The sequence below is a fragment of the Petromyzon marinus genome, chromosome 38 (assembly GCF_048934315.1).
Source record: "Petromyzon marinus isolate PM22_M1 ecotype Great Lakes invasive population chromosome 38, UKy_Petmar_22M1.pri1.0, whole genome shotgun sequence".
NCBI lineage: Eukaryota > Metazoa > Chordata > Hyperoartia > Petromyzontiformes > Petromyzontidae > Petromyzon > Petromyzon marinus.
The window spans coordinates 13170975-13242683 of record NC_133704.1 but is presented as its reverse complement, the minus strand read 5'-3'; the positions used below and the strand labels follow the sequence as shown (position 1 = coordinate 13242683).

The 71709-nt window shown below is 51.7% G+C and overlaps 3 protein-coding genes across 13 annotated transcripts in view; all 3 read left to right on the top strand.

The window, feature by feature from the left end:
• The window catches only part of LOC142930395 (uncharacterized), a 16754-nt gene extending 4056 nt beyond the window's left edge, over positions 1-12698 (top strand). The window contains exons 4-12 of the mRNA XM_076072730.1: positions 172-308; positions 1982-2122; positions 2487-2622; positions 4027-4108; positions 5993-6165; positions 7219-7279; positions 7843-7960; positions 8645-9037; positions 10762-12698. Of these exons, the coding sequence (XP_075928845.1) occupies positions 172-308; positions 1982-2122; positions 2487-2622; positions 4027-4108; positions 5993-6165; positions 7219-7279; positions 7843-7960; positions 8645-9037; positions 10762-12202 (2682 nt within the window). The 3' untranslated portion in view covers positions 12203-12698. The remainder of the gene's footprint in view (positions 1-171; positions 309-1981; positions 2123-2486; positions 2623-4026; positions 4109-5992; positions 6166-7218; positions 7280-7842; positions 7961-8644; positions 9038-10761) is intronic.
• A 5730-nt stretch (positions 12699-18428) lies between these two features.
• Positions 18429-61577, top strand: LOC116957761 (serine/threonine-protein kinase Nek8-like). 11 transcript variants are annotated; one of them, XM_076072721.1, is made up of 21 exons: positions 18430-18655; positions 24532-24737; positions 27541-27773; positions 28845-28976; positions 30777-30911; positions 31746-31822; positions 32167-32366; positions 33167-33314; positions 34202-34274; positions 35890-36007; positions 37903-38101; positions 38787-38956; positions 39593-39751; positions 44970-45063; positions 45804-45884; positions 48821-48962; positions 50589-50728; positions 51933-52026; positions 52610-52675; positions 55274-55356; positions 56853-61577. In XM_076072721.1, exons 1-21 carry the CDS (start codon positions 18609-18611, stop codon positions 56920-56922), a joined length of 2667 nt encoding a protein of 888 aa, XP_075928836.1. In that variant the 5' UTR covers positions 18430-18608; the 3' UTR covers positions 56923-61577. The 11 variants fall into 11 exon arrangements, 10 of the variants coding, with proteins under 10 accessions (XP_075928840.1, XP_075928836.1, XP_075928834.1 ...); XM_076072719.1 differs by having other exon boundaries at positions 30777-30982; positions 31746-31796; XM_076072718.1 differs by having other exon boundaries at positions 18431-18655; positions 30777-30982; positions 34198-34274.
• A 7948-nt stretch (positions 61578-69525) lies between these two features.
• The window catches only part of LOC142930394 (uncharacterized), a 19728-nt gene continuing 17544 nt past the window's right edge, over positions 69526-71709 (top strand). The window contains exon 1 of the mRNA XM_076072728.1: positions 69526-69754. The gene's annotated coding sequence lies outside the window, so the exon portion shown is untranslated. The remainder of the gene's footprint in view (positions 69755-71709) is intronic.

The following is a 71709-nucleotide window of genomic DNA, read 5'->3' as shown; positions in this document are numbered from 1 at the left end:
ATTTCCACGTGATAAGTCACTTCGTTGAGCGATATCATTTGTGATAGCCAGGTCGTTTCTGAAAAAGAGCTATATAGCTCAGCGGGTCTTACCTGGCAAAATAATAAAAGTTTGGTTTGAAAATGTTGTTTTATCTGAGTGTAAATCGAATTATTTTGTAATGTTTTCCAGGTCCAGGATGAGCATCTGGCATATAGGTACCAGTTCCTGAGTGTGCTCGGAGTGGGAGGATATGGCCAGGTGATCCGATGCCTGGATCACAAACATAAGCGGGAAGTAGCTGTGAAAATGCTGCAGCACGAATCATAGTGAGTTTATATCTGGAATTGTGAAGAGAAGAGTTTGAAGAGATTGCGTGAATATAAATGTGCCGATTAGCGATTACTTCAGCACGCCGGTGCGATGAAGAGTAAACCCACAGCATTTACAGTTGAATATGACGTTTTCGCTGGTGATTACAACCAGCATCATCAGGCAATTTTCCAGAATTGTGAAGACGTCTTCCTCCTTCCAGTCTTTAATTGAGCAAGATGACATCACCACCGTAAGCCTATCAGGCGCAAAGATCAGAGGGGGGTTTATTCTACTGTAATATAAGTCACAATGGAATATGTTAATCTGAAAATATGCAGGACATATTACCAGATGGGTTAATCATAATGAATCAATATATGATGTCTTGAATAGCCAATTGTGAATGTTGTGGGTTTACTCGCCATCACACCGATGTGCTTAAATAATAGATCATTGGCACGTTTTGTTCACGCGACAAACCTTACTGATTGGCTGTGTCGGCTGGTGGTGGGTTAACGATACATTCACATTTATGCGATCCTACCCAAAATCCTTTTATTATTAATAATATTAGTCACGAAATCCTGCGTGTTAAATCAACTTGCATCGGTGTATATTTATAGGAGACAATCCTGAAAAATCTAGATAGTGATCAGCAGTCGATGTTTCCTCTCTGAATAGTATTATAGATAAAACATAATCAGGAAAGAAAATGTTCGAAGTGGAATTCCTTTTATATGAGTGGTCCCTGTAATATTTAGAAATTTCCATCGCTAGCTCAGGTGCAGTTATGGGGAGCAGTGCTTACCCAAATTGCTGGGTTGCGCTGTTAAGGCATTCCACCTTCCTGCGATGGGGATGTATAAATGTTTAACTTCTTTCGTGCCGTACGTAGCCAACCGTGTTAATCGGAGGTGAGTGGGGGAATCATCAAATAATACATGATTTAAATGCATGCCTATAAAGGGCACCATACTTCAATAGGGATTACCGTTGGTAAGGCTACTTTAATACACAATGGACAGGAAGGACAAGATCAAAGGGTTCACATAATGTACATGCATCATGTATGTTAACTCAGTAATCCCCCCCCCCACGTGGTGCAAGAGCGCAGAAGCGTGGTCACCACATCTACGCCTCTATATAAGGAACTAAACAGGTGGCCTTCTCCACAAACCTGGCTGTCGCCTGATGAAGCTAGTTGTAATTACTGGCGAAACGTCGTACTCAGATTGTAAATGTTGTGGCTTGGCTCTCCAACACACCGGTGTGCTGTACTAGTACACTACACTATACACTACACTACTATACTACTATACACTACACTATACTACTATACACTACACCACTATACACTACACTATACACTACTATACACGTCACTATACACTACAAACGAATAAACACTACTATACACTTCACTATACACTACACACTACTATACACTACATTATACACGAGTGCTGTACTAGTGACGAATTGGCCACGTTCTGTTTACGTGACAACCCTTACTAGTTGGCTGTGTCGGGTGGTGGCGGGTTTTAATGACACAACATTTATATATTTACGCGATCGAACCAGAAAAACACCTCTATTATTAAAGAAATGTGTTTATGCGGCCACCTTGTTTCTCAACGTGCAGTACTAAGAGCGGGGTGAGACTCGTTCACCACTTTTCTCTCCGCAGCGCCAAGCCATACTATTCCAAAAGGGAGGTGCAGATGCTTAAAGCGTTGCAGTCGAAAGAGAAAAACAACAACTACGTCATCAAACTCCTCAACACCTTCACCTTCCGGGGCCATTTCAGTCTGGTCCTTGAGCTTTTGACGTGAGTTGTTGTGGGTGTCGCTCCTCCGCCCTCCCTTGTTGCTGGAGGGCGACTGCCTCCAACTGCCCAGTAGCAGCGTCCATCACGAGCCTCCTCCCCGCAACATACATACACATAACACAATGCATCTGCTTCATGATTATAAACAGCGATGGGAAACGGGAGCACTTGTCAGCCGTGCACGAGGACACTGTCCCCCACGGGGCCCTACGTCACCGGCGTGGGGAATGTTTGTGAGCGACCGGCTACGGTAGAGTCGACATCCGGCTCTTGCGAGGAGCCTCGTCTCCAATACGCGCCGCATGCGCATTGGTCACGAAGAAGAAGAAGGGAGCGTAACCATGCGTGCCGCTCTCTCTCGCAGGGGAGACCTCAGACAGCAACTCAAGTTGGCTCCCACGGCCTTTACCCTGCCCGAGGCCAAGGTGTACGTGAGGTCCATTCTGAAGGCCCTGCAGAAACTCAAGAATAAAAAAATAATTCACGGAGACCTGAAGCCGGTGAGTGAATACAACGGCCTGCAGCGTCATTGACGTCCCACCCAGAGCGCCCCACCCACCCACAGCGCCCCACCCACCCACAGCGCCCCACCCACAGCGCTTCGTGCATCTCAGTGGCAATGCTCTAAGCCTGTGGTTATACTGGTAGTAGGAGACGTAGTGGACTGGAAGCCCAACCGGGATTAATTCACAGGAGGCAGGGGATTAATTGTGTATGTCTGTGGATGTCTGTTCACGTGTATCCGGACACCCGGATAAAATGGGAGGGGTGGGGCTGGGTGGAGAGGGGAGGGTGGGGAGGGGCTGGGTGGGGAGGGGAGGGTGGGGAGGGGCTGGGGAGGGGAGGGTGGGGAGGGGCTGGGTGGGGAGGGTGGGGCTGGGTGGGGGGTGGGAGGGGTGGGGCTGGGTGGGGCTGGTCACCCCGTGGTGCCCTTATAAAACTCAACGTTTAACCTACTCACGCCGGCTTGTGCCCGCCCTCACAGTCGGGCATATTTGCGGAATACACCACGTGGTGCCGCCGTTGACCCTGGCCATTGACCGAGCAACCCAACGTTCCCACCAGCTCCCTGAATTTTGTTTCAACCGAGTACCCCCCTTGCCTGACCCAACATGGTCCTGATAAATAAATGTATGAATAATGAACATCAATACTTTAACTAATTGTCCATTTTGCGAAGTATGCTAACTGGCCAGTAACTGCAAGCGAATACAAACAAAAATCAACGGGCGCGCTTTGCACGCGTGACGTCATTTGTTATATCCTTATAGGCTACCATATGGATTTAAATGTTATCGTTATTTTATATCGGTAGATTTATACAACACGGTTGTTCACCAATGACTCTCTCGTCTGATATAATTTCACCTCACGTTTATAAATCACCTCACGTTCATAAATCACTTTACTTTATAAATCACCTCACGGTACCCCCAGGAGGTCTGCGTAGCAATAACTTTGACTTGCAACGTTCACACTTTTTGAGGAAACAAATTCACGATTTAAAAAATAGTTGAACCCTATCGTAAAACAGATGACCCATTAGTATTAGAACTGAAGTAGAGAGTCGCAATCCAGGAGTGTTTTTGAAACTATAACCTAAACTACTTTTTATTTAAGGCCCCACTGAGCTGTGTAGCTTTTTTTAGAAGCAACCTGGCTATCAAAAATGATAGCTGAACGCAGTGGCTAATCATCATGTGGAAACATATATATCAGCCGAATACTCTCAGCGTCTGATGTTGATTCTAAATGTGGAGGGAGAAACCGGAAAAATCCATGCGACTACTGGGAAAACATGTAGACTCCAAATATACAGCAGCAGCAGCAGGCATCAGGGTTGGGATCAAATCCACGGCCTCCTGCGTACCAGGCGAGGTATCTAACATCTTTGTCTTCTCCAGGAAAACATCCTCATCAAGGACCAAGACACCAGCGATGTCAGACTCGCAGATTTTGGTCTCAGCTTTCAAGAGTGTCCCAATTGTAAGTGAGCTCACATGAGTGGGTGTGTGTTGGGGAGACTGCCCCCCATCTCCCCGTTCTCCTGTGACCCACCGTTCTCCGACTCTCCCCCCCTCGCGGCTGCCCCTCGTGGCATGATTTAAATGGCTGCACTAACCACTTTGCGAATGCGCCGCTGTGCCCCTCTCGTACACGCCAACCACGAGCTGCCCAGTGGCGAGAGTACCCGCGCGGGCAGAATACACGGGACACCACAACGCGCGGGCTCACAAGTTAACGTGCACAGCGAGCGTGATGAAGCTAGTTGTAATTACTGGCGAAACGTCGTACTCAGATTGTAAATTTTGTGGCTTGGCTTTCCAACACAACCGGTGTGCTGTACTAGTATACTACACTATACACTACACTATACACTACACTACTATACGCTACACTATACACTACACTACTATACACTACACTACTATACACTACACTATACACTAGTGCTGTACTAGTATACTGCACTATACACTACACTATACACTACACTACTATACACTACACTATACACTTCACTATACACTACACTATACACTACACTATATACTTCACTATACACTACACTACTATACACTACACTATACATTATACTACTATACACTACACTAAACACTACACTATACACTTCACTATACACTACACTATACACTACTATACACTACACTATACTACTATACACTACACCACTATACACTACACTATACACTACACTATACACTACTATACACTACTATACACTAGTGCTGTACTAGTGACGAATTGGCCACGTTCTGTTTACGTGACAACCCTTACTAGTTGGCTGTGTCGGGTGGTGGCGGGTTTAACGACACATTTATATATTCACGCAATCTAACCCCAAAAAAACTGTATTATGGATGATATTGGTCACGAAAGCCTACGTGGTAAACTGTGTGTACTGTGTGTGTGTACTGTGTGTGTACTGTGTGTACTCTGTGTGTGTACTGTGTGTGTACTCTGTGTGTGTACTGTGTGTACCGTGTGTGTGTACTGTGTGTATACTGTGTGTACTCTGTGTGTACCGTGTGTGTGTGTACTGTGTGTGTACTGTGTGTGTGTACTGTGTGTACTGTGTGTGTGTACTCTGTGTGTGTACCGTGTGTACTCTGTGTGTGTACCGTGTGTGTGTGTACTGCGTGTGTACTGTGTGTACTTTGTGTGTGTACCGTGTGTGTGTACGTACTGTGTGTGTACTATGTGTACTCTGTGTGTGTGCCGTGTGTGTGTACTGTGTGTGTACTGTGTGTACTCTGTGCGTGTACCGTGTGTGTGTGTACTGTGTGTGTACTGTGTGTGCTCTGTGTGTGTGTACTGTGTGTGTACTCTGTGTGTACTGTGTGTGTACTGTGTGTTCTCTGTGTGTGTGCCGTGTGTATGTACTGTGTGTGTACTGTGTGTACTCTGTGTGTGTACTGTGTGTGTGTACTCTGTGTGTGTACTGTGTGTGTGTAGCGGTTAGTGTAGCGGTTAGTGCCCTGCGCTATAAACCACGGCGACCCGAATTCGATTCCCACTCACGGCACACCAACACCGGTGACAATTATCTGAACCGGTCCTGGGCCTCACCTAGATCGACTCGGCCTCAACTGAGTACCTGGTGCGATGTGTAAACATTCCGACTGGGGAGACAAAGGCGGCCGGGCGTGGTGCTGTCCACCCACCCCGCCGTGTGCCGTGCCTGCCTTGAGAATAATCCACGCGACCACAGTGGGCATCAGGGTCGGTATCGAACCCACGACCTCCCTGTGTACCAGGCGACATAGTTAACATCTCTCGCCCCAATGGCAAGAGATGCTAATGCAAGATATATCGACATCTTTTGTTGTTGTCGTTCTTTTTTTGTAGTCTTCAAGAGGTTTGGCACGGTGCAGTACACAGCGCCAGAGATGTACCTCAAGCTGCCCATCACGTGCTCCGTGGACATGTGGTCTCTGGGCTGCGTGGCTGCTGAGCTCGTGACTGGCCATCACCTCTTCAAGAGAAAGTTGGAATGTCACCATCTGGAGAGGGTCATCGAGGTATGCTCGAGGTCTTTCTAGGTCAACAACAACAACGACTAGAATCTGAATGTGTGTTTAATACTGGAGGAATCCGATGAGCCATGAAGCTCTTTGTCACAGGGTTTTTTTTTTCTACAAGTTACGTGTGGCGAGATGTTAACTACCTCGCCTGCTACGCAGGAGGTCGTGGGTTTGATTCGACGCCTGCTGCTGCTGCTGTATATTTAGAGTCTGCGCGTTCTCTGTCTCTCTCCCCGTGGTCACTGCGTGGATTTTCCTCCGGGTCCTCGGGTTTTCCCCTCCACATTTAGAACAACAACAACATCACCACGCGTTTCAGAGTATTTGGCTGCGGCTATACATTTCCACATGACGACAAGCCACACCGTTGAGCTATCAAGTGTGATAGGCCAGGTTGCTTCTGCAAAAGATGCTGCACAACTCAGTGAGGCCGTCACCTGAATGAAATAACAAGTCAGCTGCAGTTAGTTCAATATAAACGCGGTTTCATAACAGACCCACGACATGTCACGAACCGCGAAGCGTGTCCCATGTGCGTCGCTCCGTGCGTCTCTCCGTGTGCGCAAACAGAGTATTTGGCTGCGAGAAGAAGTTATCACGTGATGGCAAGCCACTTCGTGAAGCTATCCATTGTGATGGCCAGGTTGCTTCTGAAAAAGAGCTACTGTATAGCTAAGTGGGGCATTACCTGGTAAAATAAAAAATAGTTGAGTAGTAATAGCGACTAGTAGTACTGTACTGCACAATGATGGTCGGTGTAGGTTGGTGAAGGGGAGCAGAGCATGGAAGCATATGAAGTACAACAATAGATTTTGTTGCACTGCCCTGTAATGCACACCACGTAATCCCGACAATCTGGTGTGGGCAATGGTCACTCATCCGAGCACTTTGCAGGCCAAAACCTGCTGAGCTTCTGAGATCCGACGAAAGTGGTCGAAGGTAAGTCGACCGGACGGACACACGTAATCGCGTGTGCATCAACGACTAATCTCTCGACTGATCTCGCCCACGTCAACTCATCGCCGCTGTGGTGTGCGTGCGTGCGTGCAGATCCTGGGGGTGCCGCCAATGACTGTCATCGTAACCTCGAAAGCGAAGCTCATTTCCTTTGGTGAGTGGAGGACGGGGCGGCGGTCGCTACTTGCGCTGGCACTTCTCCTAGAGCCGTGTGGCCATGCAGCCAGCGATATTGCCCTCTGTTTTAATCTGTTTTCCCTTTATCGGCCATGAGCCGACGGGGAATCTCCACGTGCAAGTGCATCTTTGAGTCTGAGATTTGACGTAGCCAACCGTGCTCATTGAAGGTGCAGGGGAAGGACAACAAATTAAACACAAAAAAGCTGTTTCAAGATAAATTAGTTTTTTAATCTCGACGATGATGATTTAAAAGTGCACAGCTCCCAGTGGCTTCCTAATATCGGAAGGAAGAGCGTTCCAGACGGCCGCAGAGGCGCATCTTAAAGCGCCGTGCGATGCGGTGACCTCCGTCTTTGTTCGATGGCGAGGTATAGTGGTTCATTTGCGGCAAGCGCTTTGTGTGCAACGAGCACGACCTCATCATGTATTCGTTCGGCAACACTGAAGCGACATTCAAGTCATGCATAAAGTGCGCACTGCGTTGCAGTCTTCATTCCAGCACTAATTATCCGTGTCCTTGTTTGTTTCGTAAAACAGGTCACATGGGCGAGATCTTCGTCAAGAACAAGAAAGTAACCCCGGAAAGCTTACCCCTCAACAAAGTGCTTGGGACGGAAAATATCCATTTCCTCAATTTCATCAAAGGATGCCTCACGTAAGTCGCACACCACCGCCCACTGCGCATTATCTTCGTCGATAATTCAATTCACATCTGCGATCGACACTCACCTGACAGATGCAATTTCGTTGAGATTGGGCAGTTCTTGTCCTGTCAGGGGCAAAATGTTTTTGATGACGTCATCTGACGGTCAACCACGTGACGTGATACGGTTGTCGGTAAAACTGCGTGCAACGTGACTTTACCGAAAAAACTAAGGATATGAATTACTGCAGTCACGAAAGCTTTAAATCAAAATTTGCGTGCAGCCTGTTTATCCTATCACGCGATAGTAGCTGTGTTCCTGAAGAACAAAATGTTTAGGAAAAATCGCATTATAATAAGCAATATATAACGTAGGGTAAAGCGCAGTCCGCGATAATGCGTGAGGTGCATACGCAGGCCGAACAAAGACCGAGGCGCGTGGTGGGCATGGTGGGCAGCATCCAGAAGCATCCACCAGCATCCCAATGTCCCTGTGTTACGTTGCGCCGAGGCGGCCGCACGACCGCTTGTCCCTACTCGCGCTGCGACGTAGTTCCGGTCGCTCGATGGTGTCGTGAAAGCACCATGCGGTGCTATTCGGAGAACAGACCGTACAGCTCGCGCCTACTCCATGTTTGAAGAGGAGTGGGCCTTCTTGACCGCTTTATTTAGCTATTTCCCTTCCCCTCTCTCCAGGTGGGATCCCATGTGGAGGTTCACGCCCGAGGACGCCCTCGAGCACGAGTGGATGGCGGACAGCTCCCTCGACCTGGGTGCGGAAGCGTGCCCGACGCCGTCTAGCCAGGCCGAGGGAACCTTTTTTACCCCCGGCAATAATTGTGGCACGCTCAGCGAGATTGACGACGACTCCTCTTTCGGTGGATGCGGGTCACCCGATCCGGCGGCTTTCGTCCCGTCGCCGCCGGTGTCCTCCGAGAGTGTGGAGTCGTACCTGACGCCTTGCGAGTGGCTTCGCGAACCGTCGGGCGGGGCGATCCCCTCCGCGTCCGGCGAGAGGGGCACTGAGAAGGGCCTCAGAGAAGACAGCAGCTGGGACGGCGACATTAGCCGGACCATGAGTCAGGGGAAGTGAGTCTTCGTGTGCGAGTGGTGCATTTGGTGAAGTTTTGGGGCTGGCTGGGTTGTTGAGTTAAAGTGCCTCCCCTTTTGGCAACGGGTGTAGAGAATCCATATTCTTTGGGTCTTTTGGTAAAGTCACGTAGATAGGTTCAAAGAAAATAACAAAAAAATAACAAAAAACTGCGACGTTTCGATCGCAACGCAAGCGGTCATCATCAGGAAAAGTGGGTTAGATTCTAAAGGCAAACTGTTTATAAAGGTTTGAAATGGGCGTGGCCCAAATGTCAGCAGCCAATGGTAATGTGAGTGGTGGGCAGCAACCATGACGGTGGTTGGTTTTCCACCAATCAAAGGACTGCCAGCTGAAAATTAGCATGTTGATAGAAGATCGCAGAGCCACCGCCACCTCCAGGTCGGCACGCGAATTGGCTGTGGTAGTGTGAACCTGTTAATGAACAACGAACATCGGAAGGTGGTAGGATGGGAACATCACAGCCAGTTATGACTTAAACTGGTTGATAACGTCCTTCCAATGATTGCTCAGTTTGTACCCATCTTCTCGGTGGAAATTGTGTCTGTGTCTGTATATATGGATGGCTTGAACAAATCTTTGTTGATAGCCAGTGGGTTTGCAGAGTACCTTCGTCTTAGAGAAATCAATTCCATATGAGTTCACCGCATTAAAACAATGATCAGCCACGGCCGAGGTATTGGTCCTACTCATGAACACGGTCCGAGGCATGTCACTTAGTTTCTCCAATGTAACTACTACCGCAGACACAAAATGTAATGACTGCCGCAGACACAAAACCATCACCTTGCCATACATAGCAGGGGTCACCAAAAAGATTCCAAAATCATGAGCAAACACAAGATCCAGGTTCGATTTAACACTGCATAAAATTCGTGATCTGATCCCATCTGTGAAAGATGTGATCCCTGACTTGCAATACCCCGGCGTCTACAAACTAAGCTGTGTCTGCGGCAGTAGTTAAATTGGGGAAACTAAGCAACATGTCTCGGAACGTGTTAGTGAACATAAGGCAGATCTGAAACACGGTAGTTACGTAGTTACTTTATTGTTATAGACAGGGCCAGGGTTGTGTAGCACTATAATGGGTAGGTGTGGGGAGCGGTGGCGCAGCGGTTAGCACGTGGCAGTACGAACCCGGAAACCCGAGTTCCATTCCCGCTCACGGCCACCAGCACCCAGTGACGATTATCTGAACCGGTCCTGGGCTTCCCCTAGGTCGACTCAGCCTCAAATTAGTACCTGGTGCGATGTGTAAACATTGCGACTGGGGAGACAAAGGCGGCCGGGCGTGGTGCTGGCCACCCACCCCTCGTGTGCCATGCCGGCCTTCATAGGTGCTCGCTAACAGCACTTGCCCTCACAGGTGATATATACGGGGGATCTATGCTATACGGGGGATCTTGCCCTGTGTTTCTTCATGTACGGTAGGCGTTACATTTTACATTTTATTCCTATATTTTAAAACTGTACGATAATTTGTACTTCTCATGTTAACGAAAAAAGTTGTTCGAGCGTGGGACATTTTGGGGCTGAAACGTCTCTCAGCTGTTAACACGGGACAGGAGACCATGGGCGGTGCTTGACGCATCCCGCTCGTCGCCTCGCGAGACGCGCCCCCTGCAGTAAGTGGGTGCTGCCGTGAATGCCTCAAGTACGGATGAGGAGCATATCGATGTTACGGGCATTTTGTCTCTACCAGCTGGGTTCCGGTCCCCTGCACCAGCAAGGAACATCGCCGTCCTGACGACGGGAGGGATGAAGACGCCGCCGCCACCATCGCCACCGCCACCACGGTCCCCACCATCTCCACCATCTCCACCATCTCCACCGTCACTGCCACCACCGTCCCCACCATCTCCACCATCTCCACCATCGCCACGGCCACCACCGTCCCCACCATCTCCACCATCTCCACCATCTCCACCGTCACTGCCACCACCGTCCCCACCATCTCCACCATCTCCACCATCGCCACCGCCACCACCGTCCCCACCATCTCCACCATCTCCGCCACCGCCACCACCGTCCCCACCATCTCCACCATCTCCACCATCTCCACCGTCACTGCCACCACCATCCCCACCATCTCCACCATCTCCACCATCGCCACCGCCACCACGGTCCCCACCATCTCCACCATCTCCACCATCTCCACCGTCACTGCCACCACCGTCCCCACCATCTCCACCATCTCCACCGTCACTGCCACCACCGTCCCCACCATCTCCACCATCTCCACCATCGCCACCGCCACCACCGTCCCCACCATCTCCACCATCTCCGCCACCGCCACCACCGTCCCCACCATCTCCACCATCTCCACCATCTCCACCGTCACTGCCACCACCATCCCCACCATCTCCACCATCTCCACCATCGCCACCGCCACCACGGTCCCCACCATCTCCACCATCTCCACCATCTCCACCGTCACTGCCACCACCGTCCCCACCATCTCCACCATCTCCACCATCGCCACCGCCACCACCGTCCCCACCATCTCCACCATCTCCACCATCTCCACCGTCACTGCCACCACCATCCCCACCATCTCCACCATCTCCACCATCGCCACCGCCACCACGGTCCCCACCATCTCCACCATCTCCACCATCTCCACCGTCACTGCCACCACCGTCCCCACCATCTCCACCATCTCCACCATCGCCACCGCCACCACCGTCCCCACCATCTCCACCATCTCCACCATCTCCACCGTCACTGCCACCACCGTCCCCACCATCTCCACCATCTCCACCATCGCCACCGCCACCACCGTCCCCACCATCTCCACCATCTCCACCATCGCCACCGCCATCACCGTCCCCACCATCTCCACCATCTCCACCATCGCCACCGCCACCACCGTCCCCACCATCTCCACCATCTCCACCATCTCCACTGTCACTGCCACCACCCCCACCGCCCCCTCCACCACCACCTCCGTCGCCGATGATGATGATGATGTCGGCAGTGGGCCGCCGGAAGCCCGGAGAACTCGGCGAAGATTCGCAGGCACTAGGAGGCGCTTCCGGAAATTTCTCTCTTTCGTTCGGAATCACTGTTGCTGTTGCACGAGCGGAGAGGACGATGATCCTGTCACAGGGCCGGCCATTCGCCGCCCTGGGGACAAAGTTTAGTTTTATTTCTGGGGGGGGGGGGGGGGGGGGGGACTTACATGGCTCGTGAGTGTGTCTCCCTATTAGGTGCTGTGTGTCTTACGGAATAAATGCTGGGGGGGATTCACCACGGCCTCGGGGAATCTTCCGGTGCCAGCATCTCGTGCGAAGACTGGGAGAGAACCAAGCGGAGGAGTGGCGGGAGGATGGCTGCCCATCATCACCACCACACCACACGCATGGGACTAGCCCAGATCAACGATAATTGACATTCGGAGCTGTCACCTTGCATGGTGTCCTCCCAGCCAGCCTAGCTTGTAATCTCAGCCGTTGTCAAGAGGGGAGAGAGATGGAAAGCGATTATGTACTGTGTTCAACTGTTGTAAAATATAATGGGGTTCAATGAAAAAAGGAATCATTGTTAAGTATAAGAGATATTGTAGATCTCCATGTATATATACTGTAAGGAAAAAATGTAGTTTTGTAAGAAAAGAAAAAAAATCTGTTATTTTTCATATTACTTGAGTCCGGATGCTGTTTGAAGAAGCGTAATGAGTCCCCGCAATTACACACAGACACACACACAGACACAACGACACATACACAGACACACACAGACACACACACAGACACACACACAGACACAACGACACACAGACACAACGACACAGACACAGACAAAACGACACGCACACAGACACAACGAGACACACACACAGACACACACACAGACACAACGACACACAGACACACACAGACACAACGACACAGACACACACAGACACACACACAGACACAACAACACACAGACACAACGACACACACACACAGACACACACACAGACAACAACAACCGCCATTCGCCACTAAGTGGCGGTGACGTCACCACGATGCTTGTGCCAGGCTATGTGCACCCTGATTCCACGTGAAATGTCGAACGCCCGCTGGCAGGAGGTCACGGGGCAGACCCAGGTGCCACGGGTCGACTGACTGAGATGACTGGCTGATGCACCACCTGTGTCCCCTACTGTGGCAACCTGCTGTTCTTTAGCCACCCGGCGCTCTGCTCGTTGTTGTGAGCGTCGCTCCTCCGCCCTCCGTTGTTGTTGGAGGGCGACTGCCTCCAACTGCCCAGTAGCGTCCTTCACGAGCCTCCTCCACATAGGCCGATCTTGACACCGCTGGTACCAGTCATCGGCAAGTCCACTCAGCTCCACGTCCTCCTGTACCACATCACTCCATCTCTTCTCTAGCCCGTGCCGCGCCCGCTTAGCCCCCTCAATCCGGCCGAACAAAAGCTGTTTCGGCATGCGGTGGCTGGGCATGCGGGCTACATGACCCAGCCATCGCAGCCTTCCCCGCTGGAGGAGCTCACCGATGGGACCTTGCCCAGATCTTTCAAGGATTTGTGAGCTCCTCACACAATCCAGTCTGGTTAAACCCAGGATGGATCGTAGGCAGGCCAGCCTAAATGTTTCTAACCGGCGAAGATGTTCTATTAGGGGGGTCCACGTTTCGCAAGCATAGAGAAGGGAGGGAATGACCGTGGCCGAGAAGACCTGAAGCTTACACACAGACACACACAGACACACACACAGACACACGCAGACACACACAGACACACACAGACACAACGACACACACAGACACAACGACACAGACAAAACGACACACACACAGACACATACAGACACAACGACACACACAGACACAGCGACACAGACGACACAGACACAGCCAAACACAGACATAACGACACACACAGACACAACGACACACACACAGACACACACAGACACAACGACACACACAGACACACAGACATACACACAGACACAACGACACAGACACACAGACACAACGACAGACACAAAGACACACGCATACATACAACGACACAAAGACACTTACAACAACGATCACACGTGTAGCGATAACAGACTGTTACAGAAAGTGTTGTTCGTGAGCACCTATGAAGGCAGTCACAACGCCCGGCCGCTTTTGTCTCCCCAGTGGCGATGTTTACACATCGCACCAGGTACTCATTTGAGGCTGAGTCGACCTAGGGGAGGCCGTGAACCCATTCCAATAATTGTGACTGGCGTTGGTCGTGAGTGGTAATTGAACTTGGATCTCCGGGTTGGTCTCGCCGTGCGTTAACCACTAATCACAAACAACAACAACCGCCAATCGCCACTAAGTGATGGTGACGTCACCACGGGCGCTTGTGCCAGGCCAGGTGCACTTTAAGGCCACGTAAAGTGTCGAGAGTCCGCTGGCAGGAGGTCACGGGACAGACCCAGCAGGTGCCACGGGTCGACTTAGATGACTACTGGTAGATACACCTGTGGGGCCCGACGTCCACCCCACCGCCCTCGCTAGGCAGGTGGGGCACGATGTCTGCCCGGTCCGCTCCACCGTGTCGGTTGGCTCCCGCCGAGCCCCCGCCGACCGAGTGATGGGGCCCTCCGCGCTAGCGCCCTCTCTGAGGGACATCCTCGTGCTGCTGGCTCGTAGCCGCAAGAGGTTAGACCACACACCCGTGCACTCCGCAGCTATCGCTAACACGGGGGAGCACGCACGCGCTCGCACCAGCGAGGGATTACCTCTTGACGCCCGCACCACGGCCCCGCGTTCACTCTCGCCGCGCGTTCCCCCACGCAGTCGCTCCACACAGAAATCACAGACACCGCACCAATGCTCTGTGCTAACTTTTATTCTCTGCGCAAACCCCCGCACTACCTGGGGGGGGAATATTTTGCGAGAAGAGCCTACTGCTGCCCAAGTCCCCAGATACTCAAACGCCCCACCACGTACCTCATAGTTGTACTCACGGCGTCGCACGGACACTGTGAGAGTCGGAGGCAAGAGGACAAAACGAACTTTGCCTATCGCTGCCTCGTGGCGGCACTCGCTGGCGTCACACGGATGTTGCGAGCGGCTCGAGGAGGCAGGCGGTGGGGTCTTGGCGACCAAAATGTTGAAGAAAAGATCTCCTTTCAACGGCCTCAGGCTCCCCTCTTTATCCCCCTGACTTCGTGCGCCTATCGGTGATTACTGCCCATTTTCCGCCTTTTTTTGTCCTTACATGGAGCGTTGCTGCTGGTGCTTCTGCGACCCATTGTCTGTACATTCGCACTCATTAATATTGTTAATCCAGAATGACACCCGACTGGCGAATACACACCCTGCGAGTGTGTATTCGGTATGGGGGTCGGGGGAGGTCGTGGCGCTGCGATCCCCCGATCTCATGGCCTGCCCTTCTCGCTTATTCCACCCCAGCCCCTCCCGATGTCGTCAATGACTCATCAATGACTCATCAATGACTCGTCAATGACTCATCAATAACTCATCAATGACTCATCAATGACTCATTGCGGCTGGCCCAGTAAACCATTTTCCGCCCATACACTATGAAGCCAACTCAGGGGCACCACAATGTACCCTGTCCTGCGAGGGTTGGCCAATCTCCTGGCACCGGGAAACCGTGGGACTTTCCTCATAGGGACCCTTCGGATCAAAACCCGTTGTGCCAGGCAATCCCCCGCCAGGACACTCCGTGTGTGTACTGCGTGTGAGTGCTCAGTGTGGTGGTCAGGGGGCGGGGGGGGGATCGTGGCACTTGCAGAGTGGCTTTGATGCCGTGGCACCACACACCACCTGTGCCGCCTACTGTGCCACCTTGCTGTGTTTTAGCCACCCGGCACTCCGCTCGTTGTTGTGAGGGTTGCTCCTCTGCCCTCCGCTGTTGCTGGAGAGCGACTGCCCCCAACTGATCAGTAGCAGCGTCCTTCACGATCCTCCTCCACAGAGACCGATCTTGGCACTGCTCGTACCACATCCTGTCGTGCGACATCAGCTCCATCTCTTCTCTATTCCGCTTCATGGCTCTCCAAACCTCTGAGCGAAGGCTGCGGTAAACCTCCTCATTCTCTCACGCGGGATGCTGTAGACGGTGAGAGTGGGCCTTTCACTTTTTCTCAGCCAGCCCGAACACCTCCTCTGTCAGCCAGTGTCTCTGGGGAGGTCTGGACCGTGTATCCAAAACAGCCATTGCAGCTGCATGAGCCACAGTTCTAAACCTCACCCATTTCTCTTCTACATCAGGAGAAGGGGGGGGGGAGACGATGCCAACCTCAGCTGCAAACGATGATGAAATTCTTGCAACTTCCATCAGCTAGCTGAGACCAGGCCACTGTGGGTTTGCATGGGGTCCTAGATGGACACCCACCACCGGAGTGGAAGAATGGCAGGCGCATCTTACAGATCACAAGCCGATGGTAAGTGGACCGAACGCCTCCACAGTAGGTCCTGGTGTCATGGACATGGGCCCACATCCGCTGTTTTGTCACTATATAGTCCAGCAGATGTCCTTGCTTGGACCCGGCATGCATCCATAACGCGTGGATGCACTGATGCCAGAACAGCGTTTTGGTCATTAATACAAGTGCATGGGCTGCACAGAAGTCTAGCAGCCTCCTATCGTTATTGTTGAGCTGATCTTGTCAATGTCTTCCAATCACTCCAGCCCAGTTGCCCGCATCATGACCCACTTGGGCATTAAGGTCACCCAACAGGATAACTATCCCGAGGGGCCCTTTTTGCGAGTATCTGTGACAGGAGGTCATAGAAGGCATCTATCTGACTCATCGGCCTTGCCTGCATCCCTCCATTGATGTTCATCTTCGGTGGGGGCGCAAGCAACCACCACCACCATTCCTACATTTGCATAATAATTTCCTTAAGGAGGTCATGGTTTTAAACTTAAGACTGCTTGTCAGGTTTGCTTTAATTTGCATCATGGTGTTCCTACTTAAAAGGCCGTTCAGCCTGAAGTTGTGTGCCACGTGGACCAGTCACCATCTGTCTCCATCTGTACGGAGATCGAGCGTTGCCCCCTCGCGCAAGGCGTCGATTTTCTCCAGATAATAATAAACGTGACTCGGCATTGCTCAGCTGAAAACATCTTAAAATAAGAGCCCAACGGAGGATGGCTTCTGATAAACATTCACATTGAGTGCGTCTTTGAAATGCAGGGTGTTTCAAAAAAATATTAACACTCGAGTGTGACCATCGCTTGTAATGGGAAAGGAACGGATATTGCACTGTAACATGATAACAATTGTATGTTAATAGATTAAAAAAAAGTCTCCACTTGTTCGTCACCGTTGTCAACGCATGACTGGAAACTTCTCCACCATGCCCATCAGGTCCCCACACGCCCTTGGGACACCGCCAAAAAGCCTCAAGAACAATTTACAGATCAGCTGACACGACTCGACAAATCCTTGCAAAGTTAATATTTAGAAGTGACTCCCACAGTGTCGCTGCGACTGCTGCCACCGCTCTCCGTTGCTTTCTCCTACGAGCGAGTCGGCCCCACTGCTCCGTCTGCACGGCGCATGGGGCCGTACATAAATGACGTCACGAGATTTTGGGCAATTTTTAACCCCCCCACCCCCCCTTGTCACACGGCGTCACGAAAAGTCAGACCCCCCCCCCTCAAGTATGACGTCACAAAGCTCTGCCCCCGCCCCCCCCCAAAAACCATATTTCCATTATAAAAAACCATGCTTCAAATCGCTTTAAACTATTGTCATTGTAGCGCGTATTTAATGTGGCGCTGCACTCTGATGTTGTAGGAGTGCTGTTATAACAATTCTATATGGATTTAAAGTTGCGCATTTCGATGTGACGTCACATTTCTCTCCCCCTCCTCGTCACACATCGTCACAAATGTCTGACCCCCCCCCCCCCTAGGTGCGTGACGTCATTTATGGACGGCCCCAACCTCGGCTGGTGCCGCGGGCGCCTTCCCCACCATCGCAGCTGAGTGGGTCTCGCGCGGCGTGGCCACGATGCTGGAAGCTGCTCGCGATGGGTGGAGGGGGGAGAATCTCTCACTCGGAGGACGCCTTCACGGCCGCATCGACACACCAATCAGACGGTGGTGTTGCCGCAGCGGTTTATAATAGGGGACAACTTTAAAATGATATCTTCGTTGGGCAATTCACGTTGAAAGAATAAAAGAAATGTTTTAACACGGCAAAACAATTTTAATAAAAGTGTTTTTTAATGAACAAAAATCATTGTTCCTCTCCAGCTGGCTGGTGGTGCTCACCTCCCCCTCCTCCCTCCCCCTCCCTCCTCACCTCTCCCCCCCCTCCTCACCTCCCTCCTCACCTCCCCCTCCTCCCTCCCCCCCCTCCTCACCTCCCTCCCCCTCCCTCCTCACCTTCCCTCCTCCCCCGTGGAGACGTCACGTGACCAGCTCACCTACCCGGAAGTGGCGTGCGAGCAGGCGGCCGTGGTCGCGAGAGAACCAAAATCCTCGCTCCCTCCTCCTGGCTCCCTCCTCCCTCCCTCCTCCCTCCTGGCTCCCTCTCGGCTCCCTCCTCTCTCCTCGCTGTCTCTGCTCGACTCCGCGATGGATAAATACGAGAAAATAAAAGTCGTAGGCAGAGGAGCCTTCGGGTGAGTTAGCGACTTGTGAGTGTGAGTATGTGAGTGTGTGAGTATGTGAATGAGTGTGTGAGTATGTGGGTGAGTGTGTGTGAGTATGTGAGTGTGTGTGTATGTGTGTGTGAGTGAGTATGTGTGTGTGTATGTGTGTGTGAGTGAGTATGTGTGTGAGTATGTGAGTGTGTGTATGTGTGTGAGTATGTGAGTGTGTGAGTGACTGAGTCAGCCGACCCGTGGCACCTGGGTCTGCCCCGTGACCTCCTGCCAGCGGGCGTTGGACACTTCACGTGGCCTCAAGGTGCACATAGCCTGGCACAAGCGTCGTGGTGACGTCACCGCCACTTAGTGGCGAATGGCGGTTGTTGTTGTTGAGTGTGTGTGTATATGTGTGTGAGTGAGTAGTCCGGCAAAACAACCCCCTACCTCCTCGCGGTGCCGGACGGGCAACTCTGTCGTGGACAGCGCTGTGGGGGGAGATCCAATTTTGATTGGCTCCTCCCCTCATGGCAAATGTGTCCACCACAGGGGCTAAACGGGGGCTCTGGACGGGTGCGAGGGGCTGGTAACCCCTCCACCTTCAATTAATTACCACGAAACTACGAATTCAACTGAAATATGTAACAACTAAGCTTGTGCCGGAGGCCCCGGGGGGCCAGGCGTCTATGACGTCTCCTGGCCAAACCCCAATTGGCGGAGCCAGGAGATTGAATACCTACCCTCGGGGCTACTCCAGAAACAACGAAAAGCCACTACGGTTGGCCACGTGGAATGTTCGAACGCTCACTGCAGAGGAGAGGCTGCCACTCCTCTGTCGGGAGCTGGACCGGTACCGCCTGGATCTATGTGGCATTCAGGAGGTCCGGTGGACCGGCTCTGGCTCCTGCCACCATGAGGGGTGGACAGTCCTCTACTCGGGGCAGCAGACTGCCAAACAACAGGGTGTGGGTCTTATTTTGAACAAAAGAATGAAGGGGGCGTGGGAGCGTGGCGGTGAGGTGTGGGAAGCTGTAAGCCCCAGGCTACTTTGGGCTCGCCTTCCCATCAACCGGAGGCGAGGAATGGTGGTCGTGGTTACTTATGCCCCCACCGAAGATGAACATCCGTGGAGGGATGCAGGCAAAGCCGATGAGTCAGATGCCTTCTATGACCTCCTGTCACAGGTGCTGGCTAAAGTGGCCCCTCGGGATAGAGTCATCATGTTGGGTGACTTCAATGCCCGAGTTGGTCATGATACTGGCACCTGGTCTGGAGTGATTGGAGGGCATGGGCCAGATCAGCTCAATAACAACGGTAGGAGGCTGCTAGATTTTTGTGCAGCCCATGGGCTTGTAATTACCAACACGCTGTTCCGGCATCGGCGCATCCACACAACATCATGGATGCATGCCGGGTCCAAGCAAGAACATCTGCTAGATTACATATTGACGGAACAGCGAATGCGAGCCCATGTCCTTGACACCAGGACCTACCGTGGAGCTGATCTGCCCTCTGACCATCGACTAGTCATCTGTAAGATGCGCCTGCCATTCTTCCACTCCGGTGGTGGGTGTACACCCAGGACCCCATTCCAACCTAAAGTGGCCTGGTCTCAGTTATCTGATGAAAGTTGCAAGCGAGAATTTCATCATCGCTTGCGGCTGGGATTGGCATCGTCCCCGACTCCTCCTGATGTCGAGGGTAAATGGGCGAGGTTTAGGACTGTGACTCATGCAGCTGCAATGGCTGCTTTGGGTACGCGGTCCAGACCTCCCCAGACACCCTGGATGACAGAGGAGTTGTTCACGATGGTTGAGAAAAAGCGACAGGCCCACTGTCATCGGCTACAGAATCCCTCGTCAGAGAATGAGGAGGCTTACCGCAGCCTTCGCTCGGAGGTTCGGAGAGCCGTGAGGCGCTGCAAGGATGGGTGGTGGTCGCGGGTTGCTGAGGAGATGGAGTCTGCCTCAGTGGCCCGTGATCACAAATCTCTATTTAACTCCATCAAAAAAGTAACCTGCAGCGCCACACCTATTACCATCATTAGGGGAAAAAACGGTGATCCAATTTCCGACCCCCAGGAACAGGTTCGCAGATTTGCTGAGCATTTCTGTGAGATCCTGGGGGAGGGAAAATCCCTCAGCCAGGAAAACATCGTGGCACAAAGTGAGGATGACCCTGCTGAGGCTGCGGTGCCTCAAATATTGGATGAAGTCACCCCCTGTGAGTGGCTGGCTGAGGTGCCATCTGCTGAGGAAGTATTGAAGGCGATCCGGAGTCTGAGACCAGGAAAGGCAGCGGGCAGAGATGATCTCCCAAGCGAAATGCTGAGGGAGGGTGGCGTTTGTGCACAGACTGCCCTATATGACATCATAACAACAGTCTGGACCACTGGACGGGTTCCGCAGGATTGGAAGGATGCCCTGGTGGTCCCCCTTTTTAAGAAGGGGGACCGCACAGACTGTAACAACTACAGGGGCATCTCACTCCTCAGTGTGCCGGGAAAGGTCCTGGCAAGGATTATTCAGCATCGCCTTGCCAGGCACGCTGAGGAGAGGCTTGCGGAGCCCCAATGCGGTTTCAGGAAAGGGCGGTCCTGCACAGATGCCATATTTTCTGTCCGTCTGCTACAGCAGAGGTGTAGGGAATTCCAACAAGACCTACATCTCTGCTTTATTGACCTGGTCAAGGCCTATGATACCATCAGTAGGCCTGGGCTCTGGGTCGTTCTTCGTGCTTTTGGAGTACCTGACCCTCTGCTCACGATCATTAAGGACCTTCATGATGGTGAGCGGGCCCGGGTAAAACTACGTGGCCGGGAGTCAGAGCCATTCCCTGTACACCTTGGGGTGCGACAGGGATGTCCTCTGGCTCCCACATTATTTAACATCTATTTTGACCACGTAGTTCGTGAAGCCTTCAATAGCTGTACCGGGGGAATCTCCATATGGTACAGATATAATGGGAGGCTAATCGATGCCCGGGTGCGGTCAAGGGATGGCTCCCTATTGCTCAACCACGTTATGTATGCTGATGACTTGGTAATAGCTGCTCAGTCAGAGGAGGAGTTGGAGACGCTGCTGCTGAGACTGGAGCGTGCCACTAAGAGGTGGGGCCTTACCATCAGCCCCACCAAAACTAAGCACCTGCCTGGGTATTTTGTACCATCGGACACTCCACCCCCACAACTCCCAATCGGTGATGGGGCAGTTGTGGAGAGAGTGGAGAGTTTCCCATACCTGGGCAGTGTGCTTATGACTGACTCGAGTTTAACAGCAGAGGTCTCACTCCGAATCAGTCGAGCGGCAATATCTTTTCATCGGTTGCGTAACGCTGTGTGGAAGCTACCTGGTCTGTCGCTCCGCACTAAGCTTCAGGTCTTCTCGGCCACGGTCATTCCCTCCCTTCTCTACGCTTGCGAAACGTGGACCCCCCTAATGGAACATCTTCGCCGGTTAGAAACATTTAGGCTGGCCTGCCTCCGATCCATCCTCGGTTTAACCAGACTGGATTGTGTGAGGAGCTCACAAATCCTTGAAAGATCTGGGCAGGGTCCCATCGGTGAGCTCCTCCGGCAGGCAAGGCTGCGATGGCTGGGTCATGTAGCCCGCATGCCCAGCCACCGCATGCCGAAACAGCTTTTGTTTGGCCGGATTGAGGGGGCTAAGCGGGCACGGCACGGGCTAGAGAAGAGATGGAGTGATGTGGTACAGGAGGACGTGGAGCTGAGTGGACTTGCCGATGACTGGTACCAGCGGTGTCAAGATCGGCCTCTGTGGAGGAGGCTCGTGAAGGATGCTACTGGGCAGTTGGAGGCAGTCGCCCTCCAACAACAACGGAGGGCGGAGGAGCGACGCTCACAACAGCGAGCGGAGCGCCGGGTGGCTAAAGCACAGCAGGTTGGCACAGTAGGGGGCACAGGTGGTGCATCAGCCAGTCATCTCAGTCAGTCGACCCGTGGCACCTGGGTCTGCCCCGTGACCTCCTGCCAGCGGGCGTTCGATACTTCACGTGGCCTCAGGGTGCACATAGCCTGGCACAAGCGTCGTGGTGACGTCACCGCCACTTAGTGGCGAATGGCGGTTGTTGTTGTTGTTGTTGAGTGAGTGTGTGAGTGTGTATGTGAGTATGTGTGTGAGTGTGTGTGTATGTGTGTGAGTGTGTGAGTGAGTGTGTATGTGAGTTTGTGTGTGTATGTGTGTGAGTGTGTGAGTGAGTGTGTGTGTATGTGTGTGAGTGAGTATGTGAGTGTGTAAGTATGTGAGTGAGTATGTGAGTGTGTGTATGTGAGTGTGTGTGTATGTATGTGTGTGTGTATGTGTGTGAGTGTGTGTGTGAGTGTTTGAGTGAGTGTGTGAGTGAGTGTGTGAGTGAGTGTGTGAGTGAGTGTGTGTGTATGTGTGTGAGTGTGTGTGTGAGTGTGTGAGTGAGTAATGTGCGTACGAGAGCGAGTCGACATTAGGGTTGGTTACAGGTATGTGGTGTGAGCTAGCGGTGCCTCTCTGGTTGCTATGGTCGCTCTGGTTGCTATGGTTGCTCTGGTTGCTATGGTCGCTCTGGTTGCTGTGTTCGCTCTGGTTGCTATGGTTGCTCTGGTTGCTGTGTTCGCTCTGGTTGCTATGGTTGCTCTGGTTGCTGTGTTCGCTCTGGTTGCTGTGTTCGCTCTGGTTGCTATGGTTGCTCTGGTTGCTATGGTTGCTCTGGTTGCTATGGTTGCTCTGGTTGATATGGTTGCTCTGGTTGCTATGTTCGCTCTGGTTGCTGTGTTCGCTCTGGTTGCTATGGTTGCTCTGGTTGCTGTGTTCGCTCTGGTTGCTATGGTTGCTCTGGTTGCTATGGTTGCTCTGGTTGCTATGGTTGCTCTGGTTGCTCTGGTTGCTATGGTTGCTCTGGTTGCTATGGTTGCTCTGGTTGCTATGGTCGCTCTGGTTGCTATGGTCGCTCTGGTTGCTGTGGTCGCTCTGGTTGCTGTGGTCGCTCTGGTTGCTGTGTTCGCTCTGGTTGCTGTGTTCGCCGCGTCGTGAGTAGCTGAGTAGTGATGGAGTGGTCGTGCAGCAGCATCATCGTCGTCGTCGCCGTGATGATCTCTCCTCGCTGGCTAGGGGCGTTGCGTCGTCACGCGCTGTACCACGGCCTCTGCTCCGGATGACCACAGGCGCCACCGCTACTGGAGGGAGTTTGTAATCGTATCCATTTGTGCATCATCAGGGGTAACCGCATCTACTGCTGCCATGGTTTGTGCAGTGGCTGCGGTTTATGGTGGACCACGAACGGCTTCGTGGAAGCTGCTCGTGGAAGCTGCTCTATAAAAATGCATCGCAGCGCCCAGTGGCTTCTTCCTCACGTCGAACGCGAGAGCGTTCCAGACGGCCGCAGAAGTCGCGCATCTGAAAGCGCCGCGGGACGTTGCTTAGCAGCCAGAAGCCGCTGCTGCGAGGGTGACGAGCGGAGCGCCATGTGACGCTGCCTGTTCGTGACGCTCCTTGACAACAACAGGCGGATGAAGTAGTAGTAATAATAAAAAGTAGCAACACAAGCGGTCTGCATCAGGCGGATGAAGTAGTAATAATAATAATAAGTAGCAACACAAGCGGTCTGCATCAGGCGGATGAAGACTGCTTGTGTTGCGACCTGAAACGTCGTGGGGTTTTTGCTTTTATCTTTTTGTTTTCTATCCCCGTGACTTTACCGAAGGAACCAAGAAAATGAATTCCAGCAGTCACGAAAGTTTTAAATCTCAGCTCGGTCCGGCCCTGCGTCACCCCCGGCACGCTCTTGTGTCCCCCTCCTCCTCCTCCCTCCTATCCCGTCCTTCCTCCTGCCTCTTCCTCCTGCCCCTCCTCCTCCTCCCTCCTACCTCCTCCCCCCGCCTCCTTCCCCCTCCTCTCCACTCCCCCGCCCCACCGTCCCAGGATCGTCCACCTGTGCTTGCGGAGGGACGAGTCCAAGCAGGTGATACTCAAGCAGATCCCCGTGGAGCAGATGAGCCGTGACGAGCGGCAGGCGGCGCAGAACGAGTGCCAGGTCCTCAAGCTGCTCAGCCACCCCAACGTCATCAAGTACTTTGAGAACTTCCTGGCGGACAAAGCCCTCATGATCGCCATGGAGTACGCGCCCGGTGAGGCCTTGTTGTCGTGGCGACGCCGTGGTACTGTTGGTAGTGTTGTTGTTGTTGTCGTCGTCGCTGTGATTGTTGTGGGTAGTCTGACACGCAAGTTAGATTTTATCGTAAAATAATTTGGATAGCGCCTTTACACGCCGGAGCTTTGCAAGGAAGTAACAGCGGCACAACGTTTGGTGTGACGGTGGCGCTGAGTGAAATAGATGAGTGGAAGCGATGGGGGCGAATCCGCGATTGCTGGAATCGGTGGAAACGGAATTGATGATGAATGGATCTAATGAATGGGGTTACTGAGTGGTAGCCGTGTAATGAGAATGTGAAGAGGGAACGGTAACGGTGGTGGTTATGAGGGGGAGATTAAGGGGGGGGGTCGTGGGGTGAGCTCGGGGTAACAGTGAGTGAGGAGCGGAAGCTTAGTGAGAGAAGGTGACCGCTTGATGTGGAGGGGAAAGTTTGTTCTAGGGAAGGGGAGGGCGAGAAGAGAGAGAGACGGCGTGGATTGAGCACCAGGAGGAGGAACAGAGAGAGACAACGTGGATTGAGCACCAGGAGGAGGAACAGAGAGAGAGACGGCGTGGATTGAGCACCAGGAGGAGGAGGAACAGAGAGAGAGACGGCGTGGATTGGGCACCAGGAGGAGGAACAGAGAGAGACAACGTGGATTGAGCACCAGGAGGAGGAACAGAGAGAGAGACGGCGTGGATTGAGCACCAGGAGAAGGAACAGAGAGAGACAATGTGGATTGAGCACCAGGAGGAGGAACAGAGAGAGAGACAACGTGGATTGAGCACCAGGAGGAGGAACAGAGAGAGACAACGTGGATTGAGCACCAGGAGGAGGAACAGAGAGACGGCGTGGATTGAGCACCAGGAGGAGGAACAGAGAGAGAGACGGCGTGGATTGAGCACCAGGAGGAGGAACAGAGAGAGACGGCGTGGATTGAGCACCAGGAGAAGGAACAGAGAGAGACAACGTGGATTGAGCACCAAGAGGAGGAACAGAGAGACGGCGTGGATTGAGCACCAGGAGGAGGAACAGAGAGAGAGACGGCGTGGATTGAGCACCAGGAGGAGGAACAGAGAGAGAGACGGCGTGGATTGAGCACCAGGAGGAGGAGGAACAGAGAGAGAGACAACGTGGATTGAGCACCAGGAGGAGGAACAGAGAGAGAGACGGCGTGGATTGAGCACGTGGGAGGGCGAGAAGGCGACAACATCGATGGACACAAGCATGGCACGATACGGTGGGGCAAGACCACGAAGTGATTTGTAGACCAGGGTGTGAGGAATTTGAATGTTCAACGTTGTTTTCTGAGCATATCCCGTCTGCAAAGAAAGTTGCACATCATCTACGCTAATTTATTTGCGTGGAGAGCGCCTTCGCTCACGGCGCTTGGCCCGAGCTTGTGGATGGACGGTGACAGAATGGAACGGCTTTAAAGATGGCCCGGGGGGGGTGAGTTGAGGATTGAGGAAAGGAGTGGCAGCCATTAGCGGGGTGCTTGGGGGTCGCGGAAGGGTGAAGGGGAGGGACGGGGAGGAGTGGAGGGGAGGGAGGAAGAGGTTTGGGCGGTAACGGAGAAGAGGAGGTGAGGTTTTGAGAGAGGAATGGAAGGGTATTCAGGAAGGGGGACTGCCTGCTCCCCGTGCAGGGCACGTAGATTCCAGCGGAGCAGTGCAGCCCTGCGGCGGGTTGCTCGCGCCGCCAAAACAACAACGACCACAACAACCACAACAACAACCACAACAACAACAACCACAACAACAACAACAACAAGAGGAGCCATTGTTTTCGAATTCGGTCAAACAAATGTCAATGTTTCAGGAGCCACACAACGCACTGTGGTGGTGGTGGTGGTGAATACGAGATGGCAGTGGTCATTCATAAATAAATAACGTCCTCACTAAGCGCATGTCCTTTAAGGAGCCCCAGGTTGCCCACCCCTGCCCATGGTAAACTGGACTTTCATGGTAAACTGGATTCCCATGGTAAACTGGATTCCCATGGTAAACTAGACTTCCATGGTAAACTGGACTCCCACTGTGAACTGTATTCCCATGGTAAACTGTATTCCCATGCTCTTTGGTTCTATTCGGTAAAGTCACGTAAAAAACAACCGAATAGAACCAAAGAGTATGGATCCTTGCAGTCACGAAACTTTAAATCTAGAATGGAATGTATTCCCATGGGAAACTGGACTTCCAGTGTAAACTGGACTTCCATGGTGTACACAATGCTATATATTACACTACACCACTATACTACATTGGTAACTCTTTTATCTTTAGAACTGCTTGTTGTGTTGAGGTTGTTGTCTTTCCCTCACACCTCCAATTCGCACGGTTGGCTACGTACGGTGCGAAAGAAGTTCAACATACAACAAACACACAGCAGACAACAAAGACAAATTTCCCCTGTATAGCCTGCACAGACTGTTAGGGCAAGTGCTGTTAGCGAGTAGCACCTATGAAGGTCGGCACGGCACACGAGGGGGTGGGTGGCCAGCACCACGCCCGACCGCCTTTGCCTCCCCAGTGGCGATGTTTACTACACACCGCACCAGGTACTCATTTGAGGCCGAGTCGACCTGGGGGAGGCCCAGGACCGGTTCAGATAATCGTCACTGCTGTTGGTGGCCGTGAGCGAGAATCGAACTTGGGTCACCCGGGTTCGTAGCTAACCGCTGCTCTACCGCTCCCCACACACGACATACGTACAACATACGTACAACATACGTACTACATTCGTACTACATTCGTACGCGGTGGGGAACCTTTGTCTCCGTGGTGGCGGGGCGCAGGGGGCACCCTCGCCGAGTACATCCAGAAGCGGGGCGGCTCGCTGCTGGACGAGGACACCATCCTGCACTTCTTCGTGCAGATCGCCCTGGCGCTGCACCACGTCCACTCGAACCACATCCTGCACCGCGACCTTAAGACGCACAACATCCTGCTGGACAAGCGGCAGACGGTCGTCAAGATCGGCGACTTCGGCATCTCCAAGATCCTGAGCAGCAAGAGCAAGGCGTACACGGTGAGCGGCCGCGGCGCGTCGGAATCGTTCCGGTTCGCTTCCCGGTGAGGAAGAGGTGGGTGGGTGGGTGGGGTGGGGGGGTGAAATCGTCATCATCGATCGTCCTCCATCGGCGATGTGAGGAAGGAATCGTCAACGGTCGCACCCCCACCGAGTCACGTGGCCGGAGGGTCGATCTGGCGACTGGTGGGTAAGGGACGAGGCGTTGGCCGTGTCCGTGCGGTACGTGGACAAAGGGGGCTCAATGCACGGAGCCCAATGGGCTGTACCCATCGCACGCCAGGCGGCCCGCGTCCACTTGGAGAAATTATAATAAAAGTAAAATCATGCAGCAATTCTCGCCCCCCCCCCGGTCTGATTCTGCGGCGTCGTTCCTCGTGGAGTCTCACGTGCGAGCCGTGTTATCCCATTTTGACCGTGACGTCACCGCACACACGTGTGGCGTTCTGTTTTTTTTTTTATTACCTCGCAGGATCTTTGACGTCCGCAGACGGGTGCGTATCCACGATCCGTACACACACTCGTACTCACCAGGGCAGCCGCCGGGCTCAAATGGAGAATTAATTCTTGCAACAAGTGGAATATGCGTGCTCGCTCCAATGTTGTTGCTCGTAATAATAACTTTAAAAAAAATTCAAATGACAGAGTTTGGAAAGGCGGAATTATAATTCTGATAACAGTTCAGAAATTGTAGCGAGCACGGTTTTTTATGCCCTCCATGGTCTTGGCCCATCTTATCTGGTTTCTCTCGGGGCGCCACGGTGGCTAGGAGATGTTAACTACCTCGCCTGGTATGCAGGAGGTCGTGGGTTCGTTCCCGACCCTGACTCCTGCTGCTGTATATTTGAAGTTTGCACGTTCTCCCCATGGCCGCGTGGATTATTCTCTGGGCCCTCTGGTTTTCCCTCCACATTTAGAAGCAACATCACCACACGTTTATAGAGTTTGGCTGCTGCTATGCATTTCCACGTGATAAGCCACTTTATTGACCTATCATTTGTGATAGCCAAGTAAGTAATTGGCTGTGTTAGCCAACTGCCTTTAACCCGTGGGTGATTCGTTGGCCTGCAGGTGGTGGGCACCCCGTGCTACATCTCCCCGGAGCTGTGCGAGGGTAAACCCTACAACCAGAAGAGTGACATATGGGCCCTGGGCTGCATCCTGTACGAGCTGGCGAGCCTCAAGAGGGCGTTCGAGGCCGAGGTGAGCCACCCGGCTCCCCTCCCCCCCCCCCCCCCGACGTGTCCCCTCCGCGCGTTCGTTTGGTAACGAGTTCGGAAGCGAGTCATCGTTCGCCTCCCTTGTACGTGCGCGCGTGTGTACGTACGTTGAACTTCTTTCGCGCCGTACGTAGCCAACCGTGCTCATCGGAGGTTGTATCGCCGCGTAGGTTCAAGCCAACATTTTGAGCTATGCCCTCCGCCACGCGACGGAGCCGATCGAGTTGAGTTGTCGCGGACGAATGCGCCACACCGATTTGGGTTTGTGTCCGCACACCGGAGTGTGGAAAGAGCAAGCAAGCTTTGTTGACGGGCGCGGGACGTCGTTGCATCGTGGCACGGCTCGGTTTCTGGTTATCAGCCGGTGGGAAAAGCCACGCGGTGCCGTGCCGACCTCCCACGCTGGGAGCGGCTCGGACGCACGAGCGGATACAAGGTGGGGGGTACAAGGTGGGGGGGTACAAGGTGGGGGGTACAAGGTGTGGGGGGGTACAAGGTGTGGGGGGGTACAAGGTGGGGGGGTACAAGGTGTGGGGGGGTACAAGGTGTGGAGGGGTACAAGGAGTGGGGGGTACAAGGCGTGGGGGGGTACAAGGTGGGGGGGTACAAAGTGTGGGGGGTACAAGGTGGGGGGGTACAAGGTGTGGGGGGGTACAAGGTGTGGGGGGTACAAGGTGTGGGGGGTACAAGGTGTGGGGGGGTACAAGGTGTGGGGGGTACAAGGTGTGGGGGGGTACAAGGTGTGGGGGGTACAAGGTGTGGGGGGTACAAGGTGTGGGGGGTACAAGGTGTGGGGGGGTACAAGGTGTGGGGGGTACAAGGTGTGGGGGGTACAAGGTGTGGGGGGTACAAGGCGTGGGGGGGTACAAGGTGTGGGGGGTACAAGTTGTGGGGGGTACAAGGTGGGGGGGTACAAGGTGTGGGGGGGTACAAGGTGTGGGGGGGTACAAGGTGTGGGGGGGTACAAGGAGTGGGGGGTACAAGGTGGGGGGGTACAAGGAGTGGGGGGGTACAAGGTGTGGGGGGTACAAGGAGTGGGGGGGTACAAGGTGGGGGGGTACAAGGAGTGGGGGGGTACAAGGTGGGGGGGGTACAAGGTGTGGGGGGGTACAAGGTGTGGGGGGTACAAGGTGTGGGGGGGTACAAGGTGTGGGGGGGTACAAGGTGGGGGGGTACAAGGTGGGGGGGTACAAGGAGTGGGGGGGTACAAGGAGTGGGGGGGTACAAGGTGGGGGGGTACAAGGTGGGGGGGTACAAGGTGTGGGGGTACAAGGTGGGGGGGTACAAGGTGTGGGGGGTACAAGGTGTGGGGGGTACAAGGTGTGGGGGGTACAAGGTGTGGGGGGGTACAAGGTGGGGGGGTACAAGGTGTGGGGGGTACAAGGTGGGGGGGTACAAGGAGTGGGGGGGTACAAGGTGGGGGGGGTACAAGGTGTGGGGGGGTACAAGGTGTGGGGGGTACAAGGTGTGGGGGGGTACAAGGTGTGGGGGGGTACAAGGTGGGGGGGTACAAGGTGGGGGGGTACAAGGAGTGGGGGGGTACAAGGTGGGGGGGTACAAGGAGTGGGGGGGTACAAGGTGGGGAGGTACAAGGTGTGGGGGGGTACAAGGTGTGGGGGGTACAAGGTGGGGGGGTACAAGGTGGGGGGGTACAAGGAGTGGGGGGGTACAAGGTGGGGGGGTACAAGGTGTGGGGGGTACAAGGTGTGGGGGGTACACGGAGTGGGGGGGTCAGAGTCGTCCGGCGCTTACGTGGCCGGCGGGGGCGCCGCTCTGCCGGCAGAATCTGCCGGCGCTGGTGCTGAAGATCATGAGTGGCAACTTCGCCCCCGTCTCGGACCGCTACAGCGGGGAGCTGCGCCAGCTGGTGGTCAGCCTGCTCAACCTGGACCCCAGCAAGAGGCCGCAGCTGAGCGAGGTGCTGTCTCACCCCGTGTGCATGAGCGCCATGATCCGCCTCTACATGGACATCGGCCGGGTGCCCGCCAGGTTTGTGTCCGGCGAGCCCGAGCTCGATCCACCGTGGCTAGGAGATGTTGACTACCTCGCCTGATTGACAGGAGGTCGTGGGTTCCATCCCTACCCTGACGCCTGCTGCTGTATATTTGGAGTTTGCGTCTCTCTCTCTTTCATTATCATCACGGTGCCTAGGAGATGTTGACTACCTCGCCTGATAGACAGGAGGTCGTGGGTTCGATCCCGACCCTGACGCCTGCTGCTGCTGCTGTATATTTGGAGTTTGCGTGACTCTCTCTCTCCCCGTGGTCGCGTGGATTTTTCTCCGGGTCCTCCGGCTTTTACCCTCCACATTTCGAATCAACATCACCGCGCGTTTGGAGTATTTGGCTGCTAGAAATGTCTACTTGACGATAAGCCACTTTGTTGAGCTATCATTTGTGATATCCAGGAGGCTTCTGAGAAAGAAGATCTGTACAGCAGGCGTGTTCGTTAACATCTCCCAGCCACCGTGGCGCCCTCCACCACGTTCAGTCATCTCCCCCTCCTCGCCTCCCCGTTCACTCCCATCCAGCTCCTATGTTAAGGAATAGGATTTGTCGTCGTCATCGTCACCATCATTAGCCATGATCAATCCACTGCTGGACGAAGGCTCCCCAAGCGGGTTTCCTGTGCACGGGAGCCGTCGTCACCACGGGATTGCTCCTCCCTCTCCGTTAGTTTTGGCCACGGGTTTTTTTGTATTTGTAAAAAAAAAAAGTTTTTATTTAAATCGTACTGGCGATGTCGATTGCAGGATGGAAAAGCCGATGATGCTGCTGTCGCTGGACGCACAGGGCAGGGCGAGGCAAGTGTGTCGCCCCCGCTTCCCGCGTGAGTATCTTCACGCTCGCCCATCGTTCAACCGCACTCCCTTCGCCCCCTCTGTGCGGGAGCCGATTGGCTCAAGATTATTGCAAGGCCCTGGGATGAATGTTGCGTTGTGGCTTGGCTCTCCAGCACACGACCGGCTAGTGCCGCACTCGTGACGAATTGGCACGTTCTGCGTACGTGACAACCCTTACCGGTTGGCCGTGTCGGGCGGTGGCGGGTTGAACGACACAACGTTTATATTTTTACGCGTCGTGAGTAACGTCGTGAGCAACCCGGACTGGTCTGGGTGCGAGCAACCAATCAAATCTCCCCCTCCGTCTCCGCGTCCCGGCCGACGGCGCCAGTGTCCGGGGACGGAGCGCCGGCCGGGAGCACCGGCAGGGCAGGGGCTGCCCCCCCGCCGCTCTCCTCCGTCTACATGTGGGGCAGCGGGACGCTGGCGCCCGTCAAGCTGGCCATGCCCAACACGGAGGTGCTGCAGGTGGCGGTGGGGCGCACGCAGAGGGCCGGCGTCACGCGCAGCGGCAGGCTCATCGTCTGGGAGGTGAGCACAACGTGGAACTCACCGAAGACTTAAGCTTGCTTGAATTGTCCAGAGGACCTCCGCGTGCCTCGCCATCGCATCGTCGTCGTCGTCGTCGTCATCGTCGTCATCAAGGCGCTCTGCTGCAGTTGCTCCCCGTGGGTGGGGGGCTGGGGGCCCCGGTGGCAGCTGTCTCTGTGCAGAACGAGGTGTCGCAATCACAATATTTATTCACGCCCGCGCGGGACGACCCGGAAACACGGGGTCACACAGTTTCACGCCAGGCTTCTTCATCTTTGTTATGATGACGGCGATGATGATGATGATGGCGATGATGATGGTGATAATGGTGATGATTGTGATGATGGTAATGATGATGGGTGATGATTGTGATGATGGTGATGATGATGATGAAGATTGTGATGATGGTGATGATGGTGATGATTGTGATGATGGTGATGATGGTGATGATGATGATGGTGATGATTGTGATGATGGTGATGATGACGATGGTGATGATTTTGGTGATTGTGACGATGCCAAAGATGGTGATGATTTTAATGATGGTGATGATTGTGATGATGGCGATGACCCCGATGACGATAACAGTGATAAGGCTGATGACGACGACGATGATCATGAGCCGAGTCTCTCCACCCTAAGAGTGGATCGCTGTGAGCACCGTGTCACTCAGCTCTTCCATCCTCCCCACTGTCTGCTACCTGCTGCACCCTGCCCGCTGCACCCTGCCCGCTGCACCCTGCCCACTCCCCATTCCCCGCTGCCCACTCCCCGCTGCCCCGCGGTCTGCGTGCGTGCAGGCCTCTCCGGGCACGGTGGGCGACGCTGCCCTCCCCGGCTCGGTTGGCAGCGTCCAGCCCCAGCTCGTGTCGCGCTTCCTGGAGGGCCAGTCCGGGGTCACCATTCAGCACGTCTCCTGCGGCGACCTCTTCACCGCATGCCTCACCGGTCCGCGTGTGTGTTCATGTGTGTGTTCATGTGTGTCTTCATGTGTGTCTTCATGTGTGTCTTCATGTGTGTCTCCGTGTGTTCCTGTGTGTTCGTGTGTGTTCGTGAGTGTTGGTGTGTGTTGGTGAGTTGGTGTGTGTTCGTGTGTGTGTTGTGTGTGTGCCTGTGTGTGTGTTCGTGTGTGTGCACTCGTGTGTGTTCGTGTGTGTGTTCGTGTGTGTGTTCGTGTGTGTGTCCGTGTGTGTGTCCGTGTGTGTTCCTGTGTGTTCCTGTGTGTTCCTGTGTGATCGTGTGTGTTCGTGTGTGTCCCTGTGTGTCCCTGTGTGTGCGCTCGTGTGTTCGTGTGTGTGCTCGTGTGTGCTCATGTGTGTGCGCTCGTGTGTGTTCGTGTGTGTTCGTGTGTGCGCTCGTGTGTGTTCATGTGTGTGCGCTCGTGTGTGTTCGTGTGTGTGCTCGTGTGTGTCGTGTGTGCTCGTGTGTGTGTTCGTGTGTCAGTGTGTGTGTTCGTGTGTGTCAATGTGTGCGTGGGGAGCGGTAGCGTAGCGGTTAGAGCTGCACTGCACTACGGACCCGGCGACCCGAGTTCGATTCCTGCTCACGGCGACCACCGGTGACGATTATCTGAACTGGTCCTAGGCCTCCCCTAGGTCGACTTAGCCTCAAATGAGTACCTGGTGCGGTGTGTAGTAAACATCGCCACTGGGGAGACAAAGGCGGCCGGGCGTGGTGCTGGCCACCCACCCCCTCGTGTGCCACAGTGCCGGCCTTCATAGGCAGTGATGCTGGTTGTTGTTGTTGTCGTCGTTGTTGTTGTCTCCTGCCCTTGCGAGCTTTTGCATCTTGTCACCGTGCGAACCCGGGCCTTTTGTGTCGTTCTTTCCAGACAGGGGGATCCTCATGACTTACGGCAGCGGCAGCAGCGGCTGCCTTGGCCACGGCAGCTACAGCGACGTCGCACAGGTACTGTGGGGCATCGTGGGATGATGATGATGATGACGATGGGATAATGGGTTGAGAGAAATGGGATGGGATGATGGGATTTGTTACGGTGATGGGATGAGATCGGAAGGATGACGTCAGTGGACGAGATGATGGGATGACAATGAGTGGCTAGTCCAGGACGCCCGGTGTGTTGGAGAGTAAACCCACTACAACATTTACAATTCGAGTACCGTGACGTTTCGCTGATAATTACCACCAGCATCATCGGGCTGTGTCACCATGCTTGGTTGACGTGACAAACCTTACTCATTGGCCGTGGCGGGTGATGGCGGGTGGTGGCGGGTGTAACGACACCACGTTCATATTTACGCGACCTAACCCAAAAAATAAACCTCTGTTACGGTGTTTTTGTGCACTCTTATGGGACCACTCCTATTGGGTCCGGCCCATGACAAGTGCGTGCCGACGGCACGGAGTTCGCCCACCTGGAATAACAGCGCCGTTTCACGTCTGTTGCAAGAACTGGCTCAGGCTCGGGGATGGATCCTGAACATTTGCCGGGAACCAGTTCCTGGTCTTCGGGCCGACGTTTGGCGGATCGCCCAAATGTTGTGAACTCCCTTCCCGTGGGTGTCGAGGTGTCGAGAACCGTGGCTCGTCAGAAGGCGGCTCAGCAAATGTGGGCTCCACCTCTTCCGTCTGTGCGGGTGTGCGTTGAACTTCTTTCGCACCGTACTTACCCCACCGTGGCTAATTGGAGGTGCGGGGGAAAGGCAACAAACTAAACACAAAAAAGCAGTTCTAAAGAAATTAGTTTGTTGATCTAGATGATGATGATTTAAAAGCGCGTAGTGCCCAGTGCGCTTACTAATGTCGGAAGGAAGAGCGTTCCAGACGTCCGCAGAAGAAGCGCGTCTGAAAGCGCCGCGCGCGATGCGACGACCACCGACGTCTTTGTTCCATGGCCAGCCAGAAGCCGCCGCCGCCTCTGCAAGGATGAGCGGAGTTGGCGTGCTGATGGTGGTTTATGCTCCTTGATTAGATCGGTGAGGTGTTGTGGTTAATTTGTGGCGAGCGCTTGGTGTGTAATGGGTGCCAACTTACAACGACGCTTTCGTTCGGCAACCGGAAGCCAATGGAGCTGAGCGAGCGCTGTGCGGACGCGTGTGATCGTGTTGCCCCCCTCGCTCCCATGTGTATAATGAACACTCGCTCATTGACCAGTGACACCTTCATATGTAGGGGATGGCAGAGCTCTGGTGTGAGGGGGGGGGGGACTTGACACCGGCTCCACACCGCATGGCTGTGGTTTCTCCTCCCGGCGCCTCTCAACGAGAGAGGGGGGGGGGAGGGGGTGGGGCAGCGGTAGTGAGGGCTCCGATGAGGAGGTAGAAGGATTATGAGGAGGCGTTGAGCACCCCCTCGTCCTCCAAGTCCGACGACGATGACTGACGAGGAGACTGGAGCCAACTTCATCATCGCCATCGCCGCTCCATCGCCGCGTCATCGCCGCCGTAGCGTACATCAGCGCTCGCATCACTACGTCACGGTGCGATAGAAGCTCTGCACACACACACACGTGATGTGGGGTGCGAGCGAATGCTCTTGTTATTACTCTTTGTGTCGTTGGCAGCCCAAGATTGTGGAAGCGCTGCTGGGCTACGAGATTACCCAGATGTCCTGCGGGATGTCGCACGTCCTGGCGGTGAGCAATGAGCAAGAGGTGTTTGCCTGGGGCAGAGGAGACAACGGTAAGACTTCCAACCTCCCACGAAAACTGAACTCGTAAACTGGTTTTCTTTCAGCTTTACCAGGTAAGGCCCCCCCACTGAGCTATGTAGCTGTTTTTTCAGAAGCTGACCTAGCTATCACAACTTCATCATCGCCACAAATGTGATAGCTCAACAAAGTGGATTATCATTATGACGCGGCAATGTATATCAGCCCAAATACTCAATAACCCCCACTATTACCACCACCCCTCTCGGCGTTGGCGAGGCGCTCATCCAGCAGTGGAACGACAAATGGGGGTCTCGTTTTTTTTCCCGGCTTTTATTATTCGCTCGTCTCACTTCCTGCGTCGTCCACCGATGGCATCATCGCTCTTCAACTTTGAACAATTTTGTTATTTAGCGAACGCTATTTCACGCGACTTCCCACAGCCAAAACACCGGATGCATTAACGACGTAGATATAGCCAAGTAAAGATGTTGTTCCTCGGGTGGATGTCAGCCCCCGCATTGCCACAGAGCCGCTTTGCATCCCCTCCTCCGGCACGTGCACGGCGACCAGTCCGCCCGGCACGCCGCGCCGCACAGCTCCCCACTCTTCAACGGAACCACGGGGGCCGAGGCCTATACGTTGAGTTTTCTCGTGCGCACGGTGGGCGCGTGCAATTCCTCGTCGGTGCCGCCCTCCGCACGCGTTGCCGTCGTCCGTTACGCGTGGCACCTTCCCACGGGGGCAGGGACGGCTCGTGCGCGCCCCCGTCGCCTGATTACCCCGTCCTCTACCCACAATACCTCTTGTGTTTGTTTTTGTCACTTCCTCTGCACCCCGATGGGTGCCACTGATGGGAAGGAATGGAGGCGATCGCTGCTCACTTTTGGCAGAAAAATTGCCACAATGTCATGAACTCCCTTTGCTTTGAAGCCAATCTGAGGCAGCTCTGTAGTGTCCGCTTCCGTGGGCCGTTCCCTCCGCGCACGACGGATTGCGTTGCCGCACGAGACATGCGAAGAAGCGATTCTTTGTTACGTTCCGCAATGCTGCCGGCGTCAAAGTAGGGTGCCACGGTGGCTAGGAGATGTTAACTCCCCCACCTGGTATGCAGGAGGTCATGGGTTCGATCCCGACCCTGACGCCTGCTGCTGCTGTATATTTGGATTTTGCGTCTCTCTCTCTCTGCCCGTGGTCGTGTTGATTTTTCTCCGGGTCCTCCGGATTTTCGCTCCCCATTTATAATCAACATCGCCACGCATTTCAAAGTATTTGGCTGCTGCTATAAATGTCCACATGACGACAAGCCACATCGTTGAGCTATCATTTGTGATAGGCCAGGTTACTTCTGCCAAAGACGCTATATAGTTCAGTGGGCCTGGTACAATAAAAAAGTCAGTTGTAGTTCAATATAAATGCTTATTTATAATAAACAAACCCACACATGTCACGAAACTTTCCGTAACGACACCGGCACGCGGACTCAGCCCCGTGTGCATCTCTCGGCGTCTTCGTGCGTCTCTCTGTCTCTCTGTGAGTCTCTCTGTCTCTCTGTGCATCTCTCTGTCTCTCTGTGTGTCTCTCTGTCTCTCTGTGCGGCTCTCTGTCTGTGTGTATCTGTGTGTCTCTCTGTCTCTCTGTGTGTCTCTCTGTCTCTCTGTGCATCTCTCTGTCTCTCTGTGTGTCTCTCTGTCTCTCTGTGCGGCTCTCTGTCTGTGTGTATCTGTGTGTCTCTCTGTCTCTCTGTGTGTCTCTCTGTCTCTCTGTGTGTCTCCCTGTGTCTCTCTGTCTCTCTGTGTCTCTTTGTCTCTCTGTGTGTCTCTCTGTCTCTCTGTGTCTCTCTGTGTCTGTCTGTCTCTCTGTGCGTCTCTCTGTCCCTCCGTGCGCATCTTTCCATGCGTCTGCGCGTGTCTCTCCAATCCCCCAGGGCGCCTCGGGTTGGGCAATCAGGAGCTCCACCTGTGCCCGCAGCCGGTGGCCGTCCCTCCGCCCTACGAGCCGTGCACCGCGCACTGCGGCATCGACTGCTCCATGATCCTCACCTTCAGTGGCAAGCTCCTGGCCTGCGGCAGCAACCGGTACGAGCTGGGTTCAAAGTCTCATTTCTCTACCACTGCTCCTCTGTGGTTTGTTTATCGTCCTTCCCCCGCACCTCCGATTAGCGCGATTGGCTACGTACGGTGCGAAAGAAGTTCAACGGGCGAAACTAAAACTATTAAACCAAACAATTTTTTTATTTTACCAGGTAAGGCCCACTGAGCGATGTAGCTCTTTGTCAGAAGTGACCTGGCCACAAATGATAGCGCAACAAAATGGCTTAATACGATGTGGAAATGTATGGAGCCAAATACTCTAAACGCGTTTTTCTAAATGTGGAGGGAAAAACCGCAGGAACCGGAGAAAAATCCACGCGACCGTGGGGAGAGAAAGACGCGCAAATATACAGCAGCAGCAGGCATCAGGAATCGAACCCACGGCTCCTGCATGCCAGGCGAGGTAGTTAACATCTCCTAGCCACCACCTACATACAAAGACAAATGATCTCCCCCCCTTCCCGTCACGTGTAGCCTTAACAGACTTGGGGCAAGAGCTGTTAGCGAGCACCTATGAAGGCCGGCACTGTGGCACACGAGGGGGTGGGTGGCCAGCACCACGCCCGGCCGCCTTTGTCTCCCCAGTGGCGATGGTTTACTACACACCGCGCCAGGTACTCATTTGAGGCCGATTTGACAACTGCACCGGGACGTATGCCCCCCCTGGCCCCCCTGGCCCCCCCACGCCCCCTCTACGTCTGCCCGACGCGAACCGCAGGTACAACAAACTGGGCCTGGATAAGATCTCGCACGACGGCGACGACGCCGCGTGCCCCGCGGAGCAGACGGAGGAGTCGCTGGTGCTCTCGCCGGTGCAGTCCAGCCCGCTGGACGGTGCCCGGGTGGTCCACGTGGCGCTGGGCACCGCTCACTCTGCCGCCGTCACAGGTGGGGCGCGAGTTGTGTTCAGATGCTTGAACAGTAAATATAAACCTTTTGCAAGGAATCAAGTTCCCGCATTAATCACACACGGTACTTGTTGTGAACGTGCAAACAAAAACATGCGCTGATAATTATACGTGGCGTTGTCTTTGAAACTGATTTGGCCGACACCAGAGACGGCCTTCGTTAGGGCATAGTCTCACCAGTGTCAGACCGGGGAACGACGCCAAAAGGCGAACATGATGTATGTCGACATTCTTTCGCACTGTACGTAGCCAACCGTGCTGATCAGATACTTAAATCTCCGTCTGCCTTGTCTTCGTCGCTCTCCTTCACCTCCGTCGTGTGCATCGTCCTCAAAATACCGAGCTGAGCAATTCTGCACGTAGCGCTCGTGCCATTGTGACGGACTCGGTCGTCAGTCGTGACGCGGTCAGTCGTGGCACGTTTGTAATCCACCAGGACGCACTCTCTCTGGTGTGTCCGTCTGTCCCGTCTCTCTTTGCCTCGTGTGTAGGGCGTCTCACTCCGCCTCCATCTCCCCCGTCTGTCTCGTCCTGTCCCTGCACCCCCCCGTCTTCCTCTCTTCGGTCACCGGCCCTGGCAAATTCTTTGCCGATCTCGCCGCGTCTCGTCGTGCAGACACGGGCACGTGCTACACGTTTGGAAGCAACCAGCACGGGCAGCTTGGCGGGGGAGCTCGCACGAGCAGCCGGGCGCCGCAGCCGGTGGACGGGCTCGGCGGGGTGAAGGTGGTGCAGGTCACGTGCGGCGACGCCTTCACCGTGGCCGTCGCCGAAGGTGACGACGACGGTGCCGCTGCTGCCGCCGCCATGTGCACGTGTGAACGTGCGCGTGTGAACGTGCGTGTGTGTGAACGCGCACGTGAACGTGCGCGTGTGAACGTGCGTGTGAACGTGCGTGTGTGGGGAGCAGTAGTGTAGCAGTAGTGTAGTGAGTGCGCTGCATTACGAACCCAGAGACACAAGTTCATTTTCCGCTCACGGCTACCAACACCGGTGACAATTATCTCAACCGGTCCTGGGCCTCTCCTAGGTTGCCATGAGGTGGTGCTGGCCACCCACCACCTCGTCTGTCGTGCCGGCCTAATATGGGGGATCTCTGTTATCTTTATGTGTGTCTGTGCACTCCCCGCCTTCACCAACACGCACTGACCAGTGCGAAATAACCCTCACGGTGTGGGGGAGGCTCTCATCCAGCAGTTAAATGGTGAAAGGTCTGTAACCATGACCACCTTATGCTAGGGAGATGGGGGCCTCTTTGCTCAGAGCACTTGGCTCAGACGCCCCATCATCAATATTGTCACTCCCGTGGTGATAAATTAAGTAACACTTTGTGTGGAGTCAGAGGTTGTTGTTTTTTGCACAGACTGGGCCCACCGCTGTAGGAATGGGGAATTTCCACCACCGGCAATGGAGATGAGCACTCAAGCAATGCTCCCTTGTCTCGCTGAAACATCCCCCGCTCGTGCGTGCGTGCGTCTCTCCGGTTTAGTTTCACGCAAGCCGCGCCAACGCGCGTTCACGCACGATGACTCGCGTTTGTGTCTTAAAAACCACGAGTTAACTTCGTTGCACAATGATAACCTGTGCAGATCCGTGCTCACGCGCGTGCGTGATTCTCTCGTGTGCTCGTGCCAGGAGGGCAAGTGTTCACGTGGGGGAAGGCCGCGCGGGGGAGGCTGGGCCGGACCGACGGCGAGGCCTGCGTTCCTGGGCCCGTGCAGCTCCAAGAGACGTTCCCCTACGCGGTCACCTCCGTGTCCAGCCGGCACGGCAACACGCTGCTCTCCGTGCACTGTGCCTCACAGTGCCGCTGACACCGCCGCCGCTCCCGGCACGGCGTCGGCGTGACCGACGGTCCTGCGTCAACGCCCAAATTCCTTGCGGCGGCGGCGGCGGCGGTGCCGGTGGCTTGCCCAAGCTCCACTCACAATGTTGAACATTGTGATGCCTCTGGATCGACCATCCACCCATTGTTGATGTTACTGGGTGATTTTAATAATTTTGACCTTTGTTCTTAACTGCCAAACTGCTTGCCTCAATGTCACTAACATTACCAAGTTTGGTTATACCTAGAACTCCTCCTGGAAGGCCTCTCCATTGATGTTTGAGGGTTGTTTGACCATACCTCCCCACACTGGTCAATGTGGGTTAGTGAAGCGTGGGGCAGGACCACGTGGTGAGATATCCCTCGCCACGGATATCAGCCTGTGGCCAGGAATCGAACTCCGCTCACCGAACTCAGCGTGCCGACCGCTGCACCGCCGCTCCTCCCCAGGTTGGGCTAGGATGATCAAATGTGTGCTGGGATATATGTCGCGGGATGTGATACAAAATCACGAACAGTTCACTGTGCCACTGAAGAAAACGTTCCGATTTTTTATTGTCAATACATTTGTATTTATATTTACGTGCGTGGAGCATTACTTACATACTACACGGGTGGCACATTGGTTTACCCCTCCCCCCCACACAACCCCCCCTCCTACTGCTTCCCCACACAGCCCCCCCCCTCCTGCTCCCCCACACAGCCCCCCCTCCTCCTACTCCCCATAGCCCCCCACATTTCTCCCCACGGGAACAGATGCCCCAAATTGAATCGTTTTTTCTCATGTCGCGCGAATCCCCCTTCTTGACGTCGTCACTGCGCCTTCTGGTGGCACTGGTGCCACTGTGCCCGCCACTCGTCGGCCTGCAGGAGGCTTGCCGAGATGGCCCAGCCGGCGCTCCGCAGCCCGGCGAGCACCTCCGGGAAGAGGCGCATCGCGAAATCTTGAGACGCCGACACGCAGGGGTCGCCGGCGGTTATTTCTGCGCAAACGAAACGAGAGCCAAAGTAAACATCGAGATTCTTAAGGTTGAAATTTAGCAGCCGCCCGATGGGTTAGGTAAAAAAAACTGGTTGCCAATTTTTTCACGCATCATCAACATCATCATCAAGAACCATGGGGCAGATAGCCCCGCGGGTGTCCACTGCACGTTTCGTCATTTGTTCCCATTTTCCTCTCTGTCATGTAGTGCTAGTATGGTCAAGCAGGGCCACACCTATCTGGCACCAATCTCTTATTTTGTGGTCATGAGATTCGCTTTGTTAGGTCTTCCTCTCTTTCCGGTTCCTTCCATTCTTCCCGAACAACACCATTTTTTATTACTTCTCTTTTTGCCATACCTCTCAGGTTCATTGCCATTTACCCAGAGAATCCCTCTCACCGAGCGAGTCTTCGGAATTTCGGGACTTACTGCCAAGTATGGAAATTTAAATGGAAATTTTTTTTATTGGCAACCTTCTGATTGCGAGCGGCACGCTGGAGCTCGGAGACAACGCCACTGACACGAGGCCCCAAGGAGCCTGCGTCTCTCCCCGCGGTCACTGCGTGGATTTATCTCCGGGTCCCTCCGGTTTTCCCCTCCACATTTAGAATCAACGTCACCACGCATTTAGAGTAGTTGGCTGCGAGAAATCTCCACATGATGATCATGATGATAAGCCCACATATCATTTGTGGCCAGGTCACTTGTGAAAAAACAGCTAGACAGCTCAGTGGGGCCTTGCCTGGAATAAAGTACCCCCACTGTCACGTGCTATGCATAAGGGCCGCTACGACTCGCCTCTCTGCAGCTGCAGGAAGCCGTCCCGGTGCTCCGCGGCCACCTCCACGGTGGCCCCGCGCGGCAGAGCGAGGCTCAACAGCTGTGCGTGGAAGCAGGCCCCGACGATGTCGCTCGCGCCGGACGAGTAGTGCAGGACGATCGAGACCGCTCCTGTACGACGCCCACCCGAGAATCAGAGGCAGCCTCCACCCGTCTTGGCGAAGGTCGGGGCAAGGTGGCGTCTGTCGAGCGGCACCCGCCAAGGTCATCGACGAGGACGCGTGCGGCGGGAGGCCGCCCTGCCACGGGCCCCTGTTCTGGGTTAAGGGCTCCACGTCGAAACTCGCGAGGACCGTTTCCACCACGCCGCTCAGCGCGGGCTCACGAAGGTGCGGTGGTGGGTGGGGGTTCAGGTGTTGTACCGCGCGTACGTTGGAACTTCTTTCACACCGCATGTAGCCGACCGTGCTAATCGGAGGTGCGGGGGCAAGGACGACAAACTGAACACTGCAACACTCTAACAAGGTCAACGCTAATTAAAATTGCGAAGCGGTGAGAACGTTGACACGTGCTCCGTTCCTGGACACCGCTGAATCGACGGTCGGCACGGAGAACCGAGGTCTCCCTGGGCCGCCCCGTCCCGTGGGCTCCGGTGCAGTTACACCGCCTGCACACTCGACAGCCAAGCCACTGAGTTGCCTGTGGCACGGTCTGGCACGCAGCCGAACAAAGTCCCGGTCCCATGCAACCTGCCGCACTCACCGCGCGCTTTGTTTAGTCGGAGGAGGTACTTCCTGTTGCTTGCATCCTTCGGTAGTTCACTTGCCCTGCAACGCAACAAACGTAGTTCATTAGCCCTGCAACACAACAAACGTAGTTCATTAGCCCTGCAACGCAACAAACGTAGTTCATTAGCCCTGCAACGCAACAAACGTAGTTCACTTGCCCTGCAATGCAACAAACGTAGTTCATTAGCCCTGCAACGCCACAAAGGCCACACTGGCAAAGCGGACCGAACATGGAAACGGTCTCCAGCCAAGCGGAAACTGGGCTTTGTAAATGTTGGAAAGGGCCACGGTCAAGTCAAGTGTGGGAGCACACGCCCGGACGGCAGCATCCACTCTGGGTCGCTCAACCCCCAGGGGTCCCTTCCGGCAAAGCCCCCATAGCAAGCCCCCTTCCCCAGGGGTCCCTTCTGGCAAAGCCCCTCAAGCAAGCCCCCTTCCCCAGGGGTCCCTTCTGGCAAAGCCCCTCAAGCAAGCCCCCTTCCCCAGGGGTCCCTTCCGGCAAAGCTCCTCAAGCAAGCCCCCTTCCTATCCCCGAGTCTCGATCTGATGCAGCCTCGCGAGACCATGAGGCCATCCTCCTCGGCCTCTCCTCCAGCCCACGAGTTTCTCGAGCGCAGAGAATCCGGTGGGCAAGGGGTCAACGCGAAGGGGCAACTTCAACGCGAAGGGGCAGCGTCAATACAGAGGGGCAGCTTCAACACGGGGGGCAGCTTCAACACGGAGGGGCAGCGTCAACACGGAGGGGCAGCGTCAACTGGGAGGGGCAAGCGAGGAGCCACGTGCTCAAGGTGTGGAGAAGCCTCACGTGGTGATGACGTCGGCGAAGGGAACGCCAACGTTGACCGTGAGGGATTTGCCGAAGGCTGTGGGAATCACAAAGCAGGCGGTTGCCGTCCGAGCGTCTCGCGTGTGGCATCCCTCAAACATTCCATTTCGTCTCTTTCACCGTTTTATTGCACTTACGCTGCCGGTGTCGTGTACGTTTGTATGTGTAGAGGAGTAAAATGGGGACGTGACGTCATGTGTGCCGTCCAGTGCGATGACGTCACGGAACGTGGCATCATGCACGCTGGGGGGCTCGATGACGTCATGTCTCGTCTAGTATTTAAGGGGGACCCCGTGACAAAAGCGGGGTCACTGTGGGAACGGGTAGAGTGAGAAGGGTGGAGAGGGAACCAGGGGTAGAGAGGGATCGACGAGAGTCAGGAGTGAAGCCGCTGGTAGCCGTAGGAGGTGCTGCTCTTCCCGGTCGGTGGGGTTGGCTAGTGCCCCCATCCGACTCGAGGGAGAGAGACCGGAGCTAGCCGGGCTGGACCAGGACTTAGTGTAGGACCCCTAACCCCTGGGAAGTTGTCCCACCCTTTGTGCTATTGTAATACACTTAATAAACCTTTGGCGAAAGCCCTTACCTTCAAGCCGTCTCCGAGTCGTCGCCGGGAACTCCTCAACACATGTATTACATTACGTGACTTCCGCACAGCTGTGATCGACGTAGCACTCAGAAATCTCTCCGGATTCGGTGTGCAGTGAAAGCGGTGGCCACCCTCTCCACACACCTGTTCACGCTCACACCTGTTCACACAGACAGCCGCTCACCTGTCCTCCTCTGCCTGCCAGGTATAAGGACCGGTCGCTGTGTTCCTTACAGCCCGGGCATACGCACCTGTGAGATCTCAGCCTGGTGCCCTGTGGAGAAGGCCACGGCCCCACGGTGAGGGGCACCTCACACACACACACCTGCGTGAACACCTGTATGAGCACCTGTATGGAGAGCTGCATGGACACCTTTACACACAGCAAGGATCCCCCGTTAGTAGCGAGTCGCAGCACCTGTGAAGGCCGCCGGCACGACACACGAGCGGGGTGGTGGGCAGTAACCACGCCCGGTTGGTCTCTCTCCCCGGGTTGGTGATGTTTACACTCCGCACCGGGTATACATTTAAGGCTGAGTAGACCTAGGGGAAGGCCCAGGATGGGTTGAGACGCCCGTCACCTGGCGTTGGCTGCGAGAGAGAACTGAACTCGGGGGGGGGTTTGGTGGTTCGGAGCGCGGCGAGAAAGCCGCCACACAAAATAACCACGCGGCTCGGCAGAGGGGTCAGGCAAGAAGCTTCGCTGCTGCCAGCGGGATTACAGAGAGGATCCCTCGTGGGTTTTCACTGCCGTTCGCTTCGGGGACACAGTGAGGCGTAAGCGTAGATTGAGGAAAGTATTTAACGGGGTCGGCTGGTTAAACTAAACTTTTTACGTGGTCTAACCCAAAGAAAACGCATTATGGATTAAACTAAATTATCAACAATTTTTTTCAGAAGCGACCTGGCCACCCACAAATGATAGCTCAACGAAGTGTCGTCTCGTGTGGAGGAGATGCGTAGCCCCAGCGAGGAGGTTCTGTGAACTCGTGTGTGGTTACGAGCAAGCGTCGTCCCCGCTCTCTCCGCGTCTGTCCAGGAGGCCGGTGCTCGCCGGGGCTGAGAATTTCACAGTCTTCATCAAGAACACAATCAGGTTCCCCAAGTTTGACTTCAGCAAGTGAGACATTCGACACACGCATATATACACGCACGTATATATGCACAAAGACAAAGCTGCCCCAAATAGCCTTAACAGACTGTAGGGGCAAGTGCTGTTAGCGAGTCGCACCTGTGAAGGCCGGAACGGCGCACGAGGGGGTGAGTGGCCAGCACCACGCCCGACCGCCTTTGTCTCCCCAGTGGCGATGTTTACACACCGCACCAGGTATTCACCTGGGGCTGAGTCGTCCTACGTGTGATTGTACGTGCGGTCACTGCATTGCACGCTTTCAGATACGCTTCTGCGGCTATCTGGAACGCTCTTCACTCCCCTACCAGGAAGGCACTGGAGCGGTGCACTTTTAAATCATCATCGAGATTGACAAACTCATTTATTTAGAACTGATTTGTGTTCAATTTTGATTTAAAGCTTTCGTGACTGCAGTAATTCATATTCTTAGTTCTTTCGGTAAAGTCACGTTGAAGGGAAACAACTAAATAATACTATATATAATTATTTTTATATTGCTTTATATATATTTTATTATTTTGTTGCTTCCCTTCAACGTGACTTTACCGAAAGAACTAAGAATATGATTTGTGTTCAGTTTGTTGTCCTTCCCCCGCAACTCCCGATTAGCACAGTTGGCTACGTACAGTGCGAAGAAAGTTTAACACACACATATACACATACATGCACATATACATATATACATGGTTTTTTTTGTTTTTTTCAGTTTATTTATTTTGGTATAGCCCTGTGAGCCATTCGGCTATTGAATCGGGTGCAACCACAACAAAAAAAACCTAAAACACGAACAAGAAAACATCTTAAAGTGACCATGTGACTGTGCAAACAGAAAATCCATGACAAAAACGGCAAAATATTCCTGAAAAAAAGCACCGTACACCAACGCTGTGCAAAAAAAATCCCAGTGGGATGCAAGTCAAACAACAGCCACAATAAAACTTAGATTAAGGCCATCAGTCTAACTCCGTACTACAACAAAACAAACATGTCCAACCCAAAAAAACGTTTTCGAAAATCACCAAAAAATAAAGCCATAATTGCAACGTAACAGTGATCATAGGGACTGTGACCGAATTTTTACAATAAACTACGTAAATAACATGTAACACCAAATCCTAGAGCCATAGCTGGCTGCATGAGTTACTCCACAACAACAGAAGCATCAGTCGGAGTATCAAATTTTGCAATGCACCTTTAAGATCAGCACGCTAAATCAAAATACAGATAATACTTTGCAGCGTCATCCGGAGCGAAACATTTTATTTTATTTTACGCCAATGAATAGCAGTGGCAGCAAGGGGTGTACAACTCCTCTAGAGCAGTTTTGAGAGAAGATCTCATTGGTAGCGATTCAAGTTGCAGTTTTTGTACGCCAATAGGGAATGTGAAGCTGGTAAATGAGCGAAGACCTGAGGTCAAATTTGTTCTTTGAAACAGAGAGGAGATCCAGTAGGTAGTCTGCGGATTTTTTTGTAAGTACATCGTGAATAAATAAGATCTGGTGCACAAGCCGTCGAACATTACGAGATGTTAAGTTTGACCCAATGTAGAAATCACAGTGGTGAGTCCTATATGGGCAGTTCAATGTAAATCTTAAGGCCGAGTGATAGATGGAATCAAGCTTCTTCAGTACAGTACTTGAGGCTGATTTATACACGATGTCACAGTAGTCAAGTAGAGGCAGTATGGTAGCTTTTATCAATTCCAAACGGAACATTGGGGGGAAGCAGTGCTTGTGTCGATACAGAAAACCAATTTTTATTTTTGTCTTTTTACCAATATAGTCAATGTGATCTTCAAAATTCAGTAGTAGAATGCAAGCGATGGTAAGCGAGCACCTATTAAGGCCTCCATCACACACACACAGACCTACATCGCACACACCTACATCACACACACACACCTCCATCACACACACCTACATCACACACACCTACATCACACACACCTGTACTGCACATACACACCCACCTGCATTTTGCACACACACACCTCCATCAGACACACACACACCTTTACTGCACACACACACACTGCACACACACCTGTACTGCACGCACACACACCTGTACTGCACGCACACACACCTGTACTCCATGCACGCACACACACCTGTACTCCACACGCACACACACACACACCTGTACTGCACGCACACACACACACCTGTACTGCACGCACACACACACCTGTACTGCACACACACACACACCTGTACTGCACACACACACACACCTGTACTCCACACGCACACACCTGTACTGCACACACACACCTGTACTGCACACACACACACCTGTACTGCACACACACACCTGTACTGCACACACACACACCTGTACTACACACACACACCTGTACTGCACACACACCTGTACTGCACACACACACACCTGTACTGCACACACACACCTGTACTGCACACACACACCTGTACTACACACACACCTGTACTGCACACACACACCTGTACTGCACACACACACACTGCACACACACACACACACCTGTACTGCACACACACACACACCTGTACTATACACACACACACACACCTGTACTACACACACACACACACCTGTACTGCACGGCACAGTGGTGCGGTACAGCAACTGCTCCGTCACTGTCACTGCCACCTCCACGTGACTCGAGGGAGTGCCAGAGGAGCCTCTTGTCTGGTGATATATAACAAAGGCAAAGATCCCCCGTGTAGCCTTCACGGACTGTTGGGGGCAAGTGCTGCTAGCGACGGCCGGCATGGCACCCTCGATGAGGCGTGGCCAGCACCACGCCCGGCCGCCTATGTCTCCCCCAGTGTTAATGGTTACACTCCGCACCAGGCACTCACGGTACACCCTCACCCTGCCCTCGTCTCCGTGTGCCCCCGTGTCCACCCGTGTCCACCCGTGTGTCCGGCGTGCCAGGCGTAACGTGCTGGAGCGCGCCGAGGCGGACTACCTGAAGCGCTGCCGCTACAGCGCCACGGCCGCCCCCTACTGCCCGATCTTCCGCCTGGGCCAGCTGGTGCGCGCAGCCGGGGAGGACTTCCACAGCCTCGCCGTGGAGGTGGCGCCCTGCCTGGCAACACGCCGCGGACATGACTCACTACGTGTACACGGCGTGTACACCACGTACACACAGGGTGCATACTCCACCCCCTCCACTCCCAATGAGTGATGGGGCAGTTGTGGAGAGAATGGAGAGGTTTCTGTACCTGGGCAGTGTGCTTATGACCAGCTCCAGTTTGGCAGTCGATGTCTCACTTCGAATCAGTCCAGCGGCGTTATCTTTTCACTCAGCAGCTACAACACATTCCTGCGGAGGGAGCTGGTAGGAACGTTGGGTTGCTCGGTCAATGGCCAGGGTCAACGGCGGCACCACGTGGTGTATTCCGCAAATATGCCCGACTGTGAGGGCGGGCACAAGCCGGCGTGAGTACGTTAAACGTTGAGTTTTATAAGGGCACCACGGGGTGACCAGCCCCTCCCCACCCAGCCCCACCCCTACCACCACCCACCCACCCAGCCCCACCCTCCCCACCCTCCCCACCCAGCCCCTCCCCACCCTCCACTCCCCACTCAGCCCCTCCCTCCCCACCCAGCCCCTCCCCACCCTCCCCTCTCTACCCAGCCCCACACCTCCCATTTTTGTATGCACGACGGACGGACGGACACAATAATCCCCTGTGGGCTGGTGTAACCAGGAGGTTCCTACCAGTATAATGCTGCTGTGTGGAAGCTGCCTGGCTTGTTGCTCCGCAAGAATCTTTGGATCTTCGTGCCCACAGTGATATCCTTCCTTCTCTATGCTTACAAAACATGGAGCCCTGTAAAGAAACATCTTGGCTGGTTTGAAACATTCAGGCAAGCCTGTCCACGATCAATCCTGGGTTTAACCAGGCTGGATTGTGTGATGAGCTCACAGATCCTTTACTGATCTGGACAAAGTCCCATTGGTGAGATCCTCCATTGGCTGGGTCATGTAGCCCACATGCCAAACCACAGCATGCCCAAACAGCTTTTGTTCGGCCGGATAGAGAGGGCTAAACGAGCGTGGCATGGGCTAGAGAAGAGATGGCATTATGTGGTAACAGAGGATATGGAGCTGAGTGGACTTGAAACTTGAATTTGGAGTGGAGTTGCCAATGACTGGTACGAGCAGTGTCAAGATCGGCCTTTATGGAGACTTGTGAAGGACGCTGCTACTGGGCAGTTGGAGGCAGTCGCCCTCCAACACCACCGGAGGGCGGAGGAGCGACGCTCACAAAAACAAGTGTAACGTCGGGTGGCTAAAACAGTGAGTTGGCACAGTGGGGGGCACAGCTGGTGCATCAACCAGTCGTCTCGGTCAGTCAAAACATGGCACCTGCTGGGTCTGTCCCGTGACCTCCCGTCAGCGAGCCTTCGACACTTCACGTGGCCGCAAAGTGCACCTGGCCTGGCACAGGCGCCGTGGTGACGTCACCTTCACTTAGTGGCGTATGGCGGGTATTGGTAATGCTGTGTTAATGCTGTGTGTGTGTAATGCTGTGTGTGTGTAATGCTGTGTGTGTGTAATGCTGTGTCTGTGTAATGCTGTGTAATGCTGTGTGTCTGTGTAATGCTGCGTGTGTGTAATGCTGTGTGTGTGTAATGCTGCGTGTGTGTAATGCTGTGTGTGTGTAATGCTGTGTGTGTAATGCTGCGTGTACAGGGTGGCGTTATCGGGGTTCAGATCGAGTGGAGCTGTAACCTGGACCGCCCAGCGAGTGAGTGCCACCCCGTCGACTCCTTCAACCGCCTCGACGCAGCGCGACCCCACCTCAATGCCTCCTCCTCGGGGTACAACTTCAGGTGGGCCCCTTCACTCTCACCATCTTCCTTAACCCCTCACCGTAACATTAACCCTCACCGTAACTCTCACCATAGCATTAACCCTCACAGTAACATTAACCCTCACAGTAACATTAACCCTCACCGTAACATTAACCCTCACCGTAACTCTCACCGTAGCATTAACCCTCACAGTAACATTAACCCTCACCCTAACATTAACCCTCACCGTAACATTAACCCTCACCCTAACATTAACCCTCACCGTAACATTAACCCTCACCCTAACATGAACCCTCACCCTAACATTAACCCTCACCGTAACATTAACCCTCACCCTAACATTAACCCTCATCCTAACATTAACCCTCACCGTAACATTAACCCTCACCGTAACATTAACCCTCACCGTAACATTAACCCTCACCGTAGCATTAACCCTCACCGTAGCATTAACCCTCACCGTAACATTAACCCTCACCATAACATTAACCCTCACCGTAACATTAACCCTCACCATAGCATTAACCCTCACCGTAACATTAACCCTCACCCTAACATTAACCCTCACCGTAGCATTAACCCTCACCGTAACATTAACTCTCACCGTAACATTAACCCTCACTGTAACATTAACCCTCACCGTAACATTAACCCTAACATTAACCCTCACCGTAACATTAACCCTCACCGTAACATTAACCCTCACCGTAGCATTAACTCTCACCGTTACATTAACCCTCACCGTAGCATTAACCCTCACCGTAGCATTAACCCTCACTGTAGCATTAACCCTCACCATAGCATTAACCCTCACCGTAACATTAACCCTAACATTAACCCTCACCGTAACATTAACCCTCACACTAACATTAACCCTCACCCTAACATTAACCCTCACCCTAACATTAACCCTCACCCTAACATTAACCCTCACCCTAACATTAACTCTCACCCTAACATTAACCCTCACCCTAACATTAACCCTCACCGTTACATTAACCCTCACCGTAACATTAACCCTCACCGTAGAATTAACCTCTACCGTAACATTAACCCTCACCTTAACATTAACCCTAACTGTAACATTAACCTTAACATCAATCCCGAACTGCAACATTCACCCTAACCCTACCGTTAAAAAAAAACAAGAACCCCAACCAACGAACGTTACGCGCTGACCAACAACGCAACCCTTCAACCCGCACCCTTTCGGCCCATGCAGATTCGCCAAATACTACCGGCAGGCGGACGGCGGTGAGCAGCGGAAGCTCTTCAAGGTCTACGGCATCCGCTTTGACGTCCTGGTGTTCGGCAAGGTGAGCGCCACACGGGACATGCGACCTATTTTATTCACGTTTCCCTTTTATCTTAACTTTGCGTGAAGTGGCCTTGAACGTTGTGGTACGAAATGCGCTCTGCTCTTTAAATAAAGATCGTTATTAGTTTCTTATTATTGTTTGGCCAGGTGACATCGTGGTAATTCAGGCACGAGTTCACGAGAATGAGACTTGGCCAGTTGCCAAATCTCAGCCTCACTCACAGACCCTTCTGGGACAGTCAAAAAAAGAAACAGTGACTCACTGTGAGACATCGTTAATAGTTATCCTAGTGATGAACTCGTGGTTTCTCTCATAGAAATGTGGAATTTACAGCTCTGATTGAGATGGGAGTGCAGCAAAAGCCAGTGTTGCACTGTACTTACTATGCTGCCCGTAAGTATGCTCTAAAACTTAATCAACTCTGCTCTGACCAGCATGGTGAAGTATGGTCAAATAACCCCCCCCCCCCTCCCAAGACCCACATGGTGTGTGGCGTGGGAATATCCTCATCCAGAAGTGGATTGACCCTGAGCTGCAAACGAACATATACATAATGAACTAACCATGACCCTTGACCCAGGCGGGCAGGTTCAGCATCGTTCCCACGGCCGTGAACGTGGGATCAGGCCTGGCCCTGCTCGGAGCGGTGAGACACATCTCCCCCTTGCTCTCCCTTTCTCTCTCCTCACTCTCACAGCCCCCACACTCTCCCACTTGCTCCCCGTCTCACTCATTCCCCCTCACTCACTCACTCATTCTCTCTCGCGTTTTGCAATGATTCAATCTGTGCATCATCCATTGTCCTAACCGCTCAGTCACAGGTAACAGCGTTCGCTAAATAGCACTCTTCCCCTCGCTTCCCCTCCCGCTCTTCCCATCTCATCTCCGCCCTCACATTTTCCTCTCCCTTCCCTCACTCTGCAGCTCCTTGCCAGCCTCACCCTCTCCTTGTCTCTCTCGCCCTCTCACCCCCATCTATTACGTCCTCCTTATCACACATCCTGACTGTACGTGTGAACAGTGGAACGTGTGTGCTACCCACGTGATCCGTATGTGTGTGACTGCATGGGCTACATGGTATATGTTAAGTTCAAGTTTATTTTGTTTCACCAGGTGTGAGCTCAAGAGGCAAGGACAAAGTCGCACTCGCAAGATTGTGTGAATGAGTGGGTGAGAGGAGATGGTGTGTGTGTGTGAACGAGTGGATGAGTGATCAGTTGAGTGAATGAATGAGTGGGTGACTGAGTGTTGATGAGTGGGTGAATGAGTGGGTAAATGAGTGGGTGAGATGGTGGGTGGGTGGGTGAATGAGTGGGTGATTGAGATGGTGGGTGGATGAATGAGTGGGTGCTTGAGATGGTACATGAGTGGGTTGGTGGGTGGGTGAGTGAGATGGTGGATGGGTGAATGAGTAATGGTGATTGAGATGGTACATGAGTGGGTGAGTGACTAGGTTGGCGAATGAGTGGTTCAGTGAGACTGTGAGTGAACGGGTAGTGAGTGAGTGAGATGATAAGCGAGCGAGCTAGTTTAAGTTAAAAGTTTTTTGTTTCACCAGATGAACTCAAGAAACCAGGATGAGTCTCAATTGCCAGTGATGGGTTGCAGATATTACAAAATAAAAACAAAGTACTGCAATGAAGCACACAGAAATCAGTAGAAACACAACATGAGCAATAACAAAATATTGGACAGCGTAAAGCAATATTAAGTCTTTTTTTACTGTTCGCAGTACCCATAATAGAGGTTTTTGTATTCTTAGTTTTTTCGGTCAAGTCACGTTGAAGAGAAACAACAAAATAACAAAATATATATAAAACAATAAAAAATTTTCACTACGTTTCGACCATAACTCAAACGGTCATCATCGAAACGTCGTGAAATTTTTTTATTGTTTTATATATATTTTGTTATTTTGTTGTTTCTCTTCAACGTGACTTTACCGAAAAAACTAAGAATATGAATTACTGCAGTCACGAAAGCTTTAAATCAGAGCTTTTTGTGTTAGATTTTCGCCATCTAACCCAAAAACCTCTTAGAGTTAATATTGGTTGCGAATTCCTCCGTGTTAAACTGATCACAGTACATTTACAATTAAGATACAGAGATGTGGAACAAATATAATACGTAAACAAACAAGGATATATGATGTCAAGTGCAATTGCAAATGAAGTTAAATCTCTACAACATGTATCTATGTGTTTGTTACAGGGCGTCGGGAGTTAAGTGTGGTTAGCGCACTGCGCTACGAACCCCGTGACCCGAATTCGATCCCAGCTCATGGCCAACATTGGTGACGAAAATCTGAACCGATCCTGGGCTTCCCCTAGGTCGACTCAGCCTTAACTTAGTATGTAAACATCGGCACATGGGAAACAAAGGCGGCTGGGCATGGTGCTGGCCACCCACCTCCTCGTGTTGCCACCAGCCTTACTAGGTGCTCGCTAAAAGCACTTGCCCCGGCAGTCAATTAAAATGCTATATGGGGGATCTTTGTCTTTTTTTTCGGATATGGTAACGGTAGTAAGTAGGCGACCTCCGTTCGATTCCTGGTCACGGTTAACATCAGTGGTGAGTGATATCAGAAGCGGTTCTGGGCATCCCCAAGGTCGACTAAGCCTTCAAATGTAAAGGTTGCCACCTGTCCTGCAGGTAGCAGTGATTGATTTGTACCACCGCTGCTGATGGACCACAGTGCTGACTGAAGAACGGCGTCTGGGTTTGGTCCACGGTGGAAAAAGGGTGGCGACCCCCTACTCATATGACTAGTAATAATGTAAATGTATAAAGCGCCCTTAAACAATCGCTGTCAGGGCGCTATGCATGGCAAGGCGGAAAATAGTTAACGACAACCAGGAGAAGAAGAAGTGAGAAGGACGTTTTAAACATAGATGTTTTTAGTCGAGATTTGAAGATTTGTCGTCTGTCTCGGAAGTCCGGACCTCGAACGGCAACGAGAGTTCCAGAGTTTAGGTGCCGCAATTGCTAAGACGCCGTCACCACCCTCCAAGTGTGAAGCCTGGAGCCCGTGGGGCAGTGAGCAATGCCGAATCTGAAGACCTTAACCATCTTGTCGCGGTGTGCAAAATATCAGCACTGGGGAGACAAAGGTGGTGGGCGGGGCACGGCGCTAGCCGCACCACCCGCTGGTGCGCCGGCCTCAACGGCAGCGCTTCGCCCAACGGTCCGCGTGCGCTGTGGAGGGGGGGGGGGTGATCTTTGTCGTTGTGACTGTGCCACACAGGGGGCGTTTTTCTGTGACCTGGTGCTGCTGTACCTGAGCAAGCGGAGCCCCTTCTATCGGGAAAAGAAATACGAGGAAGCCAGGTGAGAGTGTGTGTGTGTGGTCTCTGCGTGCGGAGAACTATAAACTGAAACTGTTTATTTTACCAGGTTAAGTGCCCGCTGAGCTGTGTAGCTCTTTTTCAGAAGTGACTTGGCTATCGCAAATTATAGTTCAACAAAGTGGCTTGTCGCGTGCAAATTTATAGTGGCCAAATACTCTCGGCGCCTGTTGATTGTAAATGTGGAGGGAAAAACGGGAGAACCCAGAGAAAAATCCACGCGGCCACGGGGAGAGCATGCAATCTCCAAATATATTGGCGTCAGGCTTGGGATCAAACCCACGACCTCCTGCATACCAGGCGAGAAAGATAACATTCCACCAGTCTCATTTGCAAGAGTGACATGGGGGGGGGCGGCATCAGTCCGCTGCCAGTAGTGGGTAAAGATTGCTTCTGCTCCCGTGTGTTTATGTGTAATTGTGTTGAGCGGTGGTGTAGCAGTTAGTGCGCTGCAGTATGTATGTTGAACTTTTTTCGCATCGTATGTAGCCAACCACGCTCATCGGAGGTGCTGGAGGACAAGCTGGTGACCCGAGTTCGATTCTCACTCACAATCCATACCAGTGACGACAATCTGAACCGGTCCTGGGCCTCCCCTAGGTCGACCAGCCTCAAATGTGTACCTGGTGCGGTGTGTAGTAAACATCGCCACTGGGGAGACTAAGGCGACTGGACGTGGTGGTGGCCACCCACCCCCTTGTGTGCCGTGCCAGCTTCCATAGGCGCTCGCGAACAGCACTTGCTCCTCCAGTCTGTTAAAGGCTATAAGGGGGAACTTTGTCTAATTCCCATGGAGTACTTTTCAGCGTCATTTTCGAATTTGCACCCTGACGTGGGCGGCACACAATGGCCTAACTCTTGTGAATAACGTCATGGGAATCGTCCACCGAGAGGCAGATGGTGGCGTACTATTATGGCCGACACATACCTCAAGTAATAACCAGGGTGGCCGCTGGATTCAAACCGTGAAATACCACCGTGCCAAGATGTTAACTACCTCGCCTGGTATGCAGGAGGTCGTGGATTCGATCCCGACCTTGACGCCTGCTGTATATTTGTAGTTTGCGTGTCTCTCTCTCTCCCCGTGGTAGCGTGAAATTTTCTCCAGATCCTGCGGTTTTTCCCTTCACATTTAGAATCAACATCACACGTATTGAGTATTTGGTTGCTATACATTTCCACACGATAAGCCACTTCGTTGAACTATCATTTGTGGCCAGGTCCCTTCTGAAAAAGAGCTGCATAGATAGCTCAGTGGGCCTTACCTGGTAAAAAAAAATAGTTTAAGATGGTAAATAGAACCTCTGCAACGAGCGGCAAACACGCTACCTCTGGCCCACATCACGAACCGATGTAGCACCGGTGCGGTATGGTCTCATAACCCGCACGGCGCGGGGAAGGCCCTCATCCAACAGTGGATTGACAAAAAGGGCTGCACGTGTCCTCAAGACACATCTCTTGTTTTTCTCCGGTGCACAGGTTTCAGAGAGGAGAGAGCGTGCAGATGGGGATGAAGCGAGACTCTGTCACCATCGCTACCATCATCTGACGGCAGGAGCGCGCGCTCACACACACACGGCTGCCGTTCGCCGCCGAGTGACGGTGCCATCATCCGTGCCACGTGGGCCAGGCTAGGTGCACTTTGAGGCCGTCACGTGAATGCAAAAGTGTGGAAGGCTAGCTGCAGGCAAGAAGGTCGTGGGACAGACCCAGGTGTTGTTGTGAGTTAACCAACATAAACGTCTGGCAGGTGCATCACCCGTGCTCCCCACTGCGCCAACTTGCTGCGATTTAGGCGCCCGGCATTCCACTCGTTATTGTGAGGGTCGCTGCTCTGCCCTGTGTTGTGGGTGGAGGGCAATTGCGTTGCAGCTGCCAAGTAGTGTCCTTCATGAGCCTCCTCCACAGAGGCCGATCTTGACAACGCTGGTACCAGTTATCTACAAATCGAATCAGCTCCACATCCTCCTGTACCGCATCAATCCATCTTTTCTCCAGCTCATGCCACCGCGGTTATTTTGCCCCCTCCATCTGGCCAAACAGCTGCTGCTTGGCCATGTGGTGGCTGGGCATGCGGGCTACATGACCGTGCAAATGCAGCCTCGCCTGTCAGAGGAGCTCACTGATGATGGGGACTGTGACCGGATCTTTCAAAGATCTGAGTTCCTCACACAATTCAGTCTGGTTGATCTAGGATGGATCGTAGGCAGGCCAGCCTAATTGTTTAAAACCAGCCCAAATGCTCCTCTAAAGGGCTCCACGTTTCGCAAGCATAGCGAAGAGAGGGCATAACGCTCATACACACACGCACACATGCATTTATAAAGATACACAAAATATCATACAGAAACAAAACATATTGTACATGTACACACAAATGATTCCGTGCGCAGCCTTATAGACTGTGCAGACAAGTGTTAGTGAGCACCTATTAAGACCAGCGTGACATGCAAGGAGGGTGGTGAGGCCAGCACCATGCCTGGCCGCCTTTGTCTCTCCAGTGTTGTTGTTTACACACCTCACCAGTTAATCACTCGAGGCCAAGCCAATCTAGGAGGAGACCCAGGACCGGTTCAGATAATTGTCATCATTATTGATCATGAGCTGGACTCGAACTCGGGTCGCCGGGTTCGTAGCGCAGCATGTTAACCACTGCACTACCGTTCCCCAAACAAAGATCCCCGTATAGCCTTAACAGACTATTGGGGCAAGTGCTGTTAGCGAGTAGCAGCGCCTATGAAGCCCGGCACACGAGGGGGTGGGCGACCAGCACCACGCCCAGCCGCCTTTGTCAAGACCGGTTCAGATGATCGTCACCGGTGTTGGCCGTGAGCGGGAATCGAACTCACGCGTTGCCGGGTTCAGATTCAACTTGCTACCGCAGATGTCTGCGACGAGTAATTGCTGGGTTTGGGCTCGAGTGCAAAAAGTGCTATGACACAATACACATGGACGACCCCTTTTTAAATTCACCCTCTCATCTCACGCAGTAACTTATAGCGATAATATATACACATACGTGTGCAGCCTTTGAAAACAACTAATCCGTACTCGCAAGCAGGATAAAGATGCATCTGTTTTTGTATGTTCACGAATACATGTGTTTTAGAGTTACCATGACCGTATTCTCAGGAATATTAGACACTCCCACAAATGTAAGCCGCACCCCAAAACTTGTCCACTGTCAATAGAGTTCTAAAGATCTGGAAGTACGCACGTTTAAAAACGCGCAACTCTTAAAACCCAGGTTATCACGAGTAGGAACACAGCTACTGGATTATGAGAGGCACCACCAAACTCTTCCTTTAAAAATTCGGGCGAACAAAACGGTGTCTTATTATCCGGAGAATATGGCAAAACTTTAATTCATATCGCGCCTACGTGCCACTGCATCTCAAGGCACGCTGCGCAAGAAACGGAGAACAGGGGCAGGGAGTCGACAGCACGGTCGGCCAGGGGTGGTCGGAGATCATTTCCAAACTGGGGGCGGCAGAGGAGAGAGCGAGTGACGTCTCACCGAGCGACTGGGAGAATGCGACCCTCTCTAGGACATTGACAAGCAAGGGGATGTGAGATAATAGGGATATTTCAGGGACACTGCAGGTGGGGGGGGTCCAGCATTTGTTTATTTCAGGACAGGATAAAAAGCTATGCGCGCGTGACATTCCATACCATTAGCTGTCACACGAAGGCCGGAAACGTATAAAGGGCAAGCAGTTAACGGGTTTTTTTTAATCGTGAAATATCAACATCAATTATCTTTGCGGTGGTGCGAAGGTTTACTCTGTTGGACACTGAAGTTACTTATGCTTCTGTATTATGTTTTTCTCTGGCTTAAGCGGTGGGCTGCCACACCTTGGATTTGAGTAAGCGGGCTCACAGCAAATGCTGTCGACAATTTACTTGTTCACGTTATTGTCGTGTTGCACGTGCGCACAAGAACACACGTGATTGGCCGAATGAGGTCACACGGCGTTGACAAGGTTGCCCAGGTAACGCAAAGAAAACAACACGGTGGAAAGTTGCTGTGTTTTTATTAATGTGTTGAGGTGTACAGATGTTAAATAATAATAATCAGGTGACTTTACCACGGTACATATATACAGACAGTTGAACGTATTGCCATTCCACTTTGGTTCGGGTTAACCCAAAACCGAAATAAATATTTAAGGTTTCAGTAGGTTCAAGATAGGCTCATAGGTCTGCACAGATATGTTTCATGAACCCATGCACTTGTAGTACTGCAATCTCTTGGCCAACTTGCATCACAGTGGCATCATGGAGATTCAACAAATACTCTTTGGTTCTATTCGGTAAAGTCACGTAGGTAAAAAAATAAAACAAAAATCACGACGTTTTGGCCACAACACAAGCGGCCTTCATCAGGTGAAGGGACCAGCCTGTCTCGAAGACTGCGCTGGAGTGAAACGGAGCCAAGCTCAGACTGCGACCTTTAAGCTGTGTGAAGGCCGCTTGTGTTGTGGCCGAAACGTCGTGATTTTATTTTTATTTATTTTTTACCTACGTGACTTTACCGAATAGAACCAAAGAGTATGGATCCTTGCAGTCACGAAAGCTTCAAATCTAGAATAGATTGAACAAATCTCTGCTTTATTCACCAACCCTTTCCTCTATATATCTACTTCTGAGGAAGCTCAAGCCTCCCGTAAATCACGTGACTTCTGTGTGGCCACCCTCACTCTGAATCCCTCTCCTCACCGCCCCCTGTGGCAACGGATACCTCTCCGTGCAACGACATCGAGGCCCTTGTCGCCTCTGCTTCCTAACCACGTTGCTAGACATCTGCGGAAAAATACTGGAAATTTGTAAAAAAAAAAAATAGCTTCACAGCTTTCTCCAGGATAAATAAAGATTCTGATTCTGTTTCCTGACCCTTTGCTCCCGTTTTTTCCATTTCTTCTCCAACCTTTTCCTCTTATTTCCCATTATTTACCTTTCCCATTCTCTTTGCCATTCCGTTTTAACTTATTACACATTACACAGTCCTTGACTCTACTTCTTTCCCGTGGTTGTGCCCCACTGGTCAAGAGACGCGTGTCTTTGGCGTGCTAACCCCCAGCTCTCTCTGCTATCGCGCGATCCGCCCCGTTGAGATTTATGATCACCTCATTCTCAAGCGAGAGGCGTTTGTGGTTTTATACGCCAGAAAAACCGCCAGGTGGCAATCGCCTTCTTGGGTGCCCCTTGACCACTTGGTGGAAACTCCACATTCCCCTGGCAGTGTCCACGCGTATTTACATTGACGGGAAAATGGCTATGTTGTGAGTGGACGGGAGTGCGGTGATATCTATTGTTGTGCAGTACATCTATGCTCCCGCGTCTTTGCTCCCTCACCTTCACCAGTGCCACCTGTGATGGTGTAATGGGTTAGCACACGGAGACCGGACTTGCAATCACCGAAGGCCGCTGGTTCAATTCGACCTCCTGGCGGCGGGAGTTGGAACAATGGTGGAGGTTTATTAAATCCCCTCCACCTACACCACCCAGCAGTGGTGAAAGGGTTCTGTACCACAGTTCGGTGAGTCGAATCGGCAGGTCTGGGTGTGGTGGATGCAGGTGAAAGTGTGGTGGATACTCCTACCTCTGTCAAGATGTCTGGATACTCCCACCTCTTCTGAGACGTCTGGCACAGCGTGGAAGAGCCGGACAAAATCGCCTCCTCATGATGGTGTATGAGCTCTGCAGTAGCCACCCGCAATCCGCTCTCGTTGGAGGCCCTGCCTTCCGCCAGCAGGCACGTGAACCAGTGATTGCAGGGGTCTGCGCCTTCACAAGGGGGTTCGAGTTCAGAGGAGGGCATTTCAGGAGCTATCCGGGCTCCTGTGGTGACCACTGATTTTTTTCTCCCCTCACGTTGCCTATATTTACATGCAATTGAAGTATAAGATAATAGGTTTTCCCATTTTTTTCTGGCAACAAAACAGGTGTTAAGATGTTTTAACATTGTTAAGATGCCAGAAAAAAGGGGAAAACCTATTATCATATTTTGGTACTGGCAAAGGAGGTCCCATGATGTAATTGAAGTATCATTTCCCATTGTTTTTAAAGTATTGTAACGTGCCAACTTTAAAATGACATTTATACGTAATGCGCACTTTGGTTACACAGAAACTCGTACTTGAAGCTGTCTAAAAGTTGTGTCGCGATGATAATCATAATAATAATAAACGCATTTGATGAAAAGGTTGATATCGATTGCACCTTTGTGAACCATCTTAAATGCTTCGTATTATCTTTGGTACTCTTTGGTTAAATTTCGATTTAAAGCTTTCGTGACTGCAAGGATTAATCTTCTTTGATGAAGGCCGCTTGTGTTGTGGCCGAAACGTCGTGAGAATATTATTGTGTTATTTTATCAATTTATTATTTTATTCTCATTCTACGTGACTTTACCGAAAGAACCAAAGAAGACTCTTTGGTTCTTTCAGTAAAGTCACGTAGGTATAAAATAAAAATAAATTACAACGTTTCGGGCGCAACACAAGCGTCCATCATCAGGTGGGAAAGCTTCAAATCAAGATTATTATCTTTAGTATTGGAAAAGCCCTTGATCCAGCAGTGTATAGATGATGGAAGCCGATGATGCATTGCGTATACAAAACTCAACAAAGAATTAACATCATTGAGAACATGTCATCAAATACAAGTAGGTAGCAAGCAAGACAGTATGGCTCCCTCATAGCTATCTGTCCCTTATGTGTAATAAAACCTCTATAACAAATGGTATTCTACTCCACAGTAGTTCTCAGCCGGGAGTATGCGGACTCCTGGGGGTACGTGGTGAATGTGGGTGGCCAGCACCATGTCGCCTCTGTCTCCCCAGTGGTGTTAACTACCTCACCCAGGAGATGTTAACTACCTCACCCAGGAGATGTTAACTACCTCACCCAGGAGATGTTAACCACCTCAACGAGGAGATGTTAACTACCTCACCGAGGAGATGTTAACTAACTCACCTAGGAGATGTTAACTACCTCACCTAGGAGATGTTAACTACCTCACCTAGGAGATGTTAACTACCTCACCTAGGAGATGTTAACTATCTCACCCAGGAGATGTTAACCACCTCACCCAGGAGATGTTAACTATCTCACCTAGGAGATGTTAACTACCTCACCCAGGAGATGTTAACCACCTCACCCAGGAGATGTTAACTACCTCACCCAGGAGATGTTAACTACCTCACCTAGGAGATGTTAACTACCTCACCTAGAAGATGTTAACCACCTCACCCAGGAGATGTTAACTACCTCACCCAGGAGATGTTAACTACCTCACCTAGGAGATGTTAACCACCTCACCTAGGAGATGTTAACCACCTCACCTAGGAGATGTTAACCATCTCACCTAAGAGATTTTAACTACCTCACCTAGGAGATGTTAACTACCTCACCTGGTTTCGATTTAAAGCTTTCGTGACTGCAAGGATTAATCTTCTTTGATGAAGGCCGCTTGTGTTGTGGCCGAAACGTCGTGAGAATATTATTGTGTTATTTTATCAATTTATTATTTTATTCTCATTCTACGTGACTTTACCGAAAGAACCAAAGAAGACTCTTTGGTTCTTTCAGTAAAGTCACGTAGGTATAAAATAAAAATAAATTACAACGTTTCGGGCGCAACACAAGCGTCCATCATCAGGTGGGAAAGCTTCAAATCAAGATTATTATCTTTAGTATTGGAAAAGCCCTTGATCCAGCAGTGTATAGATGATGGAAGCCGATGATGCATTGCGTATACAAAACTCAACAAAGAATTAACATCATTGAGAACATGTCATCAAATACAAGTAGGTAGCAAGCAAGACAGTATGGCTCCCTCATAGCTATCTGTCCCTTATGTGTAATAAAAACTCTATAACAAATGGTATTCTACTCCACAGTAGTTCTCAGCCGGGAGTATGCGGACTCCTGGGGGTACGTGGTGAATGTGGGTGGCCAGCACCATGTCGCCTCTGTCTCCCCAGTGGTGTTAACTACCTCACCCAGGAGATGTTAACTACCTCACCCAGGAGATGTTAACTACCTCACCCAGGAGATGTTAACCACCTCAACGAGGAGATGTTAACTACCTCACCGAGGAGACGTTAACTAACTCACCTAGGAGATGTTAACTACCTCACCCAGGAGATGTTAACTACCTCACCTAGGAGATGTTAACTACCTCACCTAGGAGATGTTAACTACCTCACCCAGGAGATGTTAACCACCTCACCTAGGAGATGTTAACTACCTCACCTAGGAGATGTTAACTACCTCACCTAGGAGATGTTAACTATCTCACCCAGGAGATGTTAACCACCTCACCCAGGAGATGTTAACTATCTCACCTAGGAGATGTTAACTACCTCACCTAGGAGATGTTAACTACCTCACCTAGGAGATGTTAACTATCTCACCCAGGAGATGTTAACCACCTCACCCAGGAGATGTTAACTACCTCACCCAGGAGATGTTAACTACCTCACCTAGGAGATGTTAACTACCTCACCTAGGAGATGTTAACCACCTCACCCAGGAGATGTTAACTACCTCACCCAGGAGATGTTAACTACCTCACCTAGGAGATGTTAACCACCTCACCTAGGAGATGTTAACCACCTCACCTAGGAGATGTTAACCATCTCACCTAAGAGATTTTAACTACCTCACCTAGGAGATGTTAACTACCTCACCTGGTTTCGATTTAAAGCTTTCGTGACTGCAAGGATTCATCTTCTTTGATGAAGGCCGCTTGTGTTGTGGCCGAAACGTCGTGAGAATATTATTGCGTTATTTTATCAATTTATTATTTTATTCTCATTCTACGTGACTTTACCGAAAGAACCAAAGAAGACTCTTTGGTTCTTTCAGTAAAGTCACGTAGGTATAAAATAAAAATAAATTACAACGTTTCGGGCGCAACACAAGCGTCCATCATCAGGTGGGAAAGCTTCAAATCAAGATTATTATCTTTGGTATTGGGAAAGCCCTTGATCCAGCAGTGTATAGATGATGGAAGCCGATGATGCATTGCGTATACAAAACTCAACAAAGAATTAACATCATTGAGAACATGTCATCAAATACAAGTAGGTAGCAAGCAAGACAGTATGGCTCCCTCATAGCTATCTGTCCCTTATGTGTAATAAAAACTCTATAACAAATGGTATTCTACTCCACAGTAGTTCTCAGCCGGGAGTATGCGGACTCCTGGGGGTACGTGGTGAATGTGGGTGGCCAGCACCATGTCGCCACTGTCTCCCCAGTGGTGTTAACTACCTCACCCAGGAGATGTTAACTACCTCACCCAGGAGATGTTAACTACCTCACCCAGGAGATGTTAACTACCTCACCCAGGAGATGTTAACCACCTCAACGAGGAGATGTTAACTACCTCACCGAGGAGATGTTAACTAACTCACCTAGGAGATATTAACTACCTCACCCAGGAGATGTTAACTACCTCACCTAGGAGATGTTAACTACCTCACCTAGGAGATGTTAACTACCTCACCCAGGAGATGTTAACCACCTCACCTAGGAGATGTTAACTACCTCACCTAGGAGATGTTAACTACCTCACCTAGGAGATGTTAACTACCTCACCTAGGAGATGTTAACTATCTCACCCAGGAGATGTTAACCACCTCAACCATGAGATGTTAACTATCTCACCTAGGAGATGTTAACTACCTCACCTAGGAGATGTTAACTACCTCACCTAGGAGATGTTAACTATCTCACCCAGGAGATGTTAACCACCTCACCCAGGAGATGTTAACTACCTCACCTGGTTTCGATTTAAAGCTTTCGTGACTGCAAGGATTCATCTTCTTTGATGAAGGCCGCTTGTGTTGTGGCCGAAACGTCGTGAGAATATTATTGCGTTATTTTATCAATTTATTATTTTATTCTCATTCTACGTGACTTTACCGAAAGAACCAAAGAAGACTCTTTGGTTCTTTCAGTAAAGTCACGTAGGTATAAAATAAAAATAAATTACAACGTTTCGGGCGCAACACAAGCGTCCATCATCAGGTGGGAAAGCTTCAAATCAAGATTATTATCTTTGGTATTGGGAAAGCCCTTGATCCAGCAGTGTATAGATGATGGAAGCCGATGATGCATTGCGTATACAAAACTCAACAAAGAATTAACATCATTGAGAACATGTCATCAAATACAAGTAGGTAGCAAGCAAGACAGTATGGCTCCCTCATAGCTATCTGTCCCTTATGTGTAATAAAAACTCTATAACAAATGGTATTCTACTCCACAGTAGTTCTCAGCCGGGAGTATGCGGACTCCTGGGGGTACGTGGTGAATGTGGGTGGCCAGCACCATGTCGCCACTGTCTCCCCAGTGGTGTTAACTACCTCACCCAGGAGATGTTAACTACCTCACCCAGGAGATGTTAACTACCTCACCCAGGAGATGTTAACTACCTCACCCAGGAGATGTTAACCACCTCAACGAGGAGATGTTAACTACCTCACCGAGGAGATGTTAACTAACTCACCTAGGAGATATTAACTACCTCACCCAGGAGATGTTAACTACCTCACCTAGGAGATGTTAACTACCTCACCTAGGAGATGTTAACTACCTCACCCAGGAGATGTTAACCACCTCACCTAGGAGATGTTAACTACCTCACCTAGGAGATGTTAACTACCTCACCTAGGAGATGTTAACTACCTCACCTAGGAGATGTTAACTATCTCACCCAGGAGATGTTAACCACCTCAACCATGAGATGTTAACTATCTCACCTAGGAGATGTTAACTACCTCACCTAGGAGATGTTAACTACCTCACCTAGGAGATGTTAACTATCTCACCCAGGAGATGTTAACCACCTCACCCAGGAGATGTTAACTACCTCACCCAGGAGATGTTAACTACCTCACCAAGGAGATGTTAACCACCTCACCTAGGAGATGTTAACCACCTCACCTAGGAGATGTTAACCATCTCACCTAAGAGATTTTAACTACCTCACCTAGGAGATGTTAACTACCTCACCTGGTTTCGATTTAAAGCTTTCGTGACTGCAAGGATTCATCTTCTTTGATGAAGGACGCTTGTGTTGTGGCCGAAACGTCGTGAGAATATTATTGCGTTATTTTATCAAATTATTATTTTATTCTCATTCTACGTGACTTTACCGAAAGAACCAAAGAAGACTCTTTGGTTCTTTCAGTAAAGTCACGTAGGTATAAAATAAAAATAAATCACAACGATTCGGGCGCAACACAAGCGTCCATCATCAGGTGGGAAAGCTTCAAATCAAGATTATTATCTTTGGTATTGGGAAAGCCCTTGATCCAGCAGTGTATAGATAATGGAAGCCGATGATGCATTGCGTATACAAAACTCAACAAAGAATTAACATCATTGAGAACATGTCATCAAATACAAGTAGGTAGCAAGCAAGACAGTATGGCTCCCTCATAGCTATCTGTCCCATATGTGTAATAAAAACTCTATAACAAATGGTATTCTACTCCACAGTAGTTCTCAGCCGGGAGTAAGCGGACTCCTGGGGGTACGTGGTGAATGTGGGTGGCCAGCACCATGTCGCCTCTGTCTCCCCAGTGGTGTTAACTACCTCACCCAGGAGATGTTAACTACCTCACCCAGGAGATGTTAACTACCTCACCCAGGAGATGTTAACTACCTCACCCAGGAGATGTTAACCACCTCAACGAGGAGATGTTAACTACCTCACCGAGATGTTAACTAACTCACCTAGGAGATGTTAACTACCTCACCCAGAAGATGTTAACTACCTCACCTAGGAGATGTTAACTACCTCACCTAGGAGATGTTAACTACCTCACCCAGGAGATGTTAACCACCTCACCTAGGAGATGTTAACTACCTCACCTAGGAGATGTTAACTACCTCACCTAGTAGATGTTAACTACCTCACCTAGGAGATGTTAACTATCTCACCCAGGAGATGTTAACCACCTCACCCAGGAGATGTTAACTATCTCACCTAGGAGATGTTAACTACCTCACCTAGGAGATGTTAACTACCTCACCTAGGAGATGTTAACTATCTCACCCAGGAGATGTTAACCACCTCACCCAGGAGATGTTAACTACCTCACCCAGGAGATGTTAACTACCTCACCTAGGAGATGTTAACTACCTCACCTAGGAGATGTTAACCACCTCACCCAGGAGATGTTAACTACCTCACCCAGGAGATGTTAACTACCTCACCTAGGAGATGTTAACCACCTCACCTAGGAGATGTTAACCATCTCACCTAGGAGATGTTAACCATCTCACCTAAGAGATTTTAACTACCTCACCTAGGAGATGTTAACTACCTCACCTGGTTTCGATTTAAAGCTTTCGTGACTGCAAGGATTCATCTTCTTTGGTTCTTTCGGTAAAGTCACGTAGAATGAGAATAAAATAATAAATTGATAAAATAAATAACACAATAATATTCTCACGACGTTTCGGCCACAACACAAGCGGCCTTCATCAGGTGAAGGGACGAGACGGTCTGGAGGACAGCACTGGAGTGAAAAAGCCACGCTCAGATCACTTAAAGGTCGTGAGAATATTATTGTGTTATTTTATTTTATCAATTAGGAGGTCGTGGGTTCTATCCCGACTGACGCCTGCTGCTGCTGTATATTTGGAGTTTGCGTCTCTCCCCGTAGTCGCGTGGATTTTTTCCCAGGTCCTCCGATTTACCCTCCACATTTAGAATAAACGTCACCACGCGTTTAGAGTGTTTGGCTGCTGCTATAAATGTCCACGTGATAAGCTACCTCACCTTCGTTGAGCTATAATTTGTGATAAAGTCGCTTCAAAAAATTGTTCTCAAGCTCAGTGGGGCCTTATCCGGTAAAATAAAAAGTACTTTAGTATTATAGTTTTAAAAACACTCCTGGAGTGCCACTCTCTACTTCAGTCCTCGTACCAATAGGTCATCTGTTTCACCATTGGGGTCAATAATTTTTAAAATCGTGAATTTGTTTTCCTCAAAAAGCGTGAACTTTGCAAGTCAAAGTTATTGCTTAGAGCGGTGGTTCTTAAACCGGGGGGCTACGGGGACCCCTGCGGGGTACCGTGAGGTGATTTATAAACTTGAGATGATTAATAAACTTGATAATTTATTAAAGTCATTGGTGAACAATCGTGTGGTATGAATCTGCCGATATAAAATAACTAGGAATAACATTTACATCCATCTGGTAATCCAGAGTAATGTTGATTCCCAATGGTAAACACATTTACCTCACGCGTGCACAGCGCGTCCGTTGATTATTTTTAAACTTCTCGTCGCTTTACAGTGGCTAGCCAGTTAGGATATCACCGCACAGACGTGCACAATCGGTTAAAAGTATTGATGTTCATTAATTCGTAACATGTGGGAGGCGGGATTGGAGGCTGTTGGTTAATAGAATTTGCGAGTTATCTGCGAGCTGTAATTGTGGTTTGCCTACGTTTTCAACCACTGTACATACGACTTTTCAAGAATAAAATATAAACTTACGCCTATAAAAGATATAATATACTCGTTTACAGAGGCGCTGTACTCACCAGTCGGTTGTTGTGATTTTTTAAACTTTATTGTAGAGAAGCAGTGGCGTCGGTCTACATTACAGTAGACATCGAGTACAAAGATCCCCCGTGTAGCCTTTACAGGCTGTAGGGGCAAGTGGCTACAGGAGAGGTGGGTGGCCAGCACCACGCCCGGCCGCCTTTGTCTCCCCAGTGGCGATGTTTACTACACACCGCTACACCAGCTACTCATTTGAGGCCGAGTTAATCTAGCGGAGGCCCAGCACCCGGTTCAGATAATCGTCACTGGTGGTGTTGGTGGCCGTGAGCGGGAATCGAACTCGCGGGTGGCCGGGTTCGTAGCGTGTGGACTGTACAGACTGCCGATAGCGCCACCACTCGGCAGCAGCGTCTCCACGCAACATCACACAAAAACTTTCCTGATCTCACACACACACACCTTTGAATGTCATGACACGTGTGTGTGTGTGTGCGTAATGAGTCGTAACACGTGTGTGTGTGCCATGAGTGTGTAAACATCGCCACTAGGGAGACAAAGGCGGCCGGACGTGTTGCTGGCCACCCACCCCCTCCTGTAGTGACCTTCATAGGCGCTGCTACTCGCTAACGCCACTTGACCCAACCGTGTGTCACGGAGATCTTTGCCTCTGTGTACCACGACATCGACGGCGTGTGTGGTGCACCTGGTGCTCAAGCGGCTGAAAGCTATGCGGCGAACATTTCACATCAGAACCCGCGGCCCACGTGGTCCCCCTCTGACGTCACCGAGCGCACAGGCTTCCCGCGTTGCATTCTGGGATTGAATTCGTCGAGAGCAGTCGCACGGTAGGTGGAGCTCCTGCTCCTTAGGTGATGTCTCTTTAATTTGTGTGATATCTCGTCACGAAAGTGGGATTATTTGTCTTTCACATTTCTTAAATAATCCGGGAACATTTTACAAATGTTCAATAAAAGGCGTACACCTTTTGGCGTCATGTGGTCGAGCACCAATTGGGTCGAGGCTCAAAAGAAAGCCGTCCCTTGGTGTGGACCAATCAGATTCAAGGGCAATGCATCATATATTATCAAAGTATGTTTTTTGTTTGCATTTTGACTTCAGGTATTGTGGTTAATGCAGACATGAATCCTTGTTAAAAGGTTTCAGTTTTGTTGCCAGAAAAAAGGGGAAAAACCCTATTATTACATTTTGGTACTGGCAAAGGTCTAATGATGAAGTGTCCTACTTCTTGGTTATTTCGGTAAAGTCACGTAGAAGGGAAATAATATAATTAAATAATAAAAATAAAAATAGATAAAATTCTCACAATATTTTGTTTTATAATTTTTATTGTTATTATTTTATTATTTACCTTCTACGTGACTTTACCGAAAGAACCAAGAAGATTAATCCCTGCAGTCGCGAAAGCTTTAAATCGAAAGTTTCCTACTTGTAGGCATGCAGTCACCAAAGAGCTGACATTCATAATAAAGGTTTTTGGGTTAGATCGCGTAAGTAAGTCATGACAAACCACAGGGTCTACTTAGCCATGAATGTGATTTCAAAGTGGACAGTCTGAATAGGATCATTGGTGGGGGTTTTCACATCTACGTTATGGTGTACATGCGTAGATGCGTGCGTTTGGCCGTGTGACGCTGAGTGATGTCCTTATGCTCTAACGGACGCAAACCCAAATCCCAGTTGTAGATTTACTCAGCTCACCATTCCTTTGGTGTTGACAAAATTAGGACCGTGTGTTTTTTTTTTGTTTCCCGTAACTGCAATGTCTATGTATGTTGAACCTCTTTGGCACCGTACGTAGCCAAACGTGCGAATGGGAGGTGCGGGGTGAGGGACAAAAAACTAAACACAACAAGGGGCCATCCATTTAGTAGGCACGCAAAAGTCTGTCAAAACTTGACCCCTCCCCCCCACCCTGTACGCACGCATACTTTTTACACCCGCCCCACCTGCGTACATACGCTTGAAGCACCCCCCCCCCCCCCCGAATCCTATAGAACGGCTGATATTGAATCCACGCAGAAACGATCAAGGACTATCTAACTATTTTGAAGACCAATATAGACAAATTATTATCGAGCCTTCACCCCCCCCCCCCCCCCGTTTCCTATGCGTACGTACATTGTCAGTCGACCCCCCATACACAAGCATACGCATTTGGGTTAACCGCCCCCTCCCCCCTCCATGCGTACGTACTAAATGGATGGCCCCCAACAAGCAGTTCTAAATAAATTTGCTTTCAATCTAGATGAGTTCAAAGTGCATCATTGAGGTCATCCTGTGCGGAGACAACCTGCCAAGGGACTCCGGGCATTTCCACTAATTTTATTTGGTATTTATTTGGTGCTTATTTCATCAACCCTGAGAGATGATGGGCTGAGGTGATGTTAATACCTAATACATACTCGCCTGACAGTCCAATGCTACAAACTCACATCACAAAACAGTGACACAAGCTCAATTGACAGCATGGACAACGGCTCATGTGAAAGTATACGCACAGATATCAGTTCCCCTTACATCAAAAACACTGACGTTTTATTTCACAAGCCCTCTGCACAGTACAGACATGGGTACAATCTCTATTGAGGTCCAGGATAATCGATGCCACATAAACACCTTAAGTGATCACATATCCCTTAGCTAAAACTGATTTATATTAAATGATCCGTTTAACACGTGGGCTTTCGCGACCAATATCATCCATAAGAGGGTTTTTTGGGTTAGATCGCGTAGATATATAAATTTGTCGTTATTTTACGTCGTACTCAGATTGTAAATG

Bases quoted from the DNA above. Each gene is read 5' to 3' on its own strand.
- LOC116957761 (XM_076072718.1), top strand. From the start codon at position 18,609: ATGGATAAATACGAGAAAATAAAAGTCGTAGGCAGAGGAGCCTTCGG. The intron at 38,102-38,786 runs GTTTGTTTATCG...CGCGAACCGCAG, and splicing joins TCTACCACTGCTCCTCTGTG to GTACAACAAACTGGGCCTGG. The intron at 55,357-56,852 runs GTGAGAGTGTGT...TCCGGTGCACAG, and splicing joins AAGAAATACGAGGAAGCCAG to GTTTCAGAGAGGAGAGAGCG.